A 64906-nucleotide genomic window follows, 5' to 3' on the forward strand; every position below is an offset into this window, starting at 1 on the left:
TAACTTCTCACTGAGCTCAGATTAAACTCTGATTGACCGAACGGGCCACTTCTCACTGTCCCTCTCTCTACCCCCCCCCCCCCCCCCCCTCTCCATATCTCTCTCACCTCTTTCTACATGTCTCTCTCCTTCTCCCTCTCTCCATGTCTCTCTCACCTTTTTCTACATCTCTCTCTCTCCTTCTCCCTCTCTCCATATCTCTCTCTCTCTCCTTCTCCCTCTCTCCATATCTCTCTCTCCTCTTTCTACATGTCTCTCTCTCCTTCTCCCTCTCTCCTTCTCCCTCTCTCCATGTCTCTCTCTCTCTCTCTCCTTTCTCCCTCTCTCCATATCTCTCTCCACTTTCTACATGTCTCTCTGTCTCCTTCTCCCTCTCTCCATGTCTCTCTCTCCTCTTTCTACATGTCTCTCTCTCCTTCTCCCTCTCTCATATCTCTCTCTCCTCTTTCTACATGTCTCTCTCCTTCTCCCTCTCTCCATGTCTCTCTCTCCTCTTTCTACATGTCTCTCTCTCCTCCCCATCTCCATGTCTCTCTCTCCTCACCATCTCCATGTCTCTCTCCTCTTTCTACATGTCTCTCTCTCCTTCTCCCCCTCTCCATGTCTCTCTCTTTCTCCCTCTTTCTCTCTCTCTCTCTCTCTCTCTCTCTCTCTCTCTCTCTCTCTCTCTCTCTCTCTCTCTCTCTCTCTCTCTCTCTCTCTCTCTCTACATGTCTCTCTCTCCTCCCCCTCTCCATGTCTCTCTCCTCTTTCTACATGTCTCTCTCTCCTTCTCCCTCTCTCCATGTCTCTCTCTCCCTCTCTCTCTCTTTCTCCCTCTCTCTCTCTCTCTCCCTCCCCCCCATCTCTCTCTCTCCCTCCCCCCATATGTCTGCCACGCATCATCGTCCATCTCTTTCCTTCTCTGTAGATGCTCTCCTCTCTTTTGCATTCTTCCTGTCATCCCTTCATCTTTCTTTACACGTATCATTTCTTTATACTTTTATTAAGGTACAGGTTAACAAGACCAATGGCCTGGTGGGTCCTTACAGGCAGAAGAACTAGAATGTTAGACATTTATTTTATTTTATTTGACAGGCTCTCTTTTTCAACATCACCCTTATTACAGCATGTGGACATAGAACACACATTGCATATAGTATACATAGGTACATACATACATACATACATACATACATACATACATACATACATACATACATACATACATACATACATACATATGTAGCACCCTGAATATGTGGCTATTATTCAGAAGTGCTGACTTGCCTTTTATCTCCCCTTTGTGCACAAAGACATATTAACTAGTTTCCATTGATATTCCCTCGAACAATGACGCGGGTTTCTCCTTCTCTCACCGGCTGGAATATGGATTATAAACAGTAAACTGGATCATATTCTTTCCACCCAGTGCTTCCTGTGGGGCTAGTTGGCGGTACCAGCAGGGGGCGGCGGTGGCAGGCGGAGCGCACGAGAGAGAGACAGCAGGAGAAGCAAGTCAACGGGAACGGAAGTGAGGCGAGCCAGTCTCTTCGGCATTGGACTTGGACCTGGTCGGTCGTGTCTCGACAGAGCCCCCGTTGTGGATCACGCGGGTGAACGTATTGAACTTGAGTATATTACGGGTTATACTAGAAATGTAAGCGTAGTAGCGTGTTGCATGTTCCCCACTGAATAACCCTAGTGATACAACGAGTTATCCTAGAAGAAACGCGGTATAGCCAAGTGTTATCTTATGTTAACGATATTCCCTCCAGTGAGGTGCCCAGCCAGCGTGGCTTGAAGAGGACCGGTGTTTAGAGGCACCCTGCGTCATTGTATGTTGCGGCTAGCAGGAGGGCTGTTTGGGACCCACAGAGTAGCTTCAGTTAAGGTAGGGCCAGATTAGTGTTGCACGTCTACCCAGCACCGGCCATCAACAACCAGTCTTCGCCGGCGTTCGACATCTGCTCTGCACCGGCTGTCTTCAGCCCAGCACAGGAGTTCTTCCCGTCCAGCAGAGGTCACCATCACCCAGCATGCGCTCTCAGCCCGCTACTGCTCCCTCTGCTCCAGCCCTGCTTGCTAGCGCCCGTGACGAGAGCGTTCGACGCCATCTTGCTACCCGGACAGTGGTGGCGCGGCGAGGCCGCCATCTTGGTTGAGTACAATAGAGCTTCGATGCTCAGGATCTTATTGCACAGTACACAGTGTGATGCGGCCTACGGGTGAAGCTAACGTTGCTAACTACAGTTCATATGGGTACCCCATAAACATTACATGCCGGCATTAGTATAGGACTTTTGTTTTGGTAAAGTGGGCCCACCTTTTCATTTTCTTTGAGTGTGATAACGTGTTTGTTCTTTAATAATAATTTCCCATCTAATTAACCCTTCCCCTGCGGGAAGGTTACTGACCAGAGGTACTATAAGTAAAGCCTTAGAGAGGTACTATCCTATGACCCTATACCCTACCATATGATTAAAGCCTGAGAGAGGTATTATCCCTGGTACTAACCCAGATGTGGGTGATGAGTCAAGCACATTGGTGTATAACATAAGTGTCTAGAAGGTATTGAGTTACAACTAGAGTAAGGATAAGATTCCATCCTATTTAAACATTGCCATTAAATCTTTGTAACTGAACAGTACAATTAATATAAAGAATTAGATGGGGTTCTGTGTGCGTGTCCCTTCCTGAGCCTATAAACAACTGTTTTGGTGTGGGTAACGTTAATACCATTAACCCTTTCCTATTCAACTCTTCCCTTTTTACTGTAAGGTTTCTAATGTCACTGAGGGAGGGTACTGCTTGCGGGGGGAACTAAGTTAATTAATTACAATTCAGTCACTAGGTGTGGGAGGGTTAAAGGAGTAATTGGGGGAAGTGAGAGCGTGTTGGGGAGTACTGCTGACTGCCCTGGAAGGGAGAGGAAGACCAGAGTACCAGACCAGGTTGGTAAATCCCGGGCCCCATCCACTCCCACTGCCGGCCTCCAGTTGACGCTCCAGACCCAAAGACAAAGGTGCAGTCAGACGGAGCTCTACTGTGTCTCGCTACCCAGTGGCTGTGCACACCCGTTCCCACGAAGCAGGGATAATCCACCCTGCTACACATACATACATACATACATACATACATACATACATACATACATACATACATACATACATACATACATACATACATACAAACAGATCCAATTTTCCTCTATTTAGTAGAAAAAGAATTGTGGAATCAGTCTTCTTATCAGTTTTGGACTATGGTGATGTAATTTATAGGCATGCTACGGCATCAACTCTTAAACCTCTGGATTCTGGATCAGCTCTCAGATTTATAACTGGTGACAGATATGATACTCACCATTGTGTCCTGTATGATAGGGTGGGTTGGCCTTCTCTTGCAGAAAGGCGCAACAAACACTGGTATTTATTTATTTTTAAAGCCCTTATTGGTAAACAACCTGTTTATATCTCCTCACTGTTAAATTGGAATATTGGAACCTATTCAACTCGATCGAATGACTGGATGGTTCTTAGGGTTCCTCAGATTTGTTCTGAGCTAGGGAAGTCAGCCTTTTCCTTTGATGCCTCTAACTCATGGAATGTCCTTCAACTCACGCTAAAATTGGAGGTTCTCCCTTCCCTTGGAATGTTTAAATGTATGATTTCAGACCATTGTGTGACTACCTGTAACTGTTTTAGTTGATATTTAAAAATTATTTTTAAACGTTTTTAATTTGTTTTACTCTGGTGTTTAAATTTCGGTGAATATTGTTTTTATTATGTACTGTACAATCGTCGTTTCTGTAAATGAGGGAAACCTCAGATGCTTACGATTTTAAATAAATGTTGAAATGAAATGAAAAAAATACATACATACAAGCACACATCATGTTAAATAATGAATTGCAGGGAGAAAGAAACACAATAAGAACACTAAATGATTTTAAGGACACAGGTGTGTCCAATTTAAGAGAGTCCTGCAGTGTATTCCACCTTTTGCGGGGCATAAAAACTAAAAGCACTTTCTCCTGCCTTGGTGTTCACTCGAGGAGCATCAAGGCGAACAAGAGCTTGTGAGCGAGCTAGGGCTCCATGACCCTATAATTCAGCAGTGAGCAGCACAGGGGAGTTTACCAGACAAAGCTTTATAAACAAATAAAAGACAGTGTTGTTCTCCTCTTGTAGCAAGGGAAGGCCACCCCACCTTCCCATATAGATAGGGGAGAATGGGGATGGTTGTCACACTTTTTACTCTAGTGTGAATTGCTCATCATCAAAACATCTTTTAATAGTCATTCCTACATTAAATTGAAGCTTAAGATGTTGGCTTGAAATGTGTATCCCTCTCATTTTCCAACATATTGTAACAAAGAGGAAATTAATTACCCATCAAAGACACTCTGACACATTGTGACAACCAACCCCATCACGGGGATGGTTGTCACACACTGGGGTTAGTTGTCACTATGTGTTTTAATGGGGAACATCTTAAAAAGAAGGCAAGAAGGAAGAACTAAATTTGTAAGTTGAATTGCATTGACAAGTTGACAAATACATAACTTAATGCATCTTAACATGAACATAAACAGGAAAGACATCTTTAGGCCATCCTATATGACAAAATAAGAACAAAAATAAATAGGCCTAACAATAATAGCCAACACAACTAGGCTACACTCACTATCTGAGTTACAGTGATGGCAAATGTAGAGTGTGGGCACTCCAACTAAGCAGAGCTTGTGTGCCCACTGGTTGCACGTCCAACACTTCTCCCATACCTCCCCTGAACGGCTGTTGGAGAACGTTTCCATACAAACCAAACAAAAACAATCATCTTCATCAACAATCAACTCCTCCTGTTATGGTTTGTAAACAACCCCAACAGCACGGCACAGACAGGTAGTTCAGAGTTAGCCAAAAACCAGGGTGTATTTATTTCCAAAACAGAGAAGAGCAAAAACAACAAAAAGCACAAGGGGAGAATGTCCTTGGACAGAGTAGGCTCTGCGGCTCTGCAGCTCGGCTCAGAGCAGAGACGGCACTGTGGCGTTGCGCCTCTGACTCTGCGGCTCTGCAGCTACTTGGACATCCACTCGGGGAGGAAACAGAGATCCAACTCGGGGAGGAACAGAGAGAGAGAGAATGTCAATAAACGAGCGTATGGAATACGAGGCAGTCCAGTATTATTTAGCTGAGTCCAGTACTAACACAAGCGACACATCTTCAGTGTTTACCAAAACACACAAAAAACAGAAAGGTCCCGAGTCCAGGAAAATGCGAGGAGAAAACAGAGCATCCAAAAAAGTATGTTTCCAAAAACTCACCAAGGCGCAATTGCGCAAAGCGGGCTACGAGGCACAGATCCAACGGATGGCAGAGAGGAGCAAACAGCGGCGACTTCCAAAGACGTTCTGGAGAACAGACGGGGAACAACACGGGAGGAAACAAGCAGCAGCTAGTGGTAAGCCAAAACGACCCGACACAGAACGTACAGAACCCCAGAGTATATAAGGGCTCCACCAAGCTGATTTGAAACTCACTTCAGGTGCGTGAGGGCAATTGGTACCTGGAAGCGTGCGGTATTGGACCAATCCTCACACCTCCTGTCTCTTTCTTTTCTGTTTCTTCTTCTTGCTGGCTGCCTTTTCCAGCTGGGGGTGGAGTACTCTGGGATGTACTAGGCTTGGCAGATGGTCTAGGCTGGGATGTACCAGGCTTGGCAGGTGGTCTAGGCTGGGATGTACTAGGCTTGGCAGATGGTCTAGGCTGGGATGTACCAGGCTTGGCAGGTGGTCTAGGCTGGGATGTACTAGGCTTGGCAGATGGTCTAGGCTGGGATGTACCAGGCTTGGCAGGTGGTCTAGGCTGGGATGTACTAGGCTTGGCAGATGGTCTAGGCTGGGATGTACCAGGCTTGGCAGGTGGTCTAGGCTGGGATGTACTAGGCTTGGCAGGTGGTCTAGGCTGGGATGTACTAGGCTTGGTAGGTGGTCTAGGCTGGGATGTACTAGGCTTGGCAGATGGTCTAGGCTGGGATGTACTACACAGTAAATTTCGCAGGGTAAATATTACTCAAACTGAGTACATTTTACTCAAAAATTTGTAAAATTGTACTCAGTTTGAGTAAAATGTACTCAGTAAAGTTACTGTGTAGGCTTGGTAAGTGGTCTAGGCTGGGATGTACTAGGTTTGGTAGGTGGGCTGGGGTGCATTGGGCTCTGCTTGGTCGGTCCTCAGCTCATCCATCACCTCCAAGTTGGTGAAGAAACGGTCATGTGCTTGTCACATGTGAAAACCAACCCCAAAGAAAATGTGACGTCTTGCTAGTATCAAGGCTAACAACCCTCTAAAAAATTGTTAGTTAGCCAACAACAATCTAAACTATAGCTTTCCCTTCACACTTTTTAAGGGTAACAATTGTTTAATTATAAACCAATTGTGTAAATGCCTAGAAGAAAAATACTGAGGAGCTGAATATTTACAATTCCACATGAAAAACACATAAAGTCCTCTCACCTAAAGTGCAGCTGTCTTACTCCAAAGAAGACTATGTAGGTGAGCTCTGATCCCAATTCTGGACATTTCCATACCAAAATATGGGAGAAAGCACCTTTTGGTAGCGAAATATAATGAATGTGACAACCTACCCTACCCGTATGACAACCATCCCGTCCTCCCCTACAATACAGTGGTGTGTCAGAAACCCATCATTGGTGATAAGACTAAGCGCGCTGTGATACATAGTGTCTAGGGGCTTCAAGGTGGAGGGTGCAGCATGCATGTAGAGAACATCCCCATAGTCAAGGACGGATAAAATAGATGACTGTACAATATGTTTTCTGCTAGCAGTTTCTGAAGAGAAAACCAATCTGACCTCTTTTGATGAGGTGCTCAACATGCGTTTGGAAGGATAGACTGCTATCCAGCCAAAAACCCAGGTATTTACTGTATAGGATATATTTCAATCTGTGTGCCCTGGAGAGACTGAATGGTAATGCTTGGATGGGACCTGTGGGATCTAGAAAATACCATAAATGTAGTTGTATCTAGAGTTTAACATTAGAGTTTAAAATGAGCTTGTGGTCTCTAAGAGCTAGTTGGAGCGAATTAAAAGCTGACTGTCAATCAATCAATCAGATTTATTTATATAGAATGTTAGGACGGGTCCCAGGCCTGGTGGGTCCTGACGGGCAGAACAACTAGAATGTTAGGACGGGTCCCAGGCCTGGTGGGTCCTGACGGGCAGAACAACTAGAATGTTAGGACGGGTCCCAGGCCTGGTGGGTCCTGACAGGCAGAACAACTAGAATGTTAGAATGGGGGATGACAGGCTAACTTTCCCATTTCCTTCCCTGGCTGAAAGAATTTATTACTATTATTATTATTATTATTATTATTATTATTATTATTATTATTATTATTATTATTATTATTATTATTATTATTATTATTATTATTATTATTATTGTTATTGTTATTGTTATTGTTATTGTTATCATGGTTATATTTATAGCTTATTTATACTTTTTATTAGAGGTGGGCATAGATAATTTTTTTTTAATCTAGATTAATCTATCTGCAATCCTGGATTTAATCTAGATTAATCTAGATTAAAATGGCTAAAAAAAATAAAAAAAAAACTGCCGAAGGCATTCAAAATAAGTCCTTACTTTTTCTTTCCTCCTTATGTTTCTCAGGCCAGGTGGCCCATTACACCATGAGCCCATCTCCCGTTTCCAAAATGCATTACAGACTGTTTGAAAAAGCTGTTTTGCTATGATAATTGGTAATGAAATATCAAAATAATGTTCAATAAGATGTACTTGTGTTTAATAAGTTGTTTTATTCAGAAGTTAACACAAATAAATAATATTACCAGTACAGTACAGTATCTAGCACACTCTCAGGAGCAAAACAGAAAGAATCATTTCAAACTTGAACTATGTGACATGGCTTGACTCAACTGCTCCAGTGGAGTTGCTCAGTGGCCAATGGTGTCAACTGTGGTTGTACTGGGCAGCTCCCAGGTGTGAATGGAACTGTGTGAATGTGAAGCAGGGCGTTCCTGAAAAAGAGCATCTGTGCTCAGCGAACCTACCCTGGGTAAATAAAGGTAAAAAAATTATTAATTATATTATCGCGCGATACTAGTATAGCGTTAACGCAGCACGTTAACGCTGTTAACGGCCCAGCTCTACTTTTTATATATATTTATATTTATACTTATTTTTAAAATATTTTTTTATCCATTTTTTTTTCTCTTCATTTTCAATTTTTCTCCCATCACAATTTCGTGTCTCCAATTCTCCCCTACCCTGTCTTGAACGTTGCTCGCATATGCCCCCCACTGGTCGGTTGTAGGGAGGATAGAAGCCTTGCATCACGTGTCCCCTCCGGTACATGAGGAGGCAGCCTGTCACATCTTTTCACCCGCCAGCGCGGACTCTCATTGGCGAGGTGTAACGTGTGGGAGGCTCACACTACCCCCGACATTTCCTGTCTCTGCTGTGCAGGCATCCCCCAACCGACCTGTAGGAGTCGCTGTCCACAACGTCCAGATTACCACCCATCGTCTTCCACCCGCTGACTCTGCCAATTGAGCCAGTATGACGGCTGGCCCAAGCCGGAGGCAATGCTGACACCCGGATTTGAGACCGGAGTCTCTTGCATTGGTGACGAGCGCAATCTCCGCTGCGCCACCCAGCCGCCTATGTTTATAATATATTTATACTTTACTGTTACATTGCACTCTGGTTGGATGCCAAACTTCTTTTCATTGTACTGTACTACTAATAATGACAATACATTTGAATCTAATCAATATTTTTATACTGTAGAAGTGATTTGAGTTCCTCCTGGCCATCAGTATTTTTACTAGTTAGCAGATACACACTAACATGTCTTACCTTAAGGTGTTTATAATAAAAATGTGCATGGGTGGGTTAACAGAATGTTACAAGGATTTCCATGGAAACAGAACTCATGCAGACCACAAAACCCATGCAGCAAATATCATACTAATAAATATGGGCGTATCCCAGGTTTCTATCGTATTTGTAAACAGGATATAGTGATTATGCGTGTTACTGCCAAACTCATACAGAATAGCTATAATATGGAAATATCAATGTGCATGTAAACACAGTAATAGGTGTTGTCCAATATGATATAAAAAATAAATAAATAGTGCATTTATATAGCGCTTTTATCCAAAGCGCTTGACAATTTTGTTACTCACATTCACCCATTAAGGGGGAGGGATGATTAGGTGGCCTTGATGTCAGAGACCTGATTGGGAATTTGACCAGGAACGTCGGGGAACCCCCTACTCTTTGCGATAGGCGTCCTGGGTTCTTTAATGACCGAGATTCAGTCAGGACCTCGGTTTAGCAAGTAGTTCAACTGGATCCAAACTACATGGCTGGGAACTGTGATCACAATCTAGTTCTGTTACACGGTGCAACGACCGAGCTGACACTGAGTAAAGTGTGGGTGCGTTTGATTTAGTGACTAGTGGTGCAGGCAAAACCGCACTTAGGCAGCCTGCGGGTGTGTTTTAAGGGGAGGACAGGGAGCAGTTGTTGAGGTGGAATCAGGAAAATGCAGAACTGCTAGGGAAATATGTAGCTTGTAATCAACACCTTAAACTACATGGCCCATAGACTGAAAACCTACTGAGATTTGAATGTAGTTAAATTACCGCCCTGACTACTGCAAATTGAGAGTTAAAGTGGTAATTGAACTACATGTAGGAGTTCAAACTACTCGCCAACACTGGTCCACGTCACATGTCTGAGGCCATGGAGAAAGGCGAGCTTTAGCGAGGGAAGGGGATTGGCATACTGGGGGGATGGGGGCGACAGTGGTCAGGAGGTAGAGCGGTCGTCTGGTAATCGGTAGGTTCCCGGTTCTATTCCCGCTCCTCCGGGGCAGCGTGTCGAAGTGTCCTTGAGCAAGACACTTAACCCCTAATTGCTCCCGATGAGCAGGTTGGCACCTTGCATGGTGGCCTCTACCACGTGTGAATGTTAATTGGCTGATATCAATCCCTGTCTCCTGAGCCGTTCAGCCATTGTGTAGTGTGATGTGTGCCGGGTGCCAGTGTATGGCAGCCATTGAGCCTGCGTAGCCCATGGTTGGGTGCTACCAGTGGTGGTGAAGGAGGCAATTTCCACCCTACATTGTGGGGAGCGCTTTGAGTGTCTAGAAAAGCGCTATATATGATTTGATGTTTTTTTTTTTTTTTTTTTTTTTTTTGTCTTACATACAGGTGTAGGCTATGCCCAGCCCATATGGGATTACAAGACACATAAACAATAAGTATATAATAGTATACTTGACATTGACAATAAGTTATATAGACCAAGATGGCAAAAAGATTAAAAATAAATAAAACGTAATATAACAAGCTGTAAAGAATGTATGTAAACAAGGAAACAAGAGGAATTCATATACAATTATATAGGCTATAGTGTGTTTTGTCTCAAGTGCCATGCTTTCTCCGAAAATCCTGCAAAACTGAAGATCTCCTCCACAAAGAAATAACTCAACATACAACTCTCAGACTGCCAAAACAAATCCGGATTTACAAATAGAATTTTCTATAAATAAAGCCCTCCTCAAATCGGTGTCAAAAGGGGCAATAGAAAACGAAATGAAATTCATCCTCCACCACTCCCAGATCACAGAGAACACACAACCGCTCCTACCTTGGAATCTACCCACTTCCACAGCCAATGGCAGGGTGCCAGATGTAATGAATTGTTATTATAAAAGTAGGTTCAGTTGGACTTCTCTGAGAGCTGTTGAGATTTAGGTGAACTACTTTTCATCGTGAAGTATAGCTGGCAGTTTGGTAGAGTTTTAAAGCAGTTTCCTCAACACTGGGGATTACCACTGTGACAAACAGATGGAAGGGGTTTAGCAGATTGACATCCTGCTGGTTCTCTCTCCTCTATCCCTCTGAGTGAAACCTCCCAGGAGAAGGATACTAAACTACGGAGCCTTTGACCTGTGCTCTGATGCCATTTGGTTGAATGACAGGCGAGAAATAAAGGATGCCAGAGCACTGTTCCTAATATAAAGGTTTGAGCCTGTTGGAAGTGATGTACAGTCCCACACTGCCACCTGGTGGTGGCCGTGGACATGGCACACACACACACACACACACACACACACACACACACACACACACACACACACACACACACACACACACACACACACACACACAAAAAACATGCTATCTTGCAATCATAGTTATTCTCCAACATGTATTATTCTAAAGTATAATGTTACTTTTATTGATGGCTATCTATTGTGCAGTTGACTGATCAGTAACAGATCGAGACAGGAAATGCAAAAGAAAGAGGTTTTTATTAACAGCACATTAAATGTATAAACGGAGTCTTTTCTGCATCGAAAGAAAGCATGGCATCTGATTTTATTTTAGGTGATTTCCATATATAATAATTCTTTGTTAGTGTAAGTATCCCTGATTCATTCCGCGGTGCAACTTGAACTTGCTCCTTGTACTTTTCCTCTAGTCAGACTCCTCTGTGCTACTGTGTGGCCTTCATTCCTCTACTTTTTTTTTGTATCTACTTTTTCTCCTCCTTTTTTCTGTGATTTTTCTCCCCATCCCAATTTACCTCTCATGCCAATTCTCCCTCCCCTGTCCTGATCGTTGCTCGCATACTGTATGCCCCCCACTGGCCGGTTGTAGGGAGGATAGAAGCCTTGCATCACATGTCCCCTCCCATACACAAGGAGGCAGCCTGTCGCATCTTTTCACCTGCCAGCGCGGCGAGGAGTAACATGTAGGAGGCTCACACTGCCCCCGCCATTTTCCTGACTTTGCTGTGCAGGCGTCCCCCAACCGACCTGTAGGAGTCGCTGTCCACAATGTCCAGATTACCACCCATCGACTTCCCACCCGCTAACTCTGCCAATGAGTTAGTATGACGGCCGGCCCAAGCCGGAGGCAACGCCGACAGCCGGATTCGAACCCGGTGTCTCTTGCGTTGGTGACGAGCGCAATGTCCACTGCGCCACCCACTTCATTCCTCTACTTCTGACTCTCTCTCTCTCTCTTGCCCATCTCCTCTCTCTCTGCTCTCCTCCTGCCTTAGCCTCGCCCCCCCCCCCCCCCCCCCCTCCATCCCTCCCTCTCCCCATGCTAACCTCTAACACCTCGCTGCAGAGTGAGCAAGAAGATGCTCTTTGAGATTGGGCAGCCGGAGTGGGAGGGGGTCATCACATCACGCACGTTCCCTCTCTACCCTCTGGGGCTCTGGCAGCCGTCCAGGTGGCTTAAATGTATTCAGTGAGCATAAGCAATAGTTCAATGTTGTTGCACTTGTTGTTTGTGGATCTCTAGGCCACAGTGAGACATAATATTACTATGAATCCTATGGTGCTTCAAGTGTCCCGCTCTCTGTTGCTCCTTGATGAACATAGTTACTCAGCTGATAGAGTTGTGCCCTTCCTGGGCAGCCGGGTAGCGCAGCGGACTAAGCGTCTGTCTACCACCACAGAGCCAGTGGGATCGAATCCGGCTGTGGTGCCTCCGGCTTGGCCGACCGTCCATACTGACAACACAATTGGCAGTGTTAGCGGGTGGGAAGCCGGCGAGGGTGGGTCCTGGTCGTTGTAAACAGCGACTCCTACAGTTCGGTCGGGGCGCCTGCACAGCGAGGGACGGGTCTAAGAGAGGTAGTGTGACCTTCCACATGTTACACCCTCTCAGTGAGAGTCCGCACTGCCAGGTGAAAAGAAGCGGTGGGCTGGCTACACTATGTGTCGGAGGAAGCATGTGATAGTCTCCGCCCTCCCAGACCGACGGTAGGGGGTAGAGTGCGCAACGACCAGGAAGGGGATTGGGAATTGGCATAACGACTAACATTGGGAGGGGAGAAAGACGGAAAAAGAAGGGGGAAAAAAGATCATTAAAAAAAAATAAAAAAGAGTTGTGCCCTTCCTGATAACTTGTTGTACAGAACTTGTAAATCGCTTTGGATAAAAGCGTTGCTACAGATCAATTTCAACCAGACACACAGGCTTCACAAACAGCTTTTCCCCCACAGCAGTCCGAACACTAAACACTCTGGCCCGCCCCCCCCCCCCCCCTTGCACAGACGGGCAAGCATCCCAACTGAAATGAACATGAACTGAATTGAACTGACACTAACTGACACTTGTTATATGTGACTGTCCTGTATGTATTGTGGGGATTGGATGCTGTACTGTACTGCTGTACCGCAAACGATTACCACCATAGTTGTGTGGCATTAAAGTATCTTGTATCTTGTATGATATCTCTGTATGTCCCACAACTACATCCACTCATCCCTCCCTCTTCCTCAACCCCTCCCTCCATGCATCCCTGCTACACCCGTCTTACACCCAGTCAGTCAGCCTTTTTCCTCCCTTCTCTCCTCCCCCCCCCCATCACTCCTTCCAGCTGAGGCCGAGGGTCTGAGCGACGAAGGAGAAGATGTGTGTATTCTCCAGGATAGTCTTGGCGGTGGGCTTGCCCGCTCCGTGCCCGCTGTGGGTGTCCACCCGCACCATGAGAGGCTGGCGCTGCCCGGGGCTGCTGCCCACGCCGTGCTGCAGGGTGGCACAGTACTTCAGGGTGTGGAGGGGCACGACGCGGTCGTCGTGGTCCCCCGTCAGCAGCAGGACGGCCGGGTAGGGCGAGCCGGAGTAGGGGGCCGGGGGCAGGTTGTGGAGAGGGGAGTATCTGGGAGAGAGGAGGAAGGACGGGTGGGGGACGGAGAGAGACAGAGAGAAGGAAGGAAGGGTGGAGGATACAGAGAGAAGGAAGGAAGGGTGGAGGATGGAGAGAGACAGAGAGGAGGAAGGAAGGGTGGAGGATACAGAGAGAAGGAAGGAAGGGTGGAGGATGGAGAGAGACAGAGAGGAGGAAGGAAGGGTGGAGGATGGAGAGAGAAGGAAGGAAGGGTGGAGAATGAAGAGAGACAGAGAGAAGGAATGAAGGGTGGGGGATACAGAGAGAAGGAAGGAAGGGTGGAGGATGGAGAGAGACAGAGAGGAGGAAGGAAGGGTGGAGGATACAGAGAGAAGGAAGGAAGGGTGGGGGACGGAGAGAGACAGGGAGAAGGAAGGAAGGGTGGAGGACGGAGAGAGACAGGGAGAAGGAAGGAAGGGTGGAGGATGGAGAGAGACAGGGAGGAGGAAGGAAGGGTGGAGGATACAGAGAGAAGGAAGGAAGGGTGGAAGATGAGGAGAGAGAGAGAGGAGGAATGAAGGGTGGAGGATACAGAGAGAAGGAAGGAAGGGTGGAAGATGAAGAGAAACAGAGAAGGAAGGAAGGGTGGAGGATGGAGAGAGACAGAGAGGAGGAAGGAAGGGTGGAGGATACAGAGAGAAGGAAGGAAGGGTGGAAGATGAAGAGAAACAGAGAAGGAAGGAAGGGTGGAAGATGAAGAGAAACAGAGAAGGAAGGAAGGGTGGAGGATGAAGAGAAACAGAGAAGGAAGGAAGGAATGAAGGGTGGAAGAGACAGAGACAGAGAGAAGGAAGGAAGGGTGGAAGATGAAGAGAAACAGAGAAGGAAGGAAGGGTGGAGGATGAAGATAAACAGAGAAGGAAGGAAGGGTGGAAGAGACAGAGACAGAGAGAAGGAAGGAAGGGTGGAGGATGGAGAGAAACAGAGAGAAGGAAGGGTGGAGGATGGAGAGAAACAGAGAGAAGGAAGGAAGGGTGGAGGATGGAGAGAAACAGAGAGAAGGAAGGAAGGGTGGAGGATACAGAGAGAAGGAAGGAAGGGTGGGGGACGGAGAGAGACAGGGAGAAGGAAGGAAGGGTGGGGGACGGAGAGAGACAGGGAGAAGGAAGGAAGGGTGGAGGATGGAGAGAGACAGGGAGGAGGAAGGAAGGGTGGAGGATACAGAGAGAAGGAAGGAAGGGTGGAAGATGAGGAGAGAGAGAGAGGAGGAATGAAGGGTGGAGGATACAGAGAGAAGGAAGGAAGGGTGGAAGATGAAGAGAAACAGAGAAGGAAGGAAGGGTGGAGGATGGAGAGAGACAGAGAGGAGGAAGGAAGGGTGGAGGATACAGAGAGAAGGAAGGAAGGGTGGAAGATGAAGAGAAACAGAGAAGGAAGGAAGGGTGGAGGATGAAGAGAAACAGAGAAGGAAGGAAGGAATGAAGGGTGGAAGAGACAGAGACAGAGAGAAGGAAGGAAGGGTGGAAGATGAAGAGAAACAGAGAAGGAAGGAAGGGTGGAGGATGAAGATAAACAGAGAAGGAAGGAAGGGTGGAAGAGACAGAGACAGAGAGAAGGAAGGAAGGGTGGAGGATGGAGAGAAACAGAGAGAAGGAAGGGTGGAGGATGGAGAGAAACAGAGAGAAGGAAGGAAGGGTGGAGGATGGAGAGAAACAGAGAGAAGGAAGGAAGGGTGGAGGATGGAGAGAAACAGAGAGAAGGAAGGGTGGAGGATGGAGAGAAACAGAGAGAAGGAAGGAAGGGTGGAGGATGGAGAGAAACAGAGAGAAGGAAGGAAGGGTGGAGGGTGGAGAGAAACAGAGAGAAAGAAGGAAGGGTGGAGGATGGAGAGAAACAGAGAGAAAGAAGGAAGGGTGGAGGATGGAGAGAAACAGAGAGAAAGAAGCAAGGGTGGAGGATAAAGAGAGACAGAGAGAAGGAAGGATGGAGTGAGGGATGGAGAGAAACAGAGAGAAGGGAGGAAGGGTGGAGGATGGAGAGAGATGGAGAGAAGGAAGGATGGAGTGAGGGATGGGGTGGGGTGGAGGATAAAGAGAGACAGAGAGAAGGAAGGATGGAGTGAGGGATGGGGTGGAGGATAAAGAGAGACGGAGAGAAGGAAGGATGGAGTGAGGGATGGGGTGGAGGATAAAGAGAGACAGAGAGAAAGAAGGATGGAGTGAGGGTGGGGTGGAGGATAAAGAGAGACAGAGAGAAGGAAGGATGGAGTGAGGGATGGGGTGGAGGATAAAGAGAGACGGAGAGAAGGAAGGATGGAGTGAGGGATGGGGTGGAGGATAAAGAGAGACAGAGAGAAAGAAGGATGGAGTGAGGGTGGGGTGGAGGATAAAGAGAGACCGAGAGAAGGACATGTTGGATTATAAAGACTTTATGTGAGTAAATGAATCAGCACAATTGAATTTGGGGTTGATTTGCCTAATTGACTTTGTCTGCGTGTGTGTGTCTGCGTGTGTGTGTGTGTGTGTCTGTGTGTGTGTGTGTGTGTGTGTGTGTGTGTGTGTGTGTGTGTGTGTGTGTGTGTGTGTGTGTGTGTGTGTGTGTGTGTGTGTGTCTGCGTGTGTGTGTCTGTGTGTGTGTGTGTGTGTGTGTGTGTGTGTGTGTGTGTGTGTGTGTGTGTGTGTGTGTGCGTGTGTGTGTGTCTCTGTGCATGGTACTGCATGCCTCCAGCGTGTGAATGAATAATCTCCTCCAGCCTTACTTACTTGATGAGCCACTTGAAGTGCTCGGGGTCATCAGCGCAGCCGTACTCCGTAGTCCACGCGTGACCGATGGTGAACTTATGAAACTTCAACATGTCCATCACCCCCACCTTGGCCACGGCACAGCCAATCAGCTCGGGGCGCTGGTTCACACATGCCGCTGAGAGAGAGAGAGAGAGAGACTAGGTACTAGGTACAGACTCAGCGAGCACAGCCTAGCCATCGAGAACGGCCGCCATAGGCAGACCTGGCTCCCAAGAGAAGACAGACTGTGCACCCACTGCACACAAGAAGAGGTGCAAACCGAGCTCCACTTCTTAACAACCTGCCCACTATACCAAGACATCAGAGACATATACTTCCCACAAATTGCAAAGAGACTTTGAAAACATGGACAATAACTCAAAACTCCCATACCTACTGGGAGAAATACAAGAATGTGCAAACACAGCAGCCAGATTTGTGAGCTGCTGTGACAAGAAAAAGACATCCAACGGAATACAACCACCATAAAGACTGTACAAGAAATCCGTCTGTAATGTACTGATTTCTTTTGTTTGCCTTTGGCAATGTAAACGTATGTTTCCCATGTCAATAAAGCCCATTTGAATTGAATTGAAATTGAAGAGAGAGAGAGAGAGAGAGAGAGAGAGAGAGAGAGAGAGAGAGAGAGAGAGAGAGAGAGAGAGAGAAAATAGAAAGCATGCATTTGTAGGCAACATACTCTCTCTCTATGTCTCCTTCTCTCTCTCTCTCTCTCTCTCTATATATATATCGCTCCCTCTCTCTCCCTCTCTCTCTCTATATATATGTCTCTCTCTCTCTCTCTCTCTCTCTCTCTCTCTCTCTCTATATGTCTCTCTCTCTCTACAACTCCTCCTGAGTGTATACTCCAGGGGGGTAGTGGGCATTAGTGTTATTTGAATAGTGCCATATGGCAGGCAGCCTCTTTGCTTAATGCACTGTTTAACGACTAAATTAATTACAGCTAAGCAGCTAACTACTGTTAAGATGGGTTTGACATTAACACTGAGGATATAATGAATGGAAAAGCACTAATTCTAGTTATGATCCATATAGCTGTGAGATGATTTGGAAGAGACTAACGTTTAAGAAGGGCTGCTTTAGTTGATGTTGGAGAGTGATTGGCAGATGGGTGCGCATGGACACACACACACACACACATGCACACAGATACACACACACACACAAACTCTTACTGTACAGTTAGTGTATGTAAGAATAGAATGGAAATAATTTTATTATACCGAGGGAAATTTGACACTGCAAATCACTCAACATTAAACATTTAGACAGAACAGGTCACGAATAAGAATAACAAAACAAATCAAATTGCCTAAGATAAGAGTAGAATAAAATAGAATAAAAATGGAATACAATATACAGTAAATAAATACAGTACAAATATACTGAGGTCTACAGTAGGTGTAATATAATATTGCACAGTGCTGTTTCAAAAGTAAGAGTCCAGGAAGATGGTAACTGTCACTCTGTGCTCAGTGATGCAGTGAGGCACAGTGATGCATTGTATAGTCTGATGGCTGTTGGAATGAAGGACTTCCTGTGCCGTTCAGTGCTACATCTTGGGAGTGTTAGTCTAGCACTGAACATGCTCCTCCTGTCAGCCAAGTCTGTGTATAGTGGGTGGGAGGGGTTTTCCCTGATGGCCTCGAGCTTAGCAAGGCTCCTCCTCTCCGCCACCATTGCCAGACAGTCCAGCTCCACCCCAACCACGCTACTGGCCTCCCTGACCAGCTTATCCAGCCTGTTTGTTAAATATGCCTAGAATTTACCCATCAAACACACTTTTTCACCACCAGTGATGCCAGTAACTAGTTACTGTAATCTGATTACTTTTTTCAGTCAATAGTAATCTAACTTGTTACTTTTTACAAGCCAGTAATCTGATTACAGTTACTTTTCCAAGTGGCTGTGAGTTACTATTTAGTTACTATCTCATAATGTTGATGATAAGAGAGCCAGGGGTACAGTCAGCTAGACCGGAGTATGGCCTGATGGCTGATGATGACGTCTCATGATGACCTGTCTGAACAGCCAATCATGATTTATGACATCATGCACTTTCAATAAAGCATTATTAAAAATAAAAAAAAACTGTTGTCATTCTTGTGTTGTGGCAGCAGCAGGGGGGACGACGACGACTTCGTAACCTAGTTACTTTCAAAGTAACTAAGTTACTCTGATAATCAAGTAATCAGTAAAGTAACTAGATTACTTTTTAAAGGAGTAATCAGTAATCGGATCATTTTTACAAGTAATCTGTGGCATCACTATTCACCTCCACACACACATATACACACACACACTTACTGTACAGTTAGTGTATGTAAATATGCCTAGAATTGACCCATCAACAAAAAAGAAATCACCACACACAAACATCCACACACAGAAATACACACACACACACAAATATGAGAGGTCGTTTAGGCCTATACACATACACACACACATACCCACTAGCAGTCCTCCATTGGAGGCTCCGTTGATGGTGATGAGACTAGCCGTGGTGTAGTTCTCCTGAATCAGATATTCTGCTGCACACAGGAAGTCATCGAAACAGGCCTGCTTGTTCCCCAAGGTACCAGCTGTGTGCAACACACACACGCACAAACGCACACACGCACGCACGCACACACGCACGCACGCACGCACACACGCACGCGCGCACGCACGCACGCACACACACACACACACACGCACACACACACACACACACACACACACACACACACACACACACACGCACACACACCATGAGACAAAGGTGAGGAAGCCATGGGAACAAATGAGAGCATGTCTAACTTTACACTCCAGTTGAAATGGTTTCCTAATGCGATGTGTGACCTTTTGAAACGTGCGTTCTGTCTTTATACATTTACATTCAGTAATTTCGCTGAACGCTTTTCTCCAAAGCGACTTACAAGTTCTGTACGACAAGTCGGCAGGAAGGGTACAACTCTTATCAGCTGAGTAACTATGTTCATCAAAGTGTTGAACTTGAGCGCTACAGTCTTGAGTGCATAGTAGTAGAGACATATTAGTATAGTTGGTAGTAATATAGGCAAGGAAGATTATTTAGAGGAAAAGTGCCTGATATTAGTACGAAGGTTAGTTCGTTTTTTTCTTTCTTTCATTTCAGATATTGATTGAAGAAGTGTGTTTTTAGTCAAAAGATTGGACGTGTTTCGGCTGTCCTAACTGTGATCGGAGGTTCATTCCACCATTGTAGAGCAAGGACTGAGAATAGCCGGCTTCTCTTTGATGATAGGATTAGGAGTGGGTCTGAGGCGGCCAGAAGATGTAAAGCATAGGGGTCTTGAGGGTTAGAGACCATTGACCGGAGGTAGACGGGAGCCGTTCCCTTCGCTGCACGATATATGCCAGGTCGAGGACCCTGAAGTGGATGACAGCAGAGTGCGCTCTCCTTTCCTCTGATGTACATTACTGTAGCTCTCCTGTGTCTCCGTGTACCGTTCCATCATGTTATCTTCATACTGTAACCTCTACGAGCACTCACTCACAAGCCCAGTTGTACTGTGTTCCACTGCAGTAATGGACGCTCACCACGACTACCTCTTTATGCTGCAGAAATGGCAATAGGCCGTTTTCCAAAATTGGCATAAAGTGAGCGCAAAATTTACAAAAAAAGTGCAGAAATAATTATAAAATAGACAGCAGCAAAACAGACAAAGTCAAGGTAAGACATAGAACATTAAATCACATAGCTTTTCATATCAGGATCTAACATCCCAATAGGCCTCCTTGTTTACGGTTTGATTATTATCACTGATATACACACCTGTAGCTTTAGTGATTTATGATCACAGAGACTTTAACCCACAGATACTTTAACCCACAGAGACTTTAACCCACAGAGACTTTAACACACAGAGACTTTAACTCACAGAGACTTTAACACACAGAGACTTTAACACACAGAGACTTTAACACAGAGACTTTAACCCACAGAGACTTTAACCCACAGAGACTTTAACACACAGAGACTTTAACACACAGAGACTTTAACACACAGAGACTTTAACTCACAGAGACTTTAACACACAGAGACTTTAACCCACAGAGACTTTAACTCACAGAGACTTTAACCCACAGAGACTTTAACCCACAGATACTTTAACCCACAGAGACTTTAACACACAGAGACTTTAACTCACAGAGACTTTAACACACAGAGACGTTAACCCACAGAGACTTTAACCCACAGAGACTTTAACCCACAGGGACTTTAACACACAGAGACTTTAACACACAGAGACTTTAACCCACAGAGACTTTAACCCACAGAGACTTTAACACACAGAGACTTTAACCCACAGAGACTTTAACACACAGAGACTTTAACCCACAGAGACTTTAACACACAGAGACTTTAACCCACAGAGACTTTAACCCACAGAGACTTTAACACACAGAGACTTTAACTCACAGAGACTTTAACACACAGAGACTTTAACCCACAGAGACTTTAACACACAGAGACTTTAACCCACAGAGACTTTAACACACAGAGACTTTAACCCACAGAGACTTTAACACACAGAGACTTTAACACACATAGACTTTAACACACAGAGAATTTAACACACAGAGACTTTAACACACAGAGACTTTAACCCACAGAGACTTTAACCCACAGAGACTTTAACACACAGAGACTTTAACACAGAGACTTTAACACAGAGACTTTAACACAGAGACTTTAACCCACAGAGACTTTAACACAGAGACTTTAACACAGAGACTTTAACACACAGAGACTTTAACCCACAGAGACTTTAACCCACAGAGACTTTAACCCACAGAGACTTTAACCCACAGAGACTTTAACACACAGAGACTTTAACGCAGAGACTTTAACCCACAGAGACTTTAACCCACAGAGACTTTAACACACAGAGACTTTAACACAGAGACTTTAACCCACAGAGACTTTAACCCACAGAGACTTTAACACAGAGACTTTAACACAGAGAGACTTTAACCCACAGAGACTTTAACACACAGAGACTTTAACCCACAGAGACTTTAACACACAGAGACTTTAACACACAGAGACTTTAACCCACAGAGACTTTAACCCACAGAGACTTTAACCCACAGAGACTTTAACCCACAGAGACTTTAACCCACAGAGACTTTAACACACAGAGACTTTAACCCACAGAGTCTTTAACCCACAGAGACTTTAACACAGAGACTTTAACCCACAGAGACTTTAACACAGAGAGACTTTAACCCACAGAGACTTTAACACACAGAGACTTTAACCCACAGAGACTTTAACACACAGAGACTTTAACACACAGATACTTTAACCCACAGAGACTTTAACCCACAGAGACTTTAACCCACAGAGACTTTAACCCACAGAGACTTTAACCCACAGAGACTTTAACCCACAGAGACTTTAACACACAGAGACTTTAACCCACAGAGACTTTAACTCACAGAGACTTTAACACACAGAGACGTTAACCCACAGAGACTTTAACCCACAGAGACTTTAACCCACAGGGACTTTAACACACAGAGACTTTAACACACAGAGACTTTAACCCACAGAGACTTTAACCCACAGAGACTTTAACACACAGAGACTTTAACCCACAGAGACTTTAACACACAGAGACTTTAACCCACAGAGACTTTAACACACAGAGACTTTAACCCACAGAGACTTTAACCCACAGAGACTTTAACACACAGAGACTTTAACTCACAGAGACTTTAACACACAGAGACTTTAACCCACAGAGACTTTAACACACAGAGACTTTAACCCACAGAGACTTTAACACACAGAGACTTTAACCCACAGAGACTTTAACACACAGAGACTTTAACACACATAGACTTTAACACACAGAGAATTTAACACACAGAGACTTTAACACACAGAGACTTTAACCCACAGAGACTTTAACCCACAGAGACTTTAACACACAGAGACTTTAACACAGAGACTTTAACACAGAGACTTTAACACAGAGACTTTAACCCACAGAGACTTTAACACAGAGACTTTAACACAGAGACTTTAACACACAGAGACTTTAACCCACAGAGACTTTAACCCACAGAGACTTTAACCCACAGAGACTTTAACCCACAGAGACTTTAACACACAGAGACTTTAACGCAGAGACTTTAACCCACAGAGACTTTAACCCACAGAGACTTTAACACACAGAGACTTTAACACAGAGACTTTAACCCACAGAGACTTTAACCCACAGAGACTTTAACACAGAGACTTTAACACAGAGAGACTTTAACCCACAGAGACTTTAACACACAGAGACTTTAACCCACAGAGACTTTAACACACAGAGACTTTAACACACAGAGACTTTAACCCACAGAGACTTTAACCCACAGAGACTTTAACCCACAGAGACTTTAACCCACAGAGACTTTAACCCACAGAGACTTTAACACACAGAGACTTTAACCCACAGAGTCTTTAACCCACAGAGACTTTAACACAGAGACTTTAACCCACAGAGACTTTAACACAGAGAGACTTTAACCCACAGAGACTTTAACACACAGAGACTTTAACCCACAGAGACTTTAACACACAGAGACTTTAACACACAGAGACTTTAACCCACAGAGACTTTAACCCACAGAGACTTTAACCCACAGAGACTTTAACCCACAGAGACTTTAACCCACAGAGACTTTAACCCACAGAGACTTTAACACACAGAGACTTTAACCCACAGAGTCTTTAACCCACAGAGACTTTAACACAGAGACTTTAACCCACAGAGACTTTAACCCACAGAGTCTTTAACCCACAGAGACTTTAACACACAGAGACTTTAACCCACAGAGACTTTAACACACAGAGACTTTAACACACAGAGACTTTAACCCACAGAGACTTTAACCCACAGAGACTTTAACCCACAGAGTCTTTAACCCACAGAGACTTTAACCCACAGAGACTTTAACACAGAGACTTTAACCCACAGGGACTTTAACACAGAGACTTTAACCCACAGACTAAGACACTTGGACTAACACATTCAGTCATTTGGACAGAGTTGTTTTTTTTATCCACTTTTTCTCCTCTTTTTCAATTTTTCTCCCATCCCAATTCCACTGTGCCAATTCTTATTTGGACGGACTGAGTTGTTAAAACTCACTCCACTCAAATCAATAGAGTTATAATTCTACTCAAAATCAAATTGAAATCGACGTGGCTGGAAGGAATGTTGCCAGCCAGTCAAAACAAATTCCGGACGACTCACCAAGGACGAACCAGAGAGCTGTGCTGATAAGACTTTGCAGTGAGACATAAGTGCAGACATAGAATTAGGCATACAATAAGCATACAATTTGCATAAAAAGTCAAGGTAAGGCATAGAACATTAAATCACATAATTCTTCATATTAGGATCAAACATCATAATAGGTGTCTTTGTTTACGGGTTGATTGTCACTGATGCACATAAAATAAACATGTAAAATCCTGAAATTGGCAGAGGCACATAAAATATCACATATCAACCCAGTATTTTAGATGGGCCTATCACACAGGAAACAGACGCCATTGGGAGTATTTACTTTACCGTACATTGATGATGATGGTATATCTGTATACAGTAGGGTTGTCCTCGACTAAGGATTTGGATGGTCGACTAGGATTGACCAAAATTTGCCGTTAGTCAACTATTGGTCAACTTAAAAAAAAATATATATATATATATAATATTTTTAAACTTTTATTTTATTTTTTTTATCATTCCATTTGGGCTGTGGGGGGTGCTTAATGTCTGAAGGAGTCGACTGAAGGGTTCTTGTCCTCTGCAAAAGCATGCAATTGGTCCACTGATGGATACATCTTGATATTTGTCTAGTGTGTTCATTAGATGGGTGAAATCCTTTTTCAGTGCCTCTGTGCCTGTTTTCGTAGGCAGTTAGCCTCTGGTATGTGTGCCATTAGCGTTAGCCACGCTTCTATGCCTCTTTTCTTTTGGAAAGAATGATACAAAAATTTTAATTAAAAATAAATATTAATATATATTTATTTTTCTATTCGACTAAGAGGTTGGCCAGTCGACTACGGCTCCTTTCGACCGTTTAGTCGACTAATCGATTAATAGGGGTCAGCCCTAGTAGACAGTACACTGCTCTACCTTTATGCCAGGTGAGGTATATCTGTGTAGACGGTACACTACTCTACCTTTATGCCAGGTGAGGTATATCTGTAGAGACGGTACACTACTCTACCTTTATGCCAGGCAGTGGCGGACTGGCCATCGGGACGTTCGGGACGAATCCCGATGGGCCGGAACCAAAGTGGGCTGGTCCAAAAAAAAAAAAAAAAAAATATATATATATATTTTTTTTTTTTTTTTTTTTTTTGGGGGGCAGTGTGTGGGCCGGTGTGTGGGCCACTAATGTGGGCCGGTGTGTGGGCCAGTGTGTGGGCCAGTGTGTGGGCCACTAATGTGGGCCAGTGTGTGGGCCGGTGTGTGAGTCGGTGTGTGGGCCACTAATGTGGGCCAGTGTGTGGGCCAGTGTGTGGGCCAGTGTGTGGGCCAGTGTGTGGGCCAGTATGTGGGCCAGTGTGTGGGCCAGTGTGTGGGCCACTAATGTGGGCCAGTGTGTGGGCCGGTGTGTGGGCCAGTATGTGGGCCAGTGTGTGGGCCGGTGTGTGGGCCAGTGTGTGAGTCGGTGTGTGGGCCACTAATGTGGGCCAGTGTGTGGGCCGGTGTGTGGGCCAGTATGTGGGCCGGTGTGTGGGCCGGTGTGTGGGCCAGTGTGTGAGTCGGTGTGTGGGCCACTAATGTGGGCCAGTGTGTGGGCCGGTGTGTGGGCCAGTATGTGGGCCGGTGTGTGGGCCGGTGTGTGGGCCAGTATGTGGGCCATTGTGTGGGCCGGCAATAAAACAATAAACAAGTTGCATAAACTAAATCAGATTAAAAATGATCACAGTTCTGGTTTGCCTTAAGATGCAGTTTAAGATGGGTCTTGAACATGGAGTATGTAGGGCACTCTCTAATCACAACTGGTAGGCTATTCCAGTAGTTACCACCTTTAACAGAGAACACAGTTTTTGCAAAGGTAGTATACCGAAAAGGCACCTTACAGTCCCCTCTACTGATGGCCCTGGTGGTAATGCCAGTGTCTGCTTTCTGTTGGATGAACTCATTCAATGGGGGAGGGGCAAGTCCATGCAGAACCTTGTTGCATGTTATGTTTTTCTATGTTTCTAGAGTAATTCTATTGGTGTAAGAGTAGTGACATATGAAAGAGACCAGTTGATAAAACAGTACTCGATGTGTGATAAAATCATTGAATGCAGAAACATCCTTGCAGCATTAACTGGCAGGCAGGGCCTGATCTGCCTGAAGTTTTCGATGTTAAACTTGACTGTTTGTCACTTTCTTCACATGACTTTTTGAAGGTCAATGTAGAGTCCAATGTGACCCCAAGATACTTGAATTAATGGGATCATCCTTATGTTCCCCGGGTCCTATGTTCCCCGGGTCCTATGTTCCCCGCTTGATTGATTAATAGATTGACATTTTTATTAATTTCTATTATTTTATTAATTATGAATGTCCGCCTTGTTTCGAACTGGTTAAGCTTAGGCCCTCTTTCGAACTGGTTACGGTTAGAGTTTGGAATCAGGGCTGGTGGTCTAAAAATTTCAATCAATCAAAGCGGGGAACATAGAACCCGGGGAACATAGGACCCGGGGAACATAGGACCCGGGGAACATAGACATGCTCCCGAATTAATGTACAATGTCCAGCTCCGCCTCTCCCAGAAACACATTAGAGTGAGTGACCTCTACTGGTGACTTTGTGAACATCATAGACACTGTTTTCTTGGTGTTAAGTGAAAGACATGCTTTTGTTTTTGTCTTGAATGAGACATGAGACATCAGTGAATGAGATTCACGTTTCCTCCCAACCGCGAGTAGGCCTAGAAGCGCAGAAATGGAGAAAAAAAAAAAAAAAAAAAAGTGGAGCTGAAAAAGCTAGAATAAAAAAACAAAAATTGCTAGTAAAAGACGCAGAACAATGTTCTAAAATTACAGACATGTTTAGTAGAGGAAGGGCTCTCGTTAGAGTAGCTGCTGCTGCTAATAATGATGAAGTTCAAGTGGAAGAAACCAACAGTAACATGACAGGTGCGTGCAGTAGCCTAGTGCATATTCTACTGTTGGTGTCTGCCGGTTCATGAGGGCTAGCTAGCCTATACTAGCTCTTGCAGTGATTTCAGTCATTCTATTACAAGACAATGTGCTTTCCGTATTCCTGATTCCTTACAGCACGTGGACATAAATAGTCGTGACTCGTGAAGTTTTTTCTCTGACTAAAAGTTTAGTTAGCAATGTTAGGACTAGTGCCCACCACAGCATCAGAAGCTAAAGTGCTAACCTAGAGAGCCAATCAGAACCTAGGACGGGCTGCAAATTAATCGGCTACTAATATTATAATAGTAAATACTAAAATAAAATACTATTATGTTCCCTTCCAAATTTTCATGTTGATATAATATTGGTAATCTAATTGATTGAATTGATTAGTTGCCATTTTACATGCTTAAATAAGATGTACCTTAGAATTCCCAACTGTTAGCCATGTTCTCGATATGATTAGTCTCATCTACATGTTTGTAAATAACCACAGCTAACTAGCTTAAGCTAACAACTCGGTCAACTACTACCCCGTAGTTAAACAAATGTGATTGCATATAACAGCTAACTGCTACAGCTAAGTTGGTAGTTAGCCTATTCCATTAATGTTGAATGTATTTATGAAGGTTGTTGATGGTGGTTGGCGCTGAATAGCAGACATGATTCCGTCAGTCTGCCACAGGGCAGCTGTGTTTGCTGATGCTGCTCATGACCACCAGTAGCGTGTGTGAGTGTGAATGCAGAGAGAGAGAGAGAGAGAGAGAGAGAGAGAGAGAGAGAGAGAGAGAGAGAGAGAGAGAGAGAGAGAGAGAGAGAGAGAGAGAGAGAGAGATGGCAAGCAGCCATGATGAAGTTGAGCTTCATCCAGTAGAATGAAAACGTTTATAAAAGACACCTAGATCATGACATTACTTTTCAAATAGTGTATTATAATGTGTATATTTTAGTGGTGTCCGATATTATCGGCCTACCGATATTGGCATTAAAATGTGATATCGGAAATTATCGGTATCTGTTTTCAAAAAAAGAAAAATTAAATATTTTTATTTTTTATATTTATTTAAACTTTATTTACCCAGGCAAGCAAGTAAGAACAAATTCTGATTTTATTTATTGTCAAAAGTATGCATAATGTTGTGTTAATTCCACAACAAGAGATATGTAATGTTAATTACCTGAAATTATTCGTTTTTTGGGGGGGAAACCCTGCATATATTGGTATCGGTTGATATCGGTATCGGAAATTTAAGTGTTGGACTATATCGGATATCGGTAAAAAAGCCAATATCGAACATCCCTAGTATATTTGTGTCTTCTTCCTTACTGCCCCCACTACTGGGTCCATCACTACTAGCACAGATTTCAACTTTATTTTCAATTCTAGTGAAGATAACATGTTTTTCTCTATTGGATGAAATGGTGCAGCGATAAAAACATTGTATTCAAACATTTTATTCAATAAAGCCTCAACAAAGAGTTGGAACAGCATACAGAATATAGATGTGATGTCAGTCTGAATCAGAGCATTCTCTGCCTCATTGAATTCTGAAGAAAATCAGATTCCAATGAACCCTCAAATTCTGAAAATGGGAGTAGTCACCACTCACCAACTTCCCAATCTTCTCTAGTCACCCCCACACCTTCTATTTGACCCATGACTTCTCAGCAGAGCCCAGACAAAACTTCCCTTTTCCTATCAACTCTGCTAATGACTGAGTCACTATTGAGAGAGAGAGAGAGAGAGAGAGAGAGAGAGAGAGAGAGAGAGAGACTGAGAGACTGAGAGAGACTGAGAGACTGAGAGAGACTGAGAGAGACTGAGAGACTGAGAGAGACTGAGAGACTGAGAGAGACTGAGAGAGACTGAGAGAGACTGAGAGACTGAGAGAGACTGAGAGAGACTGAGAGAGACTGAGAGAGACTGAGAGAGACTGAGACTCTTGGAATGGGTGTCTGGGAGGAAGTGGGGGGTCTTTCGATGTTGATTAAACGGCAAGCAACTAATGTCATGAGTGCCAAATTAAAGGACAATAAATCCAATCTAACTGAAATTGTGTAGCACAGACCTTTCTATGGATCAAAACCTCAATATTATTATGGTGTAGTTAATACTTCATGTATCCTTAATCCCTAGGCTAATGAGGCACTAAGATGTTACTAAAAAGTAAAAAGCCAAAGTAACGGTATATGTATGTGTGTGTGTGTGTGTGTGTGTGTGTGTGTGTGTGTGTGTGTGTGTGTGTGTACACTGTGCACGAGTGCACATCTAGGGGCGGGGTGTAGATTTGGTCTCCCTGATGTTGACTCCTTAGCCACAGCCTTGGGTTGTTTAATACTGGACAAGTGTTTCATAACGGCCGTTGTGTGGGCCGGTTTCGGGGCCGGTGCGTGGGCCGGTGTGTGGGCTGGTGCGTCTGAATGTCCCGGGCTGAATTTGTGTCCCAGTCCGCCACTGATGCCAGGTGAGGTATATCTGTGTAGACGGTACACTACTCTACCTTTATGCCAGGTAAGGTATATCTGTGTAGACGGTACACTGCTCTACCTTTATGCCAGGTGAGGTATATCTGTGTAGACGGTACACTACTCTACCTTTATGCCAGGTGAGGTATATCTGTAGAGACGGTACACTACTCTACCTTTATGCCAGGTAAGGTATATCTGTGTAGACGGTACACTACTCTACCTTTATGCCAGGTGAGGTATATCTGTAGAGACGGTACACTGCTCTACCTTTATGCCAGGTGAGGTATATCTGTGTAGACGGTACACTACTCTACCTTTATGCCAGGTGAGGTATATCTGTGTAGACGGTACACTGCTCTACCTTTATGCCAGGTGAGGTATATCTGTAGAGACGGTACACTGCTCTACCTTTATGCCAGGTGAGGTATATCTGTAGACGGTACACTGCTCTACCTTTATGCCAGGTGAGGCCGTACTCTCCTCCCCCTCGGATGTTGGCCACAGCCAGGATCCCTCCCAGGTGCCTCACGTACAGCAGGTGGGCAACGCTGACCACGGACCAGAGGCACAGAGAGAGGCGTGGGTGAGATGGATGGGAAGCAGCGGGATCAAGTATTCGTTTTATCAGTTTTATTTTACAAGTGTATATATAGGTGCAGCTCAATAAATTTGAATATCATGGAAAAGTTATTTTATTTCAGTAATTCAATTCAAAAAGCTAAACTCTCATAGATTATAGATGCATTACACACAAAGGGAAATATTTCAAGCCTGTATTTGTTTTAATTTTGATGATTATGGCTTACAGCCCCAATTTCAGTATCTGTGAAAGTTTGAATATTACATAAGGCCAATACAAAAATATAAAAATGTTATATAGAAATGTCGGCCTTCTGAAAAGTATGTTCATGTATGTTCACTCAGTACTTGGTTGGGACTCCTTTTGCACAAATTACTGCATCAATACAGTGAAATATATTGACTTGTCCACAATATTCTAATTTATTGAGCTGCACCTGTATAGTAAGCATTTTCAATGTAATTTCCAAATTGCCGCCTTTTAAACATACTGTACACAGTAATGACAACTAGAATTATCGGTACACTCAAAATATATGATGATGAATAGTAGACAATATGAACGGAGACATTACCGCTACACAGTTGAAGACAGTATGATGAGTATTATCAGTAGGATACTAGTGACACTGACTTGTAGGATGGCTTGATGGAGGCTTTAAAACCCCCGTATCCATACAGGAAAACAGGATGCGTCCCGTCCTTCTCCAGGCCCTTGGTGTGCACCAGGAACATGGGGATCTGAGTTCCGTCCTTACTGGGGTAAAACACCTGAGACACAGGGGGACATGGATGGTGGTGTCCAGAGGGGGTACAGGAGATTTAGCAAAGTGCTATCTTTTTCCTTAGGGTTTTGGTGAATTGCCCTATTTCAACCCCCACCCTCTTTTCGTGATGCACCAATCACAACCGTTGCTTCCCTCGGACAAGACACAATACACAAGAGTTTGAGATAGGTCCACTGCTGCAAAATCAGAGCTCATTGTAATTTCACCTAAAAGTTGTTTAAAAACCTTACCCTTACCTTAACCCTACCCTTACCTTAACCCTAACCCTTACCATAACCTTAACCCTAACCCTTACCGTAACCTCACAGGAGTGTCCATGTAAATGGTCTGGTAGAGAGAGACATGGTGTTTCTGACCTGGCTGGTCTGGTAGAGAGAGACATGGGCCCTCATTTATCAATGGTGCGTACGCACAGATATGTGCGTAACCCGTGCGTACGATCATTTCTAAGCAAAGTGTGTGAGTGTGACTTATCAATTTGAATGTGTGCTTGACTTTGTGCGTAGCTCCGACCGTGCGTACCTGGCGCCCAGCGGTAGAATATGAATATTGCAACGCGGAAATAAGCTTCCGTGCATTAGTTTCAACACTGGCGTGTTCTGTATGACCCGTAATTAATTATAGTTCATTGTAAAATAGCGACAGTAGTGTAATTATTGTCAAACCCTATAAATATAGCATTTGGAATAGGTCTTTCTTTCCGAATGAATGCAGCATGGTTTATATATAGGGTTATCGGAATACTATGGGGTGCACTGACTGCGCTCCGCGGGGAACTGTTTTTAGAGATAGCAGATAGGAATGAATGAGGGGCAGTCTAATTGTGAGAGAACATAATATTAACTAGAGTCCGCTATACCCGAGACACCTCCTTCATTTGTACCGCAATTTGAGACCGAAATTGGAGCGTGGAACAAAACGCACAAATGCCATCCCCATGCACATTCAAGTCCTCTCCACCCTCGGGTCTTTGGCCACCGGCACTGTCCATCGTGATATTGGAGATGGATCGAGCAATAGACTGTTACTGTACCACCCATGTAGCTGTCAAAGCTCCATCACAAATGCAATTATGTGAATAGAAAGGGATTCCACTCAATGTTGCGATGCGCATTTGCCAATGTCGTTGCTGCATGCCGGGAGGAAGGCAATGCTGCATGTTTTCAATTCATTAAATAAAACGGATACTTTTTGCAAGGGTTTACTGACTGTCATACAAATATTCAACCAACTACATACTGTAACTTTTCAGTGCATGTTTTTATTTACATTGTGACAACAGCCTTGTGAGCTCCCGCACACAGACATGTGAGATTCATTGTTCTTGTATATGCTCTCGTATTATTGTTTATATAGGCTACCTAATACCGACATCAAAATAGATTGTATGCCTCTACAAATCATATGCAGGTAGAAAATTGACAGAAAATCCGTCGCGATTTGGAATCAAATTGACGGAGCACTTTAATCCCTGGGTATTAATCGAACGAAACGAAGAAAAGGCAGTCATATTCCAGCATGGTTATTAATGACACCAATGGCAAACAGTGGTTAACGGTCTTTATTAGTGTTTGCGCTGCCCAGGCAGCAATGGTCTTTAGGAAGTTAATAGATATCATATCCGACATCACCGTACGTGTACATGTCTGTCAGCCTGTCGCGTATTTCTCCCATAACACGCTTCGCTCGGCACTTTTCCACATTTCATGGGGGTGTTTCATTACCGTATATGGTTAATTACGGGCGGTTCTATATGCAAATACTTAAAATCGTGCACGAGCGCGGAGCGTAGAACAAATGGTATTTATCAACACGGAGTGTGCGTAGAACCTGTGTAGGCACGTGTGATCAATCCCGATTTTTCTGTACGTACACACATTCTAAATTCTGTGCGAAAATAGAATACTTTATAAGCATTGTTGATAAATGAGGGCCATGGTGTTTCTAACCTGGCTGGTCCGGTAGATAAACGGTGTTTCTAACCTGGCTGGTCTGGTTGATAAACGGTGTTTCTAACCTGGCTGGTCTGGTAGATAAACGGTGTTTCTAACCTGGCTGGTCCGGTAGATAAACGGTGTTTCTAACCTGGCTGGTCCGGTAGATAAACGGTGTTTCTAACCTGGCTGGTCTGGTTGATAAACGGTGTTTCTAACCTGGCTGGTCTGGTTGATAAACGGTGTTTCTAACCTGGCTGGTCTGGTTGATAAACGGAGTTTCTAACCTGGCTGGTCTGGTTGATAAACGGTGTTTCTAACCTGGCTGGTCTGGTAGATAAACAGTGTTTCTAACCTGGCTGGTCTGGTTGATAAACAGTGTTTCTAACCTGGCTGGTCTGGTAGATAAACGGTGTTTCTAACCTGGCTGGTCTGGTAGATAAACGGTGTTTCTAACCTGGCTTGTCTGGTTGATAAACGGTGTTTCTAACCTGGCTGGTCTGGTAGATAAACAGTGTTTCTAACCTGGCTGGTCTGGTTGATAAACAGTGTTTCTAACCTGGCTGGTCTGGTAGATAAATGGTGTTTCTAACCTGGCTGGTCTGGTTGATAAACGGTGTTTCTAACCTGGCTGGTCTGGTAGATAAACAGTGTTTCTAACCTGGCTGGTCTGGTTGATAAACGGTGTTTCCAACCTGGCTGGTCTGGTTGATAAACGGTGTTTCTAACCTGGCTGGTCTGGTAGATAAACAGTGTTTCTAACCTGGTTGGTCTGGTAGATAAACGGTGTTTCTAACCTGGCTGGTCTGGTTGATAAACAGTGTTTCTAACCTGGCTGGTTTGGTTGATAAACGGTGTTTCTAACCTGGCTGGTCTGGTTGATAAACGGTGTTTCTAACCTGGCTGGTCTGGTTGATAAACGGTGTTTCTAACCTGGCTGGTCTGGTAGATAAACAGTGTTTCTAACCTGGTTGGTCTGGTTGATAAACGGTGTTTCTGACCTGGCTGGTCTGGTAGATAAACAGTGTTTCTAACCTGGCTGGTCTGGTAGATAAACAGTGTTTCTAACCAGGTTGGTCTGGTTGATAAACGGTGTTTCTGACCTGGCTGGTCTGGTTGATAAACGGTGTTTCTAACCTGGCTGGTCTGGTTGATAAACGGTGTTTCTAACCTGGCTGGTCTGGTTGATAAACAGTGTTTCTAACCTGGCTGGTCTGGTAGATAAACAGTGTTTCTAACCTGGCTGGTCTGGTAGATAAACAGTGTTTCTAACCTGGCTGGTCTGGTTGATAAACAGTGTTTCCAACCTGGCTGGTCTGGTTGATAAACGGTATTTCTAACCTGGCTGGTCTGGTAGATAAACAGTGTTTCTAACCTGGTTGGTCTGGTTGATAAACGGTGTTTCTGACCTGGCTGGTCTGGTAGTCTTTCTGCTGGATGCCCTTTACTTCCACCCGTCTGAAAACCTCGGGCTCCGGGGTCGCTGCACTCAGGTCACAGTGGTAGATGATGCCTAAGAAGGTCATAGGTCATTGTGGTCCACATGTCACATTCAAGCTGGGTTGTAATTGTCAACTGCCAAACTAATTCTTAACCACTGAGGATAAAAGAAAGTGTGCTCAGCTGTAGACCATTGTGTCTGACAGATAGAAATCTGACTGACCCATATGGACGAGAAGTATACAAGTCTTACAAGATTTTAATAATGTCTACCAAAAAACGAAAGTAAAACGTAGGGCACACATATATGATCCTTACAAGGAATTTAGAGAATCTGACATTTATGACAGATGACAACTACAGAAGTAATGTAACGTATAATAGTATAACAAATATAAATATATATAGTTGAGGAGTAAGGTAATGAGATCTGAAGGCAGAACTATATGTTTCTTATAAAACCTTCTTTTTTTTATCCACTTTTTCTCCTCCTATTTTTCTTGTATTTTCCTCCCATCCCAATTTAGTCGTTATGCCAATTCCCCCCTCCCCTTTCCTGGTCATTGCGCGCATTTTCCCCTTACTTGCCAGTCTAGGGAGCCCTGCGAAGTCTATCACATGCTTCCTCCGGTACATAGGAGACAGCCAGCAGCCTCTTTTCACCTGGCAGCGAGGACTCTCATTTGGTGAGTGTAACGCGTGGGAGGGCACACTACCTCACCCAGATCCCTTCCTCGCTGTGCAGGCGCCCTGACCGACCTGTAGGAGTCGCTGTTTTCAACAACCAGATTACCACCCACCGGCTTCCCTCCCGCTGACACTGCCAATTGTGTCAGTATGACGACCGGCCAAGCCGGAGGCAACGCTGACAGCTGGATTCGATACCAGTGTCTCTGCGGTGGTAGACAGACGCTTAGTCCGCTGCGCTACCCGGCCGCCACCTTATAAAACCTTCTGAAGGCAGAACTATATGTTTCTTATAAAACCTTCTGAAGGCAGAACTATATGTTTATTATAAAACCTTCTGAAGGCAGAACTATGTTTCTTATCAAACTTTCTGAAGGCAGAACTATTGTGTTTCTTATGATCCTTTTCCATATGGAGAATAAATCCAAAGCTATGGAATGCCATACGTATGAATTTGACACATGGTAGGAATTGCCTTCCATGGATGCAAATAATATATTCAGACATCCAGAATTGCTGTGTACAGATGGCACATATTCTCCAGTAAAGGCGCTCTGACCAATCACAGCTAAGACATTAGAAAATTAGCATATTGTATGTTTCTCCTTAGATGTCACTGACACATGGGCTATGTGCTCATCCAGAATTGCCGTGTGTCTGACAAGCACATGCCATCAAAGCTGGCATTTCAGATTGAGTCCTGGTGGTGGATATGGTGTCACCATTGCATTCTTTATGATAAGGTTGGTTGGCCCTCTCTGGCGGAGAGGCACAGCAGACATTGTTTTTTGTTTATTTGCAAGACCCTTATTGGTGAGCTACCTCCTTATATCACAACATTGTTGGAATGGAATTGTGGAACATATGTGACCCGTTCTATCGATTGATTGATTGATTGATTGATTGATTGATTGATTGATTGAAAACTTTAATGAACAGATTGCAGAATGGGTACAGTACAGTACAGCTCATTACACACAATTGTTAAGGGGATGCAGACCAGAGAAAGACTTTCGTCTTGTTTACATCAGGGTCCCCCATTTTTTCAATTAAATCGACTGGCTAGTTCAAGTTTGTAAATCTGCATTTAACTTTGATGCCCCCAGCAGCTCATGGACTGACCTCCAACACGCTCTAAAGATTGAGATTCTCTGTTGCAGAGTTTAGGACCTTGATCTCTAAACACCGTCTGTCATGTTGTACCTGTTTTGGTTGATGTCTTTGTTTGTCCTCGTTCCTTCTTGATTTGAAATGCTGTTATTTATGTTGTTTATTTTTTCTGTATGTAACTCATTGTTACTGTAAATGAGAAAAACATCAGTGCCTTCAAATGTATAAAGGTTTGAAATGAAAATGAAATTAAGTGAAGTAGTAATAGGCTAGTTCAACAGTGTGATCGCTTGCTACAATCCAGTCAAATGTCATCAGAAATGCAACACCATTGTGTTCAGATTACCTGGCGTGGTGAAGGAGGTGAACTTGTAGAAGAAGTCAGAGTATTTCTTCTTGCAACTCACTCCCACCACCGTGCCAACGTCCAGGGGCAGATCCCGGACCAGCTGACCTGACGCCAGCTCACGCAACTGCAGGATGTCCGTCACGTCATGGAGATAGTTGACCAACAGATGGCGCTGGTTCACACAGGAGACAAAGCCTAGCGGGGAGGATACAGGGGGAAACGAGGGCAGTTGGGTTCTAATTTATTTGAGTGGCTGTCTGCATTTGGCATATCATCAACATCATGTAAAAAAAAAAACAATATATCAAATCTCAAATTCTTGTTTTTGCTATAATTGATGGCTGACTTTGTCCCACATGGTCAGACATTTTTCATAACCCGGGGATCCAGCCAAAGCACTGTAAATGCTTGTCAATATAAAGACATGCAAAAAGTCACCATTATTGGAAAATAACTGAAAATGTTTATTTGTTTATTTTAGCTGGACATGTTTTTGTGACATTGCATAGCCATGTCATGATTAATACATGAGACAGAAAAAATAGACATGGATAGACTTGTTGGACTATTTTTGCATTAAGATGGAGCCCTTTACAGGTGCTATAGTAATATTCAGCCACTAGATGTCGCACTATATCACCAGCATGTATCCAATCGGGTGCGTTCCACATGGGGAAATGGGAAGTAGGGAGGGGATGTATGCACAGTCACACACACCATACATTTTGTATGGAAAAGCAATAATTGTATTCCACACCTTTCAAAAAGTGCTGGATGTATAATAAAAAATAATAATAAAAATGTATTATTCTACATACATTTTTGTATCTATACGTCTATATAGTCTATAACTTACTGTACCCTGACAGGTGATGGCCATATTCAAGCTAATTTACGCTCAATAATTGTCAAACTATATGCATGTGTCCAAAAGTGTTTCGAGTTTTTGGATGTATGTGAGATTATGTGCAACATAAATCAACATTGTTCTTTTGGTGAAGTGCCCCTTTAAAACAGTACTGTATTTGCAAATCTGATATGTCATAAATGTATAGATGTAGCAGTACTGTCTATCTGTATGTCATGTATGTCATATATGTTATGATGAATTGAAAATGGGGGACCCTGATGTAAACAAGACGAAAGTCTTTCTCTGGTCTGCATCCCCTTAACAATTGTATGTATTGAGCTTTATACAACGGCATGCAAATTTCTCGATTCTGATTGGCCATTCACACGTCTTTATTGGCAACAATCCACGCTGCTGGCCCAGGACCCGCCCACAACCGACCCACATCACATCACTCCGCCGGATCACAAGAAGGTGGCCAATAATCTTTACAAATGGATATGTTAATGGCGACTAAACGACTAAATATCAAGCGATTCTGTCTGACAGAACATTAAACAATGTTGGATGATGTAATTGATGGGTCTTGAGTCTATCTAGAACAAAAGAAAAATCGCGGATTGTTTGATTGATTAATTGATAGATTTAAATTTCTACTTCCTCCCCACTGACTGCACTGCAGCGTTCACTCTCACTGTCCGACGCTGGCGTACCCACAAACACACACACACACATACACACACACACACACACACACACACACACACACATACACACACACACACACACACACACACACTGTGACACACACACACACACACGCACACACACACACACACACACACACACACACACTCCTGTCTGCAACAGCGGGGGAGTCAGACTGAGAGAGAAGCAGCGCTGTTTTAAGTGAGCATGGTCTATTGAATTGATTGATTGGTTGATTGCTAATTTTATTACTGTACCCCTGGTTTCCAACTGGTTAAGTTTAGGCTAAAAGAAATAAATAAGAAAATAGGGCGAAGAAAACGTTTTTTTCCTATAGGGCAAAGAAAACGTTTTAATTTGTTTTACCTACTTTATATTCTGCATCTGGTAATAAAATTTTCAATCAATCATTCCAATAATACACAGTTGGATGTGTTAGTTGGTTGGATGCACTTCAAGCTGCTTCCACATGAGGCAACTTCTCTCAATCATTCCAATAATACACAGTTGGATGTGTTAGTTTGGTTGGATGCACTTCAAGCTGCTTCCACATGGAGTTGTGGGAACTACTTTTTCTGGCGGATGGTTTTTTCAATAAATCTTCGATTAATGTGTGTTTATTGTATAGAAATAAGGTTGGATGAATCTGGCAGTTGTATAAAAGCTTTACACCACGTGCAGTCGTGATTTGTGACCAATAAACCATGCCTAGGGGGGTCTAACGACCCTCGGCTGCGCCTCGGGCCTAACAACCACCCCTAGGCATGGTTTATTGGTCACAAACCACTCCTGCGTGTGATGTAATGCTTAAGTACTGTACTGTACCCATTCTGCAATCTGTTAATAAACTTTTCAATCAATCAATCAATCAATCAATAATCCAACAGAAGTCTCTTGTTGGCACGGAGGATGCTTTCTCCTACTTAGTGCACTTCCACAATCTGTCAGTAGATGGCAGTCTGCCTCTGACACTGACAAAGTTGGAAGACGGCAGATCACAAATTAGATTGAATCACCAGCCTGGAGTTCAAAACATTGAATCCCTATTGATTGATTGATTGATTGATTGATTGATTGATTGATTGATTGATTGATTGATTGATTGATTGATTGATTGATTGAACATTTTAATTAACAGATTGCAGAATGGGTACAATACAGTACGGCTCAATACACACAATTGTTAGGGGATGCAGACCAGAGAAATACTTTCATCTTGTTTACATCAGGAAGTTGCCTTTGAGAACCAATGGTTCTCGAGCCGCAACGTAACCTCGTTCCCAGCTTTATCTCGAGAGAAACCGTAACGGCACATGGGGCAGGAGCCCATAGACCACTACACTTCCGCGTTACATTGAAATCGGGGAGGAGATTGCGGGGGGAGCATATGAATGAATGTGGACGAGAGCCGTGATGTATGAATGAATGAATGAATGAATGAAAACTTTATTTAACAGATTGCAGAATGGGTACAATACAGTACGGCTCAATACATAAAATTGTTAAGGGGATGCAGACCTGAGAAAGACGTTTGTCTTGTTTCCATCAGGGTCCCCCATTTTCAATTCATATAGACATTTATGACATACACAACATACATGACATTTATGGCATAGGGACATATAGGTATTTAGTACTGATACATTTGTGACATAAACGGTATTCAAATATACAGTACTGTTACCCCTAGATCCTGACAGAGTATATACATATGATGAGAGGGGACTGTACATTAGGAGGGGGTGGGTGGGTGGGAGAGAAATATACATACGGCGGGGAGGGAATATATACATGCAGTGGGGAGGAGTCTATTAGGAGGTGGTGGGGGTTTTGGGCATTTACGGTGGCCAGTTTCGAATTGCAGCCTCCCGTAGGTGCTCTTTAAGAGCGGTTTTGAATGTGGGCAGGAATTCACATTCCTTTACAGCTTTGGGTAGGGCGTTCCACATTGTTGTGGCATAATTGCGAAATGTGTTTAGTCCCTTGTTTGAGCCGAATCTGGGTTTAACATGATTTGTTGAGCTTCCTCTGGTGTAGTGGTTGTGGTATTCACTGACCTTTGGGAAGTATTTTGACATGTACATGGGCACCCCGGTCGTATAGTGTATCTTGTAGACCAGGCCCATTGCAAGTTGCTGTACTCTGTCGTCTACTCTAAGCCATCCTAGGTTGTCAAAGTGGGCAGGGGTGAGGTGGGTTCTGGGGTTCAGGTCAAGTAGTAGTCTGACCAGTTTGTTCTACCATCTGTTCTCTCCCCTCCAGGTAGGATTGCATCCAGCTCACTGATAAGCTATCAAAACCAATTGCTTTTAGCTTGTCCATCAGAATGGAGTGATTGACAGTGTCGAAGGCCTTTTGTAGGTCCAGCATGACCATGCCGCAGTATTTGCCCGCGTCCACCTCTTGTTTGATGTGGTCGTTCAAATAGAGGAGGCATGTGTCAGTGGAGTGGGACGTTCTGAAGCCAGATTGGAATTCGTAGATTAGATTTTTTTCCGCCAGGTACTTTTCGACCTGTTCGTAGACTATTTTCTCCATGACTTTCGAGAAAGCTCCCCCCTCTGATAGAACAGTCCACATTCATTCGTGCGTCATCTCGCGTCGTCCAGACTCCATGAGCAATCTGCGCATGTCCATGCGGAATAGGTGCTTTAAAATGGGCTTTTTCTCTGCCGATTTAGTTCTGATCGATTAGGAATGGGTCACGCCGTGTTCAGGAGAGTGAGGCGAATAAACGTCTATTCGATCATGTCTCTAGCACCCCCACAGCCGTATCGGCAAACACTTACATCACGGCTCTCGTCCACATTCATTCATATGCTCCCCCCGCTATCTCCTCCCCGATTTCAGAATCCCGGAAGTGTTGCGGTGGTCTATCTCCTGTTTCCGTAGCGTGAGGCAGCTTGATGTACAAGTACACCCCTTGGACATGATGCTAGTATGTCGCAAGGACTTCCCCCCAAACCAACCCTTGATGCTGAGTGTCAAGCAGGGAGGCTGTGGGTACCATTTTTAAATAGTCTTTGGTATGACTCGGCCGGGGCTTGAACTCCCAGCCTCCCGAACTCAGGGCGGACACTCTACCCACGAGGCCACTGACCTGTTTACATCAGGGTCCCCCATTTTCAATTCGTAATGAGTTGAAATGAATGAATACAAATCTGATCCAATCAGATAGGGATTACAAGTTTTGAACTCCTGGGCCTGACTTGCCGGTAGTTTACTGTGTGACCTATAGGTGGCAGTCTGTTCATGAAGCTGCAATAGTGGCTGTTGATGACAAGTCTCTCTGACTTTCTGTTTGAAACACAATTTGAAACGATTGGTGGGATGAACTGTTTCACAGTTGATGAAAATATGTTTGGTCAGCTTTTAGTGCAATATAGAAAATGTTTGAGTAGTCCTGCATTCTTGTCTATTATATTGTGTTAAATGTACCGTAAACCGCATTGTAGTTAATGAAAAAGTAAAATGCATTTCGTCTTAACAGCATCTCTTGACAAATAGTATTTAATTAGAATATAGGAGCCTATGGTTTTGTTGTAGCCCCCCCCCCCCCCACAAAATGTATCTTGTTTGTGTTAGTATTTTAATGGTTGTGTATGTATGCATGTACACTTAAGTGTGAGAACGTGTTCATGTCTGTCAATGCATGAATGGATTTTAGTGTTATTCATTGTTATTATAAGTATGTCACAGTAACGTCTGACAAACCGCTACTGTGTCTGGTCAAGTTTCTCTCTCAGAGATCTCTGACGAAGGCCAGACAGCCACAAGGAGAAGTTCCCAAGTTCTCTCTCCAGTTGCGGTCAGATTGTCATCGAAACCTCACAATACTACGCTGTCAAAATATGTTTTGCAACGCCAAGGGTCATGGTTTGCAGAACTCCAATTCTACAAATGACGTTTTTACCTCTTGCGAAATAATAGTGGACTTATCTAATTTTCTTTTCTGTAACCATGGCTATTAAGCCATATCCGACATGTCCATTACAATGGATCTGTTCTGTACAGCAGAGACGGTAATGTGTCTATTGTGTAATATTAGTGCTGTGCACCTGGGCTGTGGGTAACTGTATCTCAGACTGTGGTGCAGCGCTACTATTACCACATCAAAGGGCCTGTTTTGGATTCATTTTAGTTTGATAATTTCCCAATAATGGCATCTTGTTAAAAGAAATTACACATTTTTTGTTAATCCTTTCACTACCACACTACAAAGGGGTAACACTTTCACTACCACACTGCAGACGGTTAACCCTTTCACTACCACACTACAGAAGGTTAACCTTTCACTACCACACTACAAAGGGTTAACTCTTTCACTACCCCACTACAGAAGGTTAACCTTTCACTACCACACTACAAATGGTTAACCCTTTCACTACTACACTACCACACTACAGAAGGTTAACCTTTCACTACCACACTACAAATGGTTAACCCTTTCACTAACACACTATAGAAGGTCAACCTTTCACTACCACACTACAGAAGGTTAACCTTTCACTACCACACTACAAAGGGTTAACACTTATGGCGGCTGGGTGGCGCAGCGGACTAAGCGCTCGTCACCAACGCGAGAGACACTGGTATCGAATCCGGCTGTCAGCGTTGCCTCCGGCTTGGCCGGCCGTCATACTGGCTCAATTGGCAGAGTCAGCGGGAGGGAAGCCGGTGGGGTGGTATTCTGGTCGTTGTAAACAGCGACTCCTACAGGTCGGTCAGGGCACCTGCACAGTGAGGGAGGGAGAAGGTGAGGGTAGTGTGACCTCCCACATGTTACACCTCACCAATGAGAGTCCGCGTTGGCAGGTGAAAAGAGGTTGCTGGCTGTCTCCTATGTCTCGGAGGAAGCATCTGATAGACTTCAGGGCTCCCTAGACCGACCAGTGGGGGGCACATGCGAGCAACAACCAGGAAAGGGAGGGTGGAATTGGAATAACGACTAAATTGGGATGGGAGAAAAACACAGAAAAACAGGAGGAGAAAAAGTGGATAAAAAAAAGAAGGTTTTATAAGAAACATATAGTTCTGCCTTTCACTATCACACTACAGAAGGTTAACCTTTCACTACCAGGTTAACCGTCTGTAGTGTGCAGTATACCATAATGTATGTTTATGTATATGTGTGCCTAAATGTCCTTTTTTATGTCCTTATCTTGAGCACACTAAGACAAATTCCTAGCAAACTTTGGTTGAACTACTGTGAGGATTGGTTCATTCCCCGCCACAGGCTTCTTAAGGTACTGTGATGATTGGTCCGTTCCCCGCCACACGCTCCGCTCCTTTAAGGTACTGTGTTGATTGATGCATTCCCCGCCACACGCTCCGCTCCTTTAAGGTGTTGATTGGTGCATTTCCCGCCACACGCTTTTGGAGCAAGTATCAATTCCAGCGTGCACCTGTCATAGTTTTTGATTAGCGCCCCAGAGGCTTTTTATACTGGGACTTCCCTTCAATCGATGTCGGGTCGTTTTGAATACTTCTGTTTCTGCCTGTTGTTCCCCGTTGCTGTGCCTCGTCTACTCTCCCTCCAGGACATCTGTGGATTGCCGCTGGTGAAGACCTTGTCCCCCGTTTTGAGCTGCGCCTCGTTTACCCACTTTACTCTTGCGCTTTGGTGAGTTTGAACCAAACCCTTTTTTGGACGATTCTGTTTTGTGTGTTTTGAAGAACACTAAAGAGTTCTATTTTTGCTTACACTTGACTCAGCTAAGTTGTGTGTTAGAGGAGACACTAAAGATTTATCATTTGCTTGCACTGGACTCAGCTGGGGTGTGTGTTTAGAAGAGACACAGAAGTTTATCGTTTTTGTTTTGCACTGACCCTCAGCTAAATTGTGTGTTGTGGTGAACACTGAATATATCGTTTTGTTTGTTCTGGACTCAGCTAAGGGAGGAGGAGACCGCACTGCCTCTGTGTGATGTGGACTGTTATTTACCTCTCTCTCTCTCTCTCTTTCCCACCTCGAGTTGAAGCTGGGAGTATCTGCAGAGCCGGTTCAGCGTCAATACCGTTTCCCCACCTCGAACACCAAGAGGATCTGCAGAGCCGCAGATAACTCTGCTGAAGGCAGTCTCCCTTTGTTTCAAGATTGTTACTTGCTCCTTTTTGACTCTGAAAATCAATACGCCGCTAACTCTGAACTACCTGTCTGTGCCGTGCGTTTGAGGTCGGTTTCAAACCCTAACATTACGACCCGACCATGACGACCTCAGCCGACACAGACAGGGTCAGGGCAGCGTTGGTCAACGACCACACCCAACAGTTGGGTGCGGCTGCGGCTGCTTTACAGGACCTCCGGGCCTAGGTCCAGCTTATTCTGGATGCCATTGACACCCTGGCCACCCAGCAGACTACCCAGGGGTATCAGCAGGCTGTTGTTCTGCACCAGCTAGAGGCTCTCAGTACAGCATTAAACACTCTGCTTTTAACCCCACCTGTCCCAGGAGTCTCAGCCAGATCACCACCCGCGGCAGACCTCGCACCTCGGGAGCCCCATCTCTCCGAACCACGTCTGTTCGAGGGTAACTTCGAGGATTGTGCCACATTCATCATGCAGTGTGAGTTGGTCTTCCTTCATCAACCCAGCCGTTTTTCGTCAGAGGGAGCCCGAGTAGCCTACATGACTAACCTGCTCACGGGCCGAGCAGCACAGTGGGTCACTGCTTCCTGGGCTATGAGGGCCGATTTTTGTTTCTCCTACCCAGACTTCGTGGCAGAGCTCCGAAGGGTTTTCCACCACCCAGCTCGTGGCCAGGACCCAGGAGCTCGGTTGGGCACCTTCCGGCAGGACAGTGGCAGTGTCAGAGACTACGCGCTGGAGTTCAGACTGGCCGCAACGGAGAGCGGTTGGAACGATCAAGCGCTTCGTCTCACCTTCCTGAGGGGGCTCAACGACGCAGTAAGGGACCAGCTCGCGACCCAAGAGGAGCCCGATTCTCTCGAGGGCCTGATCAGCCTCGCTATCCGCATCGACGGACGCCTCCGGGAGAGAAGGCGTGAGCGAGCACGACTAGGACCCCCAGACGTTCCCCAGACCCCCGTCCTCGGGACCGTTCTGCTGACCGTCCTGCCCCCTCCGTGACTGGTGGGTTTTTTCCCTCCCGAGCTGTGACCGAGGAGGAACCCATGCAGCTGGGACGCACCCGCCTTAGCCCGGCCGAACGGGAGTCCAGGCTCAGGTCCGGCCTTTGCCTCTACTGCGGCCGGGATGGACACCGTGTCTCCAATTGCCCTACCCGGCCAAGAAGACCAGGCTCGCCGGGACCCCGGGAGATCCTGGTGAGCCGTTTTTCCTGTTCCCACACCCGTGCACCACCTGACCGTCTGACGAGCGTCACCCTAGCCTGGGCGGACCAGCGGGCGACGGTGGGTGCACTCATTGACTCTGGTGCTGATGGGAGTTTCCTGGACGTTGAGTTTGCCACCCGGGCCAACATTCCACTTGAGGACCTCGAGAGGCCCTTGGAGGTCTTCGCGCTGGATCATCGCCGCCTAGCTGACATCACTCAACGCACCTGTCCTGTCCACCTCACCGTGGCTGGTAACCACGTTGAGAGACTCCAGTTTTTCATTACCAGATCCCCTCTTGTCCCGGTAGTCCTGGGTCGGCCCTGGCTCGCGCTGCATGAGCCCCACATCGCCTGGTCCTCCGGCACCGTCAGGGGGTGGAGCCCCTCCTGTCATGCCCAGTGTCTTCAGGTGCCGTCCAGCCCCCTCACCGGGTCCCAGTCCCCGTCTCCGGCCTCCCTCGCCGGTCCTCTGTCCCCGTCTCCGGTCCCCCTCTCCGGGCCTCTGTCTTTGTCCCCCTCTCCAGTGCCCCTGATCGCCGGCTTCCTTCAGTCCCGTCCGGGCAGGCCGGGGCCGAGTGGGTCGCCCGGTGGCTCCCGTGGAGGGGGGGGTACTGTGAGGATTGGTTCATTCCCCGCCACAGGCTTCTTAAGGTACTGTGATGATTGGTCCGTTCCCCGCCACACGCTCCGCTCCTTTAAGGTACTGTGTTGATTGATGCATTCCCCGCCACACGCTCCGCTCCTTTAAGGTGCTGTGTTGATTGGTGCATTTCCCGCCACACGCTTTTGGAGCAAGTATCAATTCCAGCGTGCACCTGTCATAGTTTTTGATTAGCACCCCAGAGGCTTTTTATACTGGGACTTCCCTTCAATCGTTTTGAATACTTCTGTTTCTGCCTGTTGTTCCCCGTTGCTGTGCCTCGTCTACTCTCCCTCCAGGACATCTGTGGATTGCCGCTGGTGAAGACCTTGTCCCCCGTTTTGAGCTGTGCCTCGTTTACCCGCTTTACTCTTGCGCTTTGGTGAGTTTGAACCAAACCCTTTTTTGGACGATTCTGTTTTGTGTGTTTTGAAGAACACTAAAGAGTTCTATTTTTGCTTACACTTGACTCAGCTAAGTTGTGTGTTAAAGGAGACACTGAAGATTTATCATTTGCTTGCACTGGACTCAGCTGGGGTGTGTGTTTAGAAGAGACACAGAAGTTTATCGTTTTTGTTTTGCACTGACCCTCAGCTAAATTGTGTGTTGTGGTGAACACTGAAGATATCGTTTTGTTTGTTCTGGACTCAGCTAAGGGAGGAGGAGACCGCACTGCCTCTGTGTGATGTGGACTGTTATTTACCTCTCTCTCTCTCTCTCTTTCCCACCTCGAGTTGAAGCTGGGAGTATCTGCAGAGCCGGTTCAGCGTCAATACCGTTTCCCCACCTCGAACACCAAGAGGATCTGCAGAGCCGCAGATAACTCTGCTGAAGGCAGTCTCCCTTTGTTTCAAGATTGTTACTTGCTCCTTTTTGACTCTGAAAATAAATACGCCCTAGTATTTGGCTAACTCTGAACTACCTGTCTGTGCCGTGCGTTTGAGGTCGGTTTCAAACCCTAACAACTACCAATAAACTATTTAAACCTGAGGCTTCCCTGGTTTAATTTATTTTCTCCTGATGTCACACCAATCCTAATCCAATACTAAAGATGGCGCCAACAACCAAACTACTTCCAACAAAATAAACAAATAATTTAATATGAAATTAATAAAAATTATAATTTGAGGTGAAATATGAGTTTTAAATATGTTTTAAATAAATAACAATCTCTGTCAAAAGGCTAGGAATCACAGAGTGAGTGGTTTCCATGGTGACTGGGGACTCAGAAACCACTGGATGGCACATGCGTTGAAGCAGGTCTAAGTTGATTTCTTTTAACACAAATGTATCCATTTAGAAAATGAACCATTCTGTCTTGTCAGTAATTTACCAGTGACTTGAAATATGAAAGAAAAGTGATTATACGTATGACTCCGCATTCAAAGAGATAGGGGTCAGGTCTTGTTTGTACCGTTAGTTCCCATTAACAAGATGGCGGCAGAGTGAACCTATTTCTCTTTAGACAGACTTTGGTCACACCTCCCCTCTGCAGCCATTTTGCAGCGGCCATTTTGTGTCAAGAAGTTGCAACTGTGAGAGCAGCCTCAGGCTTAGTGGCATAGTACACAGCATCTCCATTCTGCCTCACCCAGGACGTCCTTCTCGTGCTGCGGTATGAGCGTGGTCCAGCGCTGCTTCTCCGGCCGCCGCAGGTCCACGTTGATGACACGATAGCGAGGCGCGTCTAGGTTGGAGCGGAAGGTGAACACACTGCCCTCGTTGGTGATGTAAGAGTACTGCGCCTCGAAGTTGTTCACCAGCTTCACCCACGGCAACAGGCCTGGAGAGTGACGAGTGACGGAAGGATAAGTTAATAGATAAATAGGCTGGACAAGATATGCCTCCTGATTGATTGATTGATTGATTGATTGATTGAAAACGTTATTAACAGATTGCAGAATGGGTACAGTACAGTACAGCTCAATACACACAATTGTTAAGGGGATGCAGACCAGAGAAAGACTTTCGTCTTTCGTTTGGGGGACTTTCGTCCCCCAAAGTGTCTAAACGGAAGTACAGGAAGTACAGGCTACAGGCGTTCCGGTTTCGACAAAACAATTATAGAAACGTGTGAAGTGCACAATATTTCCTCGTTTAAGCCACTGCAACGGCTTCGCCTGAAGAATTTACTACATCATCTACATGACCGGGACCGGGACGTTCTAGCTTGTTTGCCGACAGGATTCGGGAAAAGTTTGGTCCGTTCGGAGGCAGCTTCCAGGGGAAGTACATACACCGGAAATTCGACCCCATAGACACTTTCGGCCGTAGTTCTTTACCAGGCTTTATCTCACGGAGATAAAACTGGGAACGAGGTTAATAGATAAATAACTAAATGCTAATGAATGTACCAAACAGCCAACCAACCCATATCGACCCAGTCAGCTCATATACATACTCAAGAACAGGAAGGGGATGTTCCCACTTGTACAGGATAGAAACACAATTCTGTGAGGTTCCTGTTCGTTCCTGAATAAGAAAAGTCTACTTCTGTGATGTGGGCTCATGTGTACACCCGCCCACTACTTGATTTAGATTGATTCAAAGGGAGAAGTTAAATGGTATTTGGCTGCATTTATATAGCAGCTTTTATCCAAAGCGCTTTACAATTTGTTCCTCACATTTGACCAATTCACTCACACATTCACACACCGACGGCGGAGGCAACCATGCAATGGGGCCAACCTGCTCATCAGGAGCAATTAGGGGTTAATAAGTGTCTTGCTCAAGGACACTTCAACACGGTGCCCGGGAGGAGCAGGAATCGAACCAGGAACCTCCGGATTACCAGACGACTGCTCTACCTCCCGAGCGAGCCACTGTCAGAGAGAGATGACCAGGACACAGGTAGAACAGGGTGACTCAAGGATCCTATATAGAATCCTTACAGTGGTCTTGAGAGATACTCTCTAAATCCAAGTAGGGAGGTCAAATGTGATTCTTATTTGTTTTTTTTATCAGTGGTTGATCATGATCATTACATTTATATAGCGCTTTTCTAGACACCCAAAGCGCTCCCCACAATGTAGGGTGGAAATGGTCTCCTTCACCACCACTGGTAGCACCCAACCTTGGGCTACGCAGGCTCAATGGCTGCCATACACGAGCTAGCTAAACATTAGCTTCTTGGTGGCCCAGTGCTCCTACAGTTTTCTTAAATGGAAAATGGCTTTAGTTTCTACAGGTTACAACCCAGTTCCTTAACTAAACTGACAGCTATTTTGTAAAGTGACTTCAGAAAGCAAACGTCTTCACGTGACTCTGACCAAGTGACCGCCGAGGAGAATGTCTGATCATGTGTAACCCACTTGACGCATGTCGCCATGTTTGCAGGTATATCTAAATATCTAGGTTCTAAAAGGAGACTGGCGTACATTAAAGCAGTGAAGTACCCTTCCCTTAAATAACTCACACCAACAACTTAATGTCTTTATGTTTAGCTGTACTTTATTTAGAGATCATTGATCTCAAGTGACTACCTGGTAAAATAAAGGTTAAATAAAAATAAAAATAATGATTGTTTCTCTTTTATCTGTCTTAATTCCTTTTTTTATTAAATTTTTTTATAGTGAACATAAATGAATGTTCTTTCATTTACAGCACAGCATTTTCCATTTGTTTTCAATTGTACACATCTTGGGCATGAGACTATTTGCACTGATAACAGGCACCAATGACAACCTACAAAAATATCTATTATTTACTCACTTATTTTCACCTAAAAGCCTAATATGGCTAACTCAATTCATTCAATATGACAAAAAAAATTTGCTTGGCAATTAGGTTCAAAACCAGTGTACAAAAATATGTACATGTTGAGACTCAACAAGGAAACAAAAAACAACAGAGATCTCGGAATGAAACAGTCTATCTTAAAACCAGTTAGTTTGAGTGTAATCAAGTCCCTACCACCACTGTTAACTACATGTGTCCTGCTACTACTGCATGTCCTAATTTACATGCCAAATAATTCTGATGTGCTTCATTTGACATTTTATTGATTTCATTGGTGAATTGGGCACACTGCTCAAGTCCTGCTCACAGCTGTATCAGCTTGATTGATAGATATTATTATGAGAGGGTCGCTAGGCACCGGAGATAAGGGGATAGCGCATATACTGTAAGTAGCCTATTATGTTAGGAAACGGACTATCCCACACCCTTCCACATTGTTGTTGCTTGTGTAACCGAGTGGATTTCTTTTTTTATCCACTTTTTCTCCTTATTTTTCTATTTTTCTCCCATCCCAATTTCGTGTATCCAATTCTCCCTTCCCCTGTCTTGAACGTTGCTCGACTATGCCCCCCACTGGTCGGTTGTAGGGAGGATAGAAGCCTTGCATCACGTGTCCCCTCCGCGTGAATATTTTAGGCAACCAACTTGTGTTTAGCGTTTCTCTGATTGGCCACTACGCCCATGTGAGCGCGGCAGCGCGAGAGAGCTGCAGCGCGGAAATAGGCTGTCTATTGCCATTCTCTAAGACAAACTCTAACCTTAACCAGCTCCTTAACAGCGCCTAAACTTAACCCTTCTAACCTTAACCAACTCCGAAACAATGCCTAACCTTAACCTTAACCAACTCCGAAACAATGCTTAATTAAAGTTAACATGCCTAAACTTAACCGGCGAAAGAATGCACGTTAAAAAATATTGCCATTCTCTAAGACAAACTCTAACCTTAACCAGCTCCTTAACAGCGCCTAAACTTAACCCTTCTAACCTTAACCAACTCCGAAACAATGCCTAACCTTAACCTTAACCAACTCCGAAACAATGCTTAATTAAAGTTAACATGCCTAAACTTAACCGGCGAAAGAATGCACGTTAAAAAATATTGCCATTCTCTAAGACAAACTCTAACCTTAACCAGCTCCTTAACAGCGCCTAAACTTAACCCTTCTAACCTTAACCAACTCCGAAACAATGCCTAACCTTAACCTTAACCAACTCCGAAACAATGCTTAATTAAAGTTAACATGCCTAAACTTAACCGGCGAAAGAATGCACGTTAAAAAATATTGCCATTCTCTAAGACAAACTCTAACCTTAACCAGCTCCTTAACAGCGCCTAAACTTAACCCTTCTAACCTTAACCAACTCCGAAACAATGCCTAACCTTAACCTTAACCAACTCCGAAACAATGCTTAAAGTTAACATGCCTAAACTTAACCGGCGAAAGAATGCACGTTAAAAAATATTGCCATTCTCTAAGACAAACTCTAACCTTAACCAGCTCCTTAACAGTGCCTAAACTTAACCCTTCTAACCTTAACCAACTCCGAAACAATGCCTAACCTTAACCTTAACCAACTCCGAAACAATGCTTAATTAAAGTTAACATGCCTAAACTTAACCGGCATAAGAATGCACGTTAAAAAATATTGCCATTCTCTAAGACAAACTCTAACCTTAACCAGCTCCTTAACAGCGCCTAAACTTAACCCTTCTAACCTTAACCAACTCCGAAACAATGCCTAACCTTAACCTTAACCAACTCCGAAACAATGCTTAAAGTTAACATGCCTAAACTTAACCGGCGAAAGAATGCACGTTAAAAAAAATTGATGGGAATCGAACTTGTCACCAACGCAGGACCGCAGGATCCACAGCAAGGCAGCGCTGCCAGTTGAGCTAGTTGTCGATGTTAAAAGAGGGAGGATTACTGCTACATAATGCTGCCGCTCCGCTCTGCTGCTGCCGCGTCGCCGTGGGGGCATGGCTAGACGCAAGTTGGGCGTGGCTAGACACAAGTTGGTTGCCTTTAATATTTAGGCGTCCCCTCCGGCACACGAGGAGGCAGCCTGTCACATCTTTTCACCTGCCAGCGCGGACTCTCATTGGCGAGGTGTAACGTGTGGGAGGCTCACACTACCCTCGCCACTTCCTGTCTCTGCTGTGCAGGCGTCCCCCAACCGACCTGTAGGGGTCGCTGTCCACAACGTCCAATCCCCACCCATCGACTTCCACCCGCTGACTCTGCCAAATGAGCCAGTATGACGGCCGGCCAAGCCGAAGGCAATGCTGACACCGGGATTCGAGACCGGAGTCTCTTGCATTGGTGACGAGCGCAATCTCCGCTACGCCACCCAGCCGCACTGTAACCGAGTGGATTTGAACCTGGGACCACAGGATCCAGAGGCGGCCGCACTAACCAGCTGAGCTAAAGGGTCAGACCCATCAGTAGTTTACACTTGTTTACTAGTGAGCCGTTTGAGGAAAGCTCGTGTAAGGTATTCCATCCAAATTGTGAAATAATCCTCACTTGTAAATTGTCACATAATCCAATTTGACTCGTATAGCTGACTATATTCAATATACAAATTGTCATAGTAATCATAATCAATAATATCCAATAATGAAAGGTAGAACATCTTTCAACGGTTTTATTCAAAGTGAATCAGCACAAGTTACAGACAGGTATACAATATGTTGAACTGCGGTCATTTCAACGGGCAGAAATCTAGGTTCTGCCAGAAGCAGAAAGTAACAAGTGACTTATATCTCGTCCATTAGCCAATGGAAAGGCATCTTCAGAAATATAGGATCAGAGAACCAAGACTGACACAAGACCAAATAAAGAAATAGGTATTGGTCAGCTAGGTAGGATTGGATTACAACTGAGCTCAACATTATTAGAACACAGACTCTCAACAGGTCATTCATTCATTCATTCATTCATTCATTCATTAATTCATTCATTAATTCATTCATTCATTCATTCATTCATTCATTCATTCATTCATTCATTCATTCATTCATTCATTCATTCATTCATTCATCCATTCATTCATCCATTCATTCATTCATTCATTCATTCATTCATTCATTCATTCATTCATTCATTCAGGTGCCTGTTGTATAGGTCAACAGAAATGTATGACATTCCTGCATAGGCACACATAGTGTCATATATTCAGTCAGTTTTAACACAGTAGATAAGTACATTGTAGGCACTGTCATTTACAATAGATGGAATTTATAAATAGATAGATAGATATGGTAGATTATAGATACTGCAGATACTTTTATGGATAGTCTTATATTAGCATAAAACCTGCAATATTCGAACACTCGGTAGCTAATAACCCGGATAGCCATGTTTGGAAATAGTGTTGAGAGCGGTTGCACTTGTTTGAGGTCGGCCGGACGCTGACGTCTCGGCCATGGGTGGAGTTTGCACTGGATGGATTGCGCTAGACGAGGAAGTATAATAATTATATGATCTTGATGAATCACCAAAATCACCAGGGTTCTTCCTCTTGGGGTCGTGCATAATGTGCACAGCGAATTCAAATGTTCCCATGACTTGTCGAGACCTACTTCACACAGATACACTCAGACACACACACACTCAGACACACACACACTCAGACACACACACACACACGCACACACACGCACACACACACACACACACACTCAGACGGGGACGAAGACATCGGTAACCAAGACAACTGGTACAACAGTTACATGGCGGCTCAAAGAGGGTTTCTTTGAAAAAAAGAAAAATGCAAAGTAAAAAGAAAAAAGAAAAAAAAGTAGCCCTGGAAGCCATTCCCCAGATCTAGGATTATTATGACCTAAAGCATAGTATATGCTGTCACTCACAACGTACAGTATACTGTAGTGTAGGTGATCACATGGGTACAGACCTGAGATGCCATTGGGTAGCTGCTGCAGGTCACAGTACCACAGCAGGTTCACAGGCTCACAGCCATCCGTGACGGACAGGACAGCATGCCTGCCATCGTCTGAGACCTAACGAGGGAGAGAGAGGGAAGAAGGAAGAGAGTTAGTCAACAATTGATTGATCTCTTGACGGGGAAAGGACAGCATGCCTGTCATCACCTGAGACGTGGGAAGGGGAGGGGGGGGGGTTAGTCATAATGGGTGTTGTACAGACAGTATAGGGTTGATTTACTGATGGACAGAGCAGAACCTCCCCATCATGCAAAGGGAAAGAGGGAGGGAGGAATGAAGGAAGGACGGCAGAGAGGGAGGATGTTCGTCACAACAAGGGTGTTTGTACAGCGCTGTACCAGCAGGTTGAAGGAGCAACACGGGGGTGGACCGTTCAAATGTGCTTTCAGTTTAACTCAATAGAGGTGCACTTGATTCAACTTGCAGATAACCTCAGGTTGACACATACGGTGCTTGCGGGGGTAAGATAAGGGGGAGGGTCTATATAATAAAGAATGAAGCTGAGACAGACGCCGTGATGTGTACTGATGATGATGCCTCGATTCACCGTCACTGCACTGTGCCACTTGGGATGGTCAGGGAATTCGGCAACAAGAATGTCCTTGGATTGGTCGGTGCCGATCACGTGGTAGTAGAGCTTCTGGTTGATGCAGGAAGTAGTCTCTGTGCCTGGAAAGGAACACAGAAAGGAGAAGTTGGCGAACATGTGTTACTGTTCTCTCGCAGTATTTCCGTGGTAGTTTGTGGAGGGAAGGGGCATGTCGAATTATCCCTGCTGGTGTGTCAACCACTGCAGAAGTGCCCCAATCGTGCATCGACCCTGGTAAATGGTGCATTTATATTATATAGCAGCTTTTATCCAAAGCGCTTTACAATTTGTTCCTCACGTTCTACCCATTCACTCACCCATTCACACACCGACGGCGGAGGCGACCGTGCGAGGTGCCGACCTGCTCATCGGGAGCAGTTAAGGGTTAAGTGTCTTGCTCATGGACGCTTCAACACGCTGCCCGGGAGGAGCAGGGAATCGAACCGGGAACCTCCGGATTACCATACGACTGCCACTGTGGCCCCGGAGGGTTTACTTATACTTCTTAAATACTTTTCTTTACTTACTTTTTACTTACTTACATTTACTGTATGTAGCACACTCTCAGGGGCTCATACAGAAACAAGCATTTCATCATAAAGTATTCTGTATTTTGTTATGACAAATAATAATAAAACAAACTTGACACATGCGGTGAAAACTGGGACTTCTAAGAAAAATGGTCACAAACAGTGTTCACTGTACATGTCTCTCACCATCTGCCTTGCCGTCTTGGCGCGGGTAGCGGTTGTAGAAGACCCCCCTGGCGTCGTGGGTCCAGGCCAGGCAGCTGAACTTGACCCTGTCCAGCACGTCGGGCAGCAGGGTGAGGTCGTCGGCCTTCATGAAGCGCAGCGTCACCCAGTCGGAGCCGCTGGAGCTCAGGCCGTACGCGAAATACTCGCACTCCTCAGACAGACGACCCACTGGAGGAGAGAGAGACGTCGGAATGAAGGATCCAATCAGAGACGGGGGGAGCTATATGAATGATGTAACCGCGTTACAGACTCACAGTGATCTAGGGGGCGGGCTGTCCCCGACTAAGGATTTGTATAGTCGACTTTGATTGGCCAAAATTTGCAGATAATTAAACTACAAAAGAAAAGTAATTATATATACATTTATATATACCATTTGGGCTGTGGGGGGGGGGGGGGGTGCTTAATGTCTGAAGGAGTCGACTGAAGGCGTCTTGTCCTCTGTGAAAGCATGCAATTGGTCCACTGATGGATACATCTTGATATTTGTGTGTGTGTGTGACTGTGTGTGTGTGTGTGTGTGTGTGTGTGTGTGTGTGTGTGTGTATGTGTGTGTGTGTGTGTGTGTGTGTGTGTGTGTGTGTGTGTGTGTGTGTGTGTGTGTGTGTGTGTGTGTGTGTGTGTGTGTGTGTGTGTGTGTGTGTGTGTGTGTGTGTGTGTGTGGTGTGTTTAACAGTTACTCTTCAGCGCCACGGTGCCGTCGTCAGACAGAGTGTTTGGGTCGAAGAACACAGTGGCGGGGGCGTCCAGCGAGTCCTGAACGTACAGCACGCTGTGGTTCTGAAGGCCCCGGTTGTGGAAGTAGAAATACCTGAAGGCACGGTGTGTAAAACACGACACAAAACAACCCGCCGGTCAGCAGGTGACGCCATCTTGACCGCTCCTCTGGTACCACAGACACACACTGAAATTGTTTGCAAGAAGGTTTCAAAATCGTTGGGCATTATAAAAAGGGTTAAAAAAAGAATTAAAAAAGAGCACAACTTTGTATTACAGTTTAATTTATCCTCACATCTCTTACTGCGATATAATTTGGGCCAGCACTTACCCATCTTACTTACAAACAATCCATAGAGCTCAGAAATCCTTTGTAAGAATTGCAACCAACTCTTCTTATTTTAGCCCCAACCAAACCATTATTTAAACAACTGCAACTACTCACAATTTATGAGGTCAACAAGTACCAAACAGGGGTTCTTATGTACAAAGTGATTGGTCTTCCTTTATCTTTGCCTAATTTTTTTCAAACTTATTTTGAGTTTAATTCTCATTATCATGCACATCTCACAAGAAGAAATAAAGACTTACGCATTCCTTTCTGTAGGACCTCTGTTGCCAAATTCTCATTTGTTTATCACGGTGCAATGATGTGGAATGATATACAAAATCTAATAGAAACATGTTCCACTTTAAATATATTTAAAAGTAAGCTTAAAAAAGAACTACAGATCCTGTAGTCTATAGTATCCATGTGTATTTGTGTAAAGTCTTTTTTATTTTTTCCCCCAACATTATAGTTGTATAATGCTGTATTGTATGTATCTGTGTGTATGAGAGAGGGATATGCACATGTGTTTGTGTAGTTATCCTATATAGGTTTAAGAGGGGAGGTGAAGGCCGGGAGGATGCGACCCTCTCTGCATGCCCTCCTGTCTCCCTGTCTCCGGCGGTCTCGTAGTGGTGACCGGAGTGCTGGACGTCCCGCGATGATGTCGAGGAGGTTGCGACCCTCTCTGCGCCGCCCCCTATCTCCCTGTCTCCGGCTGTCTCGGAGCGATGACCGGTGTGTTGAACGTCCCCGTGATTAAGACGGGGAGGACGCGACCCTCTCTGCGCCGCCCCTGTGCCTCAAATAGATTCGCTATCAGCTCTATCTTTAATCTTTCAAAATGTTCAGTTGCTATCGCTATCAGCTCTATCTTTAATTTTTCAAAATGTTCAGTTGCTATTGCATGCACTCATCTGTGTTTCACTACACACTTGAGTGCATGCTTACCAACTGTTAGTCTGCAACACTACTATCACCGACATCTAAGAAGGGAGATCCCCCCTTGAATGGCCCTTCTAAGGTTTCTCTCCTCCACACTGCCTGTGGTGCATTTTTCCCTATTGTTAGGTTTTAGTGAGTTTTTCCTTACCTTCGCGTGGGGTATGTCTGGGAGTGCTTGCATTCATTCATTTATTTGCATTTATTTAAAATGTGTTGGACCTTATGGTGTTCTTGTTTTGTTCTTGACTTATTGTTATGTTTCTTCTTGACTTGTTTAAAGAAGACGTGTCCGGCCCATGGGGACATTAACATGTTGTCGGGCCTTACAAATAAATTTGATTTGATTTTGATTTGATTTAACTGTGCACATGACAATAAACAATCTTGAATCTTGAATCTTGAATCTTGTAGATGCAGTGATATTTACATTTACATTTAGTCATTTTTCTGACACTTTTATCCAAAGAGACTTACAAGTTCTCTTTCAGCTGAGTAACAAAGTTCATTAAACAGTGTTGAGACTTGGGTGATGCAGTGTTGAGTGCATAGTAGTAGAGACATTAGTATAGTAGGACTAGGTAGTAATATAGGCAAGGGTGATAATTTAGTGGAAGAGTGCAAAGAAGTAGAAGACGGTAAGACAGTAAGACAGTAAGAAGGTTAGGTTTTTTCTTCTTCATTTCAGATATTGATTGAAGAAGTGTGTTTTTCGATTCATATTTTAGTCCTGTTGTCTCTTTGAGTGCTAAATGTCCTTTGTACTTGAAGTACCTGTACACCTGTACAAGAACATGTAAAGTTAAGCACCTGTTTCCTTTCTTGTAAGGGCAGCTGTATTTGGGGTAGTCATACAGCTCAGTCAGCCGCTGTTGGAACTGGGCTCTGACAGAACACTGCTCCAGGTAAGGCATGGTCAGCTCATTCTGCCCCTCAACAAAGGCCTTGGGAAGAGAGGGAGAGAGAGAGAGAGAGAGAGAGAGAGAGAGAGAGAGAGAGAGAGAGAGAGAGAGAGAGAGAGAGAGAGAGAGAGAGAGAGAGAGAGAGAGAGAGAGAGAGAGACAGAGAGAGAGAGAGAAAGAGAGAGAGAGAGAGAGAGATAGAGAGAGAGAGAGAGAGAACTCTATTTACGTACTTATTCTGCATTCTCGAACGGCTTCGTATTGTACATTTGTTGTACATGTAGGATTTACGAACTCGAAGTCGTAAGTCAGACAGACCGGTGTGCGCCCGTGTTTTCAACAGCTTTCTCTGGGACAAGTCATTGGGGATTGGCGATGCCACAGACATCCGTGGAATTAAATTATTATAATGATAATAAATACGACAATATTTGTATCGTTAACAATTATGTTTTGCATTTATAGTCCTGACTCAATGAGGCATTGTGATTACACACATACAAACACTACAAACTAAATAAATAAGAACTAAACCGATCGCCACGGATATAGCTACTGTATAGTGGAATATACTGTTTTAATATGCCATACTGTATATTGTCTTCTTCTCTATGATATTATTTATTGTTGGTTTTATTTATGCCTATTGCTAGAACTAAATAAATGTGTGGATAAATGGCTTAGTGAGGCAGCCTCAGCGCACAAGCACAACCACACACACACACACACATACTGTGTACGTGCAAGATTAATCGTTCCAGCAAAGTAGGCTTCTATTATTCTAATGACTTGTTTTATTAGGTATTATAGTAGTAAGTCCTACTGTAGAACATGACATATTAGCATGACATCTCATTTAGTAATGTCAATACTGAACAACTGCACGATTGGCTCTTGAAAATGGTGCAGATGCAATGCCGAACCTCTGCTGTTTTGCATACGGCCCTCACGGTTTTGCACACGCCTCCTTCGCCTTATAAGGAGCTGGTGGGGCGTGTCTGTATGCAAATTCCGGTGAACGAGAACGCACATTACAGTTTAAGAATGAGTGATGTATTTCATTCATGGGAACCCAGCTGCGAAGATTTTGGGCACTTACGGAGACCGTTTCATGCGTTCAGGAATCCGGAGGAGGATTTTGGGAAATTTGTTGGTACGAAATTTTTACCAAGATATTTACAAAGGTACTTACGTTCGAGAATGAGGACCATTGTATTTAAATAGGAATATATTTAGTTCCACTCTGATTATTTTGTTCCACTGGTAGTGTCGCATAGCCAGACCTCTCTTCACACTGCTTCAGCGCATAAAATGCAAGACATCGTCTCGGGCTGGGCGATTAATCGAGTTTCAATTTCAACTAAGATGTTTGGCTTCCCACGATCATGAAAACAAACGATGCCATGTTGCTCTCATTTTGTCTTGTGTTGTAAATGCAGCGCACCCTTCCTTCACGGCAATGCACTCTGACCCCCCGCCCCCCCCCCCACCCACCAAAAAGCCCAAACAGTAGTTTCAGCTGGTGTTGAGAGGGAGAGGAGGAGCCACGGCACATTTCTATAGTTATTTTGAACATCTTTGGTAACTTGTAGAAGACGACAGAAAGGCAGCCTTTGGTAAAACGAATAAAATCATCATCATATGATATTCTCAAATCAATGAGTAATCATATTAATAATAACTGGAGAAGTCTTTATTCGGCATTCAGGCAGACACACACGTGATGGGCGGCACACACACACACACATGCAATTAGTTAGGTCGTCGATGCGTTTCAATAATTGTGATTTCAATATTAATCAAAATAACCAAGATTAGGATTTTTTTTTGCCATAATCGAGCTGCCCTAATATCCTCATCGTTTTCCGGGACCAGCCAGGGAAAGGGGTGGAGTCAACAACTGCGGAGCTTTATTGCAGTGATGGAAAACAGGTTGTAGGTGTGAGGTTTTATTGATTTTATTGTCCCAGATACTGCAGTTGGTGCCTCTGATCAGTCATGATAATGTTACCTTAGTTTCTTCACTATCAGGATCTTCAAGCCAGGCGTAGGGGTCACTGATCTTAGTTCCATGGTAATCATCCACCTGCAACAATGGTTTTTCATTGTTATCATTATTTACTAGGCACGTACAGGCCATCTACAGCTATAATGCTGTATGTAATGAATAACTGCCTAATATAATTGTTATTAATACTATTGTAATAGTATTATCCGAATCATTCCTCTACCAAAGTATATTTGAACACTTCAGGTGAATGACAGCACCCGTATGAGAGAGAGAGAGAGAGAGAGAGAGAGAGAGAGAGAGAGAGAGAGAGAGAGAGAGAGAGAGAGAGAGAGAGAGAGAGAGAGAGAGAGAGAGAGAGAGCCCCCCATTCCTTAGGAGAGCAGACCTCTAGTGAACTATAGACAATATTTTAAACGAAAGTTGAAAAATAATTGAGGAACTAGTGTCTGAACTTCTGAAGTGCCCTACAGGCCTGCTCTCCACCCGGTTTAGTTTCTTGTGGGGGGATACATTTTATGAATGAATGAATGAAAACTTTATTTAACAGATTGCAGAATGGGTACAATACAGTATGGCTCAATACACACTGTTGTTAAGGGGATGCAGACCAGAGAAAGACGTTTGTCTTGTTTACATCAGGGTCCCCCATTTTCAATTCATATAGTTTCAAGTCTCAAGTTTTGTTTTATTTGTCACAAAGTACATGTACATTACAGTGAAATGCTAGGTTCTGTATGAGCCCCTGAGAATTTGCTTCATACATTAAACAAGTCCCAGTGATTCTCTTCCGGTGTGTGTGTCTGTCTCTTTAAGAGAGAGAGAGAGGGTGAGAGAGAGAAAACACACACAGCGGGAATCTGACACCGACCTTGCTGTCATCTCTGCAGGCAGCTGGATACCTAAATGCCATGACAGGGTCTTCAAATGTGTCCGTAAATGTCTCTTTGAGTCGCCTGTTTGCCAATGTATTTCTTATTTCTTTCTTGCTCCTCTGTCTAGGAGTCTGCCACACACCCTCTGTGTTGCGTCAGCGGCAGGAAGCCGGCGAGTGAAAGTGAAATCAAGTTGGTGTTTGCTCCCTCACTGTCTCACGCTGTACGTATTCATTCACACATGCAGTGTCAGTGCTGGGTTCACAGGAAATGACATCATCGCCCAGGGGGGGGGGGGTATACCATAGATATACCAAGGGTGCACACAAATTGCCTGTGGCTACAGAAGCAAAGCATAAGACACAAAAAGATATACATGATGCAGACAGTATATATATTTATATATATATATTTATTTAAATGTAATTGTCATTGCACAGCACACGTACAATACAACAAAATGAGGTTGCTATTGTGATCGAAAATAGTATCATGTCCATAGATCTGTGTTACATCTCTGTACAGCTTTGACTGGTTAATATAGTTATTAGTATACAGCTACAGCTCAGACATTAGGGCAACAGTCTTAACAGTGTTCTTAAAACAACAGCCAAGGGCATTGTCTCCAGTTCTTGTGTGAGACACAACAAAGCCCCTGAACCCATCTTTTGTTTTCATTTTCTCATCTTTGTTCATTTTTGTTCACCTTTCTTGTCCTATCTGTTCATCTTATGTTCGTCATGTCACGTCATGTCAATTATGTATTTATTGTAAGTCTGATCAGATCTCTTTCTAATTTTCTGGTCAGACATTTTGTCTCTGATTGTAAACTGAGCATACTCTCTCTCTCTGTGGCCACAGAAACAGAAATAAACGATTTTCTATTTATTTATACAATTTGACTCGTCTGAATGTCTAACAGTTCACTGTCATGGCTGATTTAAAATAGTCCACAACACTATCTAACCAGAGTTCAACCAGAGAGAAAAATAAATGACCACGTATTCAAGTCAGGTCAAGTGTATTGGCAGTAGAGCCCAATATCACATGTCTCAACAGGCTTCACAAGCCTGCCCCCCCCCCCCAACCTGACATTAACTCTCAATGAAGATGAGGGAGAAATTGTGTTTATTGTGAGCGATCTGTGGTGCTGAATTTCGCTCTGGATTAAAAAAAAAATTACTTCTATTCTATTCTAAATATAAAAGAAAATCCCACAAAACCATAATGGGGATAATTAAAGGGAAGAAACCGCAGAAGGGTATAGTTGAATTAGAGATCCCCCCCAACAAGTACGGATAAGCATGCAATAGACCACTGCACTGCAATGAATGTGGATGAGAGCCTTGACATTAAGTGGTTGTAGCAGGACATCATTCAACATGCTAAACATTATCTGCAAGGCAAAAAACCTGTCACTCAAGACCAAGCTACAGATCTTCAACTCAAACGTAAAGACCACTCTACTATATGGCTCAGAATGCTGGAAGACCACCACCACTATACTCAACAAGCTACAGACCTTCACCAAACGGTGCCTCAGACGCCTCCTGGGAATATACTGGCCCAACACCATCTCTAACGCCAACCTGTGGGAACTCACCAAACAGGACACAATAGAAATTCAAATCCGGAGGAGGAAGTGGAAGTGGATACACTCAGAAGAAAGAAATCAATCACAGAGCGGGAGCGCTGACATGGAACCCACAGGGCAGGAGGAGGAGAGGCAGACCAAAAACCACCTGGAGAAGAACCACAGAATAGGAGATGAAGAAAGAAGGGCTGTCCTGGCAAGATCTGGAGCGGAGGGCACAAGACCGAAGAGGATGGAGGAGCTTCGTCGATGGCCTATGTTGCTTTGGGAATTTAAAGGCCTAAGTAAGTAAGTAAGTAAGCTACGGCTGTGGGGGTGCTGGAGACATGATGATCCAATAGACTTTTATACGCCTGAGTCTCCTGAACACGGAGAGACCAGTCCCAAATCGATCGGCACTTTCTCGGCCGAGCTATAGTCACCTTTTCGCACCTAAGTCCCAAACTCTGCATGATGCGCAGATTGATGAACCTAGATCTCTGGCCAATGCAGAGAGACTCCCTGGACAATCTGCGCATGGGGAGTAGGTGCTGAAAAAGCCGAGAAAGTTCTGATCGACTTGGGATTGGTCTCTCCGTGTTCAGGCATATATAAGTCGATCGCAGACACGGCAAGAAGCAAGGGGAGATATCGGGGAGATCTGCTGGGGCTTCCATCCAAGACGGCCGCCCAGTTCCACGAGATGAAATGGGGCGGCAAGGCACAGCACCACCTCAACCACCAGGTAAGACCTATCAGTCATATACTTAACAGACTCCACCACCGGACGGACACACACAACAAACGAGCGCGCCTACTCACAGAGACGCACCCAAACAACAAACCAGTTCATCTGGAAGAGAAAATTACCGTAAACTGTGTTCCTACACTAGAGATTAGCTAATGCACTTCATACAACTGTATGAGCAAGAGGATGTCTTGCATTTAATGATGTTGGCACTGAGTGTGACTGGAGTTACTGTCTGTGCGTGCATGCGTGCGTGTGCGTGTATGTATGTATGTATGTGTGTGTGTGTATCTGTGTGCATCCTCCGAGAGGGTGGTCTCAAGGTCTGGAAACGTCTGGTGCAAATGGACCTGGTTACATTACGCATTGGGTTTTAAACAAGCCCTGCAGGCAAGTGGCTGTGAATCCGCCTTCGGACATGTTCGCAAACTTGACATTGGTGGCTCGAGGCGATCCCTGCTGTAATAACTAGCCTATACGGACAAAGATGATGCTCTCTGTATCCACAGATCCTGTCCGGTAACCTTTTTCATGTCAAGAACCACAAAATGTATAGACCCTGCTGGACTGTAACGTTTGGGGTTTGCTCGCCTCAGAGAGAGCAAACCTCTAGCGTTACCTGGGGGGTAATTTACCTGTCTCCCTGTCCTAATTACACTCATTCATACCTGGTGTGACTCGTTAAATGCCTCGTAATATTCTCTTCCGTGTCACACACAGCCAGTGTCAGTCGATCAGCAAACTGTCTGTGAGTAATACCTACAGCTCTGGTCTTATCGTTTCCTTGTCACGGAAGATAAGTATGTCGCTATGTATTTGAATCACCGTGTGTTATTGATTGCCGTGTGTATCCGCTAGTGGAAGATTATCGTATTGTGTGTGTGTATGCAACTCCGTCGTTTGACGTGTGTGTGCCAAGTAACTTTGTCTTCCCTGTTTATCGTGTGAGTACCCTATGTGTATTGGGGATTCATATAATAACGTGTTTTTGAGATTCATCCGCCATCGTCTGCGTGTGCCGTTCGTTACACAATTAAAGTAACAGTGCCTTGTTTGAAAACCAACATCTGCCTCTCGTCGTATCTGTTCTGTACTGCACTTGTGTAGCCGGTGTGATCTTACTGCGTTGTGTTTATTTCGATTCGACCCCTGTTAAGGGATCGCCCTGAGTGGGAGTTGAACCCCCGGTCTCCCGCACCGCGGGCGACATCGCAGACCACTGTACCAAGAGGTGAATTCACTTCTTGCTATTGGGTCTGGATGCCTCTGGGGAGTGAGTTTACTTGCAGTACCGCTTAACGTCCACAGCCACTTCACTTACTGTCCCTCTTGACTGTGGATAGACTGCGGTACCTCCATTACACTTGGGTCCAACACACCTACCAACTCGTAACACTGGACCCCATTTTAATTTCCTCAAATGTTGTGCCATGGACATGATTGATTGATTGATTGAAAATTGTATTAACAGATTGCAGAATGGGTACAATACAGTACAGCTCAATACACACAATTGTCGTGTGTACAGTCGTGTGACTAGAGTTTTAACTGCCAGCACACTGAGGGGGGCTGAGCACTAGATGAAATAAATATATATAAATAAATATATATATAAAAATAAATATATATATAAATAATAATAATACTTTTGCCAGTAAGCTCCCATGGCCTCAAGAAAACAAAACTGTGAAAACCTTCACAAGCAAGAATATTTATTTTATTTTAAATGTATTTATTCAGATGAATCTCTTTCTGGTTTTGGTTTCTTTTTCTTTGTAGTTAGGCAGAATGTGCTACTGCAGAACACTGCAGAGATTCAACACAATCCCCTCTAAGTAAATGCATTTTGAAATGTAAAGTACGCAAAATGTCACACAAAGGGGTGAGTGCTTGTATGAGAAACTGTATTTGTTCTAGTCTCAATGGTTTTCTGTATTTCTTCTGTGCTTCCTTCATTTTCCAGGCTACTGGTTACTGGCTACGATCTCACAATACTGCTTACATGTACATAGCATTGGAGGAAGTTGGGAATGCTTTTGGGTTTGAGGGACTGCAAACTGATGTTTTCATCATGGTACCAGCAAACAATAGCATTTCCTACAATCAATATCTTATCCACCCGACCAGACCAGGGTCGAAACGGCCGCTGGTCTTTGGCCCTGAATTTGAGAGACACTTCCGTGGAACACCAGATAGCCATGGAGCAAAAGGGAATGACTGGAGAGGTCCTGACATGACAGGAAGTATT

At 44.5% G+C, this 64906-nt stretch overlaps 1 protein-coding gene across 1 annotated transcript; it reads right to left on the reverse strand.

Moving 5' to 3' along the window:
- Positions 1 to 13433: 13433 nt before the first annotated feature.
- Positions 13434 to 60375, reverse strand: LOC311227693 (prolyl endopeptidase; the record flags this gene model as incomplete). The annotated part of the gene is made up of 15 exons (XM_084313445.1): positions 13434 to 13728; positions 16440 to 16596; positions 18935 to 19066; positions 29584 to 29678; positions 30344 to 30480; positions 33841 to 33944; positions 36015 to 36212; positions 47105 to 47296; positions 53170 to 53275; positions 53766 to 53887; positions 54524 to 54733; positions 55246 to 55376; positions 57363 to 57496; positions 59466 to 59540; positions 60334 to 60375. 15 exons carry the CDS (start codon positions 60373 to 60375, stop codon positions 13434 to 13436), a joined length of 2130 nt encoding a protein of 709 aa, XP_084169571.1.
- Between the last annotated feature and the right edge of the window lie 4531 nt (positions 60376 to 64906).

Source organism: Notolepis coatsorum (genome assembly GCF_963971535.1).
Source record: "Notolepis coatsorum genome assembly, chromosome: 4".
NCBI lineage: Eukaryota > Metazoa > Chordata > Actinopteri > Aulopiformes > Paralepididae > Notolepis > Notolepis coatsorum.